The sequence below is a fragment of the Punica granatum genome, unplaced genomic scaffold (assembly GCF_007655135.1).
Source record: "Punica granatum isolate Tunisia-2019 unplaced genomic scaffold, ASM765513v2 Contig00018, whole genome shotgun sequence".
Lineage (NCBI taxonomy): Eukaryota > Viridiplantae > Streptophyta > Magnoliopsida > Myrtales > Lythraceae > Punica > Punica granatum.
This window is the reverse complement of record NW_022204037.1, coordinates 150458-222546: the sequence shown is the minus strand read 5'-3', so window position 1 is coordinate 222546 and position 72089 is coordinate 150458. Positions and strand designations below refer to the sequence as shown.

Below are 72089 nucleotides of genomic sequence, written 5' to 3'. Positions count from 1 at the left end.
TTCAGGAGAGGAGCGAAACGAGTGTGTGGTTACTAATACCACTTTCGAGTGATGACTTAAATCACTTGAGCACTTATCTCGAAGCGAAGCAGAGCAAGTGAGTGGTTACTAACACAACTCTTGAGTGATGAGTGATATCACTGGAGCACTCATTTTGGAGCGAAGCCAAGCAAATATGTGATTGCTGATATCACTATCGGGTGATGACTGATATCACTCGAGCACTCTTCTTCTTGAAGCGAAGCGAAGCGAGACTGTGTGATTACTGATATCATTCTCGAGTGATGACTGATATCACTCAAGCACTCATATTAAAGTGAAGCATGAGCCTGTGGTTACTAATACATCACCCGATCACTCATTTTGGACTCCCACATAGGTGATGACTAATATCACCATAGACCTTCATGTATCTCAACGACGTTCACTAATGACGTGGAGCTCTTTACAGTCTTGTCCGGGAAGGCCTTACTCACTGCCTTCTCCACGGGACCAAGAATGACCCTACTCTTCTCCTTATACTTGGGGTATGTGGTGGCAGTATTACTCTACAATCACCCGGTCTCTATATTTAGTGCAACTCAGACAAACTGAGCACAACATTAGTAAAATCCACCGCCACCATGTTAGACGCGCCATAGGAGAACATAAGCGACTCTATATAGGATCGTTCATATCAAGAATCAATTTTAAATACGTGATGGATCATAATATATAGTAGCAAAAATGCCTGAATAAACACCAAACCATTTGGTAAAAGGAGAGCGGTGCCTGCAGCCACTTACCTCTAGTGACCTGATCCGGCCTCCAGTTGGAAGCCGAACAGCGTGTTAGCTTTCTGACCCGTAGTTGTCCCCAAACATATGATTCTCTTTAGCTTAAAAATAAATATAAAAAAAAATAAAAGAGTACAAGTGCTTGAAGGCTAATTAAGAAGAGCAGAGGTGGCAAGTTGTGGTATCGATAGGTCCTGAGTTTGATTCTCGGTAATATAACTTTCGTGTTTCTCTATTTTGCTTTTTCATGCTTTTGTTGCTCTACAAGCCTCTTTCTTATAATCGAAAATAAAGGGGGAAAAAAAAGGGCAGATATAGCAAGACAGGCCGGATGGATCACGCATCCAATTTATCCTCTGTTCCCTCAAAGGTCTTTATGATATTGCCAAAACTCGCATAAAAAACGAAAATGCCCATGGCCCGAATATAATCCATTTCCAAGAATGGACTTTCTTGGCATTCAAAGAGCTGTACATACACTAACAACAACAACAACAACAACAACGAAAACATGTCCATACTTTAATCGTCAAAAGGTCCCCACCGACATCAGGGCGTCATTGTACTTGCAGAGAAATATATTGCACCCTGCTATGAACAGTCGGTGCAAGAGAAATAAAAAAAAATCCTAAGGTTAATTTACCTATAGGATTGCAAAGATTGAATTGTCCTTTATAAACGGGGAATGGACTCTCTCATCAGTTCTCTTGTGCAGATGTTGCTCATTCTCAAACAGCTAGCCCAAAGGATGAGGGAGGCCCGGGTGAATGGTCCCGAATATGAAAAGAAGCTTCTGAATGAATCTCGTGATGCACTTATTGATCAGGAGAGAATCTGAAAAAAACATAGTAATACGAAAAGCCACTTCCTAGAACATTAAACCATCATACAGGAAAGCTCTTCTCCATCACGTGTGATCTGCCTATCAATAAAAACCTATCAATAAAAACAGATGATTTGCCTATAGAAAAAGTTAAACATGATTGTTCTGTAGTGGGAGCTAATGAAGAGAAACGCCACAGTTCCAAGGAATGCGACGACATATGATCCCGCAAAGCTCCATGCGAAGGCTTCTCTGAAGGAGTAGTCTTCCTTTTGATCTGGAATTGTTGGTGTTAGCGGAGACTGCCCTGAAGTGTTGCAACTCTCTAATGGCAGCCCGCAGAGGAAGATGTTACCTTCGTAGCTCTTTTCATCAAACGTGGCAAATTGGTTTTTCCTTTCAGGTGTTTGCCCTGATAGGTTATTGTGAGCCACAGTGAAGATCGATAAGAAGGAGAGCTCTGTCAACTGCGGTGGTATTTTGCCAGTCAACCTATTGTATGAAAGGTCGAGACTCTCTATTTGCTTCAATCCAGAGAATGTGCTTGGAATCGGGCCCATGAGATGATTATTTGAAAGGTTCAATATGAGAAGATCGATCATGTACCCAACTTCTCGCGGGATAGAACCGCTCAAATTGTTGCACGAGAGATCTAGCCCAGACATGTATTCCAGGATATTTCCCCTGTAAGATTCTAACCTGCTTTTGGAGATGAACTGCACTTCTACTAACTTATCATCCGTGTAAGCATTTTCGACAGCACCTTCAACGAAGAATGAAACCTTCGAATTGAATTTATATATCATAGAGAGAGATGCTGTCGAAAAAGAAAGCGTACTAAATGTTCCGAGCACTCTCAGGTTTCCAAAATCCAGCTTATTCAAACAAGACGGAATGGGTCCTGAAAGACTATTATTTGATAGATCCATGATGCTCATATTCTTTATGTGGCACAACTCGTGAGGAATCAGACCTTCAAAATTGTTTCCTTTCAGTAAAAGAGCCCGAAGGTTTGAAAATGATCCAATCCACGGAGGAATTTTTCCTGACAATCCATTGTTTCTGAGATTCAATGTCACTATCGATGAGGCGTCATGTAGAAACTGTGGAAAAGGTCCTCTAAGGTGATTGCTCTCCAAGCTTAAATGCGATAGCACAGAAACATTAACACATGAAGGTATCGTGGGACCAAAATCATTAGCAGCAAGGCACAGGAACTTTAGATTTAATTTGCAGAAGCTCAACGGCAAAGGACCTTCCAGGGAATTATCCGTCAACAGAAGATTCTCCAAGCTTTCAAAGTCTCCGATCCAATTAGGGATGGTTCCTGACAGAAAGTTGCTGCCTACGTCCAGAGTATGTAAGCCGGGGCTGTTAAGCAACCCAGGAGAAATCACTCTGAATTGATTGTTGTCCAAAGACAGAGTATGTAACTTTGTCAAGTTAGCCGTTCTTGGAAGTACTTCACCACGCAAATCATTCTTCGACAACTTTAGAACCTCGAGACGTTGACACTTGCAGAGTAAAGACTCTGGCAGCTCTCCGATGAAATCATTATTTGACAAGTCTAGCAAAGACAACAACCTCATGTCACCCAGAGAAGAAGGGATTCCCCCACGAATAAGATTTCTGGACATGTTGATGAAAGCTAAATTCGGAAAGGTGGAACCGATAGAAACTGGAAACTCTCCATCTATAAAATTTGACGACACATCTATCAACTGGATGTCAACATTGCTTGCAGTGGAGGAGTTGAAACTAAAACTTCCGGAGAAGGCATTATTTGAAAGCTTTAAGGCCTCTAGTTTTGTGTTGTTCTCTAATAACCAAGATGGAAAAGCTCCTCTCATGTTGTTATGGCTGAGATCAAGAAGTCTTAGCTCATGTTGGTCTCGTAGAAAGGTAGGGATGACACCACCAGGTTCGTTGAGTGCACAGTCAGATAAACAGAAGATCTTCAACTGAGCCGAAGGAGCATAGAGAGGATCCTCTGTTGTGATATTCAAACTATGGTAATTGTTGGCGAGATCAAATACTTCAAGCCTAGAGTTGTTGGTTAATGCAGCGAGAGAAAATGACCCTTCAAAAGCATTCCCAGAAAGAGAGACGTATTGTAGTGACTTGAGATTAGCGAAGAGGGAGGAAGGGATGTTCCCTCCAAAATGGTTACGATGAAGATCGAGTGCATAGAGTGAGGTCATGTTCTGAATGCATGGTGGAATGCTGCTTACAAACTCGTTATAGGAAGCGTCCAACTCTTCAAGACCTTTCAACTGACACAAGCCTGTCCAAATAGATTTTGCTAGTCGTAAGTGCGATATAAACTCAAGAATCTGAAATATTTTGGAAAACTACGCTAAGATAGGATAAATTTCAGATAAGTTACCTTGAAATATTGAGTCTCCCAATTGATTGCCAGCTATCGACAAGGCTTTAAGGGATGTCATGCTCCAAATTGCTGAAAGACTATCTCCAGCCAAATGATTGAACGAGACATCTACCGCCTCCAGCTTCAGTCCTGTTATATATATTTATATATATATATATAGAAAGTCTTAGAAGCTTGACTATAAGGATGAAAGAATTAAAGGGGTTCGCTTTGGTACTAGATTAATTGGTGCAGTACTCAGTATGCACCTTCAAGACGGGAGAGGTTCTTCGGGCGATAATTGAATTGTAAGTACAGTGCATTCAAGGATGGCAACTCATGCAAGGAGGGGACCTCTGTTAGTTCGTTTGTACGCAAATCTAACACGTGCAGTCTCTTCAATCTCAACGTCTCCGTAAAAGCTGCCAGTGGAAGAAAGTAAAGAAAAGAAGAAACTTCATGACAATCCGCAATAGCCATTGATATATATATACCATATTTTTCAGTAGAAGTATACTTGAAAACATACACAAATGCAAACTAGCTGGAGAGGTCTCGACCAAAAAGGAAAAAAAAAAAAAAGACTAGCTCGAGCGGGCAGAGTAACAATGACTGAGAGAGAGAGAGAGAGAGAGAGAGAGAGACCAGTTAGCTGATTGAAGCCCAAGTCAAGTACTTCAAGTTCCTCAAAAGGGAGGAACAAGGAGGCTTTAAGAGACCACGGGGCTAGGCTAGAATCTCGTGTATGATTGAGCAGGAGCTTAGTCACTCGCATGCTGATGTTGTGGCACCTGACACCTTCCCATCTGCAACAATCACCTTGATCGTCACGCCACGAAGGAAGTGCCGACCCATTAGGGAGATTGAAGGCGGCTTTGAGCTTCATCAGCCCAATCCTCTCCCGTTCGAAGCATGCTATTGACAAGCCTCCACTCCCACAAAATCCTAAGAGTATTAACAACAGAGCGCTTAGCTGCATTACCAATGCAAATGACTGATGTGAAACCATAACGCCTGAATTATATGCAACTCTCTCCCACTTGCCTTCGCATTCTTCTTCGTTCATTCGCACTTATATATTTATATTCATGCTGCTTACCCACCCGGCGGTGATTTCCTGCTTTCCATGAAATGACAGCCCCGCAAGGACCACTGGATCAGTTTTGTTTTCTTTCGCTAGGATTGGTACAATGGTCTGCGATAATACAATTTTCAACGGGAAAACATTTGCTCAGGAAATTTATTAGCAACGTCTGCAGTACGTCAAGAAAAAATTAATTAGTTTGGTCTTGACTATGTGTCAAGCGCACACTGTAATATAATGGAAGAATTAATTTTTATTTAATTTTACGCCTGACATATATGGATAAGAGGAATAATCCCTAGAAAGAACTAGCTTGGGAGGCAATCCCCAAACCTTATTTAAGGAACGACTACCACCGGTCAGTTAACTTGTTGTAACAAGATACCCAAATGAAATTAGAATAACGAGCCTTCGAAAAATAAATGACACCAAATATACGTGGTAAAATCCGAGGAAAACATGCACTGATAAAGCAGAAATATCCACTATATCGAAAACAAGAGATTACAACAGAGATCATACTCGCGTTTCCCGACCCCCTTTACAAGACCCAACCCGAAAAGAATTTAACAACCCTCTTGGTTCTCACAACTCTCTTACTTTATGAACCCCAGAGACTCCAAGAGAATAACCCAAGACCTTTTCAAGAGGATTACACGTGATTCTCAAAACAATCTAAATTGTCTTCCAATACTCTTCCCATATTTATTGATTACAAGACCCATACCCCTAGTATCAGATATATAATCTAAATATCCCTAAGAATATATCATAGAATATTTATCTCTAAGATATCTACAAGACCACCTTGAAATATTTATCCTTTGAATGGATTCGGAGTTGCAATGAAATCTCATCAAAACGGAAACTGAATCTCAAGATCTTCATGCTCTTGGCCAACTTTTCCATGGCAATCGTAACAATTGTCGTAGCAATTTGCTACATCCGCCTCTGTTCAAATTGCCGTAGCAATTCGAGTATTTTGCCGCGGCAATTTTTCCTGATTACTCATTTCTTTTCTTTGGTCGATTCTTTGTTCTCGTTTCCGAGTCTTCGGGTCTTTGAGTCTTTCGGGCTTGATGCAAGATACCTCTAATAAATCTTCACCTTGGCTCGCATTAAGCCAAACAACGATCTAGCTTCTCATACTCGACCGTTCCATCATAGCCCTCACCGACTCCGCCTCTACTCTTGCACGTGCCGCTCAAGTCCAAGCCACTCTTGAAAATTGGTAACATCTGATAACTACCTTGGCACTGTTAATTGGTAACATATGATGTGAAATTTCTTTAATTTGCTATGCTTTGACTTGGAATGCAGAAAATGAGCCTCGACTTGACTCTAAATTTGACAATGGCTGTTGACAAACTTGGCATTGTGCATTAAAGCTTGATGTTTACGTTTCGGTCAAAGAATCACTCATTTATTCACCCTAATTAAGTCTTTTGTATCAAAGAGGGTGTAGCATAATATGATACTCTTCTGCTTGCTAATTAAGAGATTCCAAATTCTGTGAAACTTTCGGTTGCCCCTTCATTAGGGGCATTTCTTCATTTCACTTTATTTTCTTATTAGTGTCTCAGGCATTCCCTCATTTTTCCTTCATTTTGATGGAAAGAGTATTCCCTCAAAAAACAAAGGGGTATAATTATTCCCTCATTTCACACTATATGTTGTGAACTATCATAGATATCTAATAATGTATATAATATACTATCTTGATAATAAATTCAATATTATAATTATATTCTTTCATTTTGTAATGGTCATTAAAGAAAATCAAAATTTTCAATTAATAACATTACATTTTCATAAATAGAGTCCATTCCCGCGTACCAAACGATACATTCCTATAAGACTCTTTGTGCATGTGGAATGAGTAAATTTCAAACTCCAAGTAAATTGATTAAGTATTAGACTTTTTTTTCCTCCTTACATTTCAGTCCACAGAATCACGGATATCCTCTCTTTGGATTTTCTTTTTCAAAAACACATGTACCTCAGTTTATTGGCTGAATCTGAGAATAGTCTCGACTTGGACATTGACAGCTTGACCCTGATTATAAAAATATGTCAAGTTATAAGTTTCTAGATTTCTTATCACTTCGTGATTCTAGATTTCTTATTTTGCTATATACATTACATTCTAATTTCTCTGAATCTACTCAAGTGAAGACAAAAAAAATAAGTAGATTGGTATTCCTATTAAAATGTCACCTTTTTTCTTTAAAAATTTTATATAATAGCAAAATCAGATTACACATAACATGAACTTTCACATTTGTCTCACACATATTAAAAAATACTTTTTGTCGTATAAAATCACGAACTTTCAATTATACTAGGACATGAAGCCCGCGCGTTGCTACGGGATCAGAAAATTGTATAAAGAAATTTACTTAAGAAATATGATAAAAATTTAAATGATAAAAATAATGTTATATACTTTTTTTATTATAAATGGAATTATTATTCAATCGTTTTCATTTATATTTTCTAGAAATTGCAGGATACCACTCTTGCAGGTGGTAACCTCAAGTGGTGGGGTGATTGTCCATGAGGTACCTAATCCTGAAGGTCTTAACAATCGCCGGTGACATTAAATGGAGTACAATTAATTAGAAAGAAACTGAAAAGCAACTAAAGATTAAGGGTAAATTGCACTGATGGTCCAAAAAGTTTTATAAATGTTTCAATATGACACAAAAAGTATTTTTTGCTACTTGATGGTACAAAATGTTTCAAAATTATTTCGGTATAATACAAATCGTCATCTCGCCATTGACGCCGTCAATTCTTCCTTTATAAGACTGGAAATTTTGCACAATCATGTAACTTATGTAAAACATTTTGTACTATTAAGTTACAACTTCAAAGTATTTTGCACCATCACGTAACGTCTCGTAAAAACTAATTTTGCACCATTAGCATCTGTTTGACGACGTCAATGGCGAGATGACGGTTTGTACTATACTGAAACAACTTTGAAACATTTTTTACCATCAAGTAGCAAAAAAAACTTTTTATACCATATTGAAACATTTATAAAAAATTTTGGACCACCAGTGTAATTTACCCAAAGATTAATGAGGATCAAAATAGATTTTCTCAATTAGGTTAACATGGTTAGGGGAGTGGAGTATTGATTTTTTTTTTCTGTACGAAGTGGAGTATTAATTTTCTTCTGTCAAACATGAGGTTTAAGGTTGACATGCAAATTTCTTAGTCAGCTTTTCTATTAAGTTAATGCTAGTCGTTTTTATCCCTGTGTTGCATGGGTAATTTTTCTACGGAGATTTATTGGAATTTTTGCTTTTGAATGTAAGATTATGAGTTTTTTTTTTTAAGTGGAGAATTTTTATGTTTTTCAAAATTAATTATTGTTTCATTATGAATAAAGTAGTTTCCATAAATTATGCATGATCCAAAGTTCTGATAATTATGTCGTCATTTTATGCAAATACATAAATAATTAGTGATATAAGATAAATTTTATTTTCTATAATAAAATTTAAACATAAACATATAATCATAGAAGATTCGCATTCTGATAGTCTAATAATATATCGAACTCTGTACTTGCATATTTTAGTTCATTTATAGCTTGTATAGTTAACCTATCACTTGATAATTAATTTTTTTGTAAATAAAATTCTCTAGATTGAGGGCAAAAATACACCTACACAAAATAATCCAATTAAAGTTTCGAATCTATATATTTTTTTATTTTAAATGCAAACAAAGTTTTTCAAATTGAGGGCGCAAAAATAGTTAGAGAAGTTAATCCAAATAAAGTTTCTTTTCAAATTTTGTTATTTTCAAATTAAACTAGATGAAACCCGCGCGTTGCGCTGGCGATTACTAAGGAATTTGACATAGAAATCTTGAAATATCAAAACTTATTCGTATTTTTTTATTAAAACTGGAATAAATATTTCATTAAAATAATCAATATCGAAAAAATTAGTTTAAAAATTCATTCTACAAACTGAAATTTAGCAAAGAATAAGAATAAATAAATAAAACTACTGAAAGTTAATGGAGAAATTTTTTGTTAAATGATAAAATAATAATAAAAAAAGAAATATTCTAGGTATATAAATCATAATAGTTTTACCATAACGGAAGCGACGTCGATAATGTAATTTGAATATAGATCCGATCAAAATGATCAATATCGAAACAATCAATCTCAAATAAAGTTCTAGCAGGAAATCAAAGTTCAATCAAGGAAAAGAAAATTTTGGAGAAGATTATTTAAACAACCAAAATATCGTAGCAATTAGTTTGAAACTTGCATTAAAAATTCTTTTTATGAATCAAAATTTAACCATGAAAAGGAACAATTTGGAGAATAAAGTAAAAAAGAGATTTTGAATTATATATAGAATACTGTTCTCTTTTAAATGATCCTCGGCTTGGCAAAGGACAATATATACACAGAGGTTGAATTTTGTCAGAAAACAATAATTATATATTTGATATATTTAATATATAATACTAACCATTATAATCTATATATAATTAATGCAAATTATCATAATGCCTTTATTGAGATATATTTTATTATAAACTAAATATCGAGAGATGTATATTTATATTCTATATATTCTATTGCATATTTTTATTTAATTATATAATTTATGTGCCTTATATCATATTTTATTCCCTTATATGTACTTGGTTGTGCCTTATATATACATTTTATATATTTACTATATAGTTAATTAATTAATTAATTAAATTTTCTTAATAAGAATACAAAAGTTTCCTTAGCATAAGTGATTTCCTTCCTTCATAAGAATATAATAATTTTCTTAATATAAATTGATAACGTGGCAACACGAAAGTGCTCTGTTTTTTATTTTTTATGATGTGAAGGCGTGAAAGTTCTGCTTATACTTTGTTTTAAATATATGTATATATATTTAACTCTAAATTAGATGTAAAATTAAATATTATTTAGATATTGACCTTTTTAACATTATATTGTTATATATTTACCTTTCTAATCCCATTTATTACATGGGATACATTTTTTATATACTAGTGAAAATGCACTTAAGTTGCGCGTCCTAATATCTAAGGAGACAAAGGAGAATGCTGTTGTTTCGCTGAAATAATGATCCCCCACAACCAATGAGCTGCAATTACATAATATCAAATCAATTATCTTTTTTATTTGGCATTTTGTTCACCAATGAGCAGCAGGCTACTGCGTAGATTACTTATTTCTCGTTGAATTATCTTGCAGATTACTTGAATCAAAGAGGCATGAACATGCATAGCCAGGCAGGGAAGGAGACAAACGGTGTATAGTCTTCTTACTTTTTCCTGCAAAAAATTAATTTTAATTTTTTAAATTCTTACATAATTTAAAATTAAATTTAAATTTAAATTTAAAATTTGCTTTTCTAATTTTAAAATATGTTAAATTAATTAATTAACAATATATGAGATCGGCATTACGATGTTTGTCTTCAAACCCCCAATTCTCACTAATTCTATACTCTCCGACCAAAAACATGAGTGTTTTCTTCTTTCTTTTTCAGTATTCGATTCTGTTCTCCATCAATTCTTATTTCCTATTTATTAATTACATTCCTCATCAACTGCATTCATGCAAAGCAAACATCCCATTAGTTCAAGATATAATCTTGCTCGATAGAAGCATACTTCAATGCCTACCAAAGCATCCGTTATTGCCAACAAACATAATGCACGATAGCAATTACAACTGTTCATCATCCTGATGTGTATTTCCTAAATAAGTAATAAAATCACACATCAAATGAAATAAGACATGTTCATTTAGATCAAGATTTAAATAATAACCACATTGACAGAACAGAACATATAATTCACCGTAAGACTTATGTTCGTACATTTTTATCATCATACCAAATAGTAGGCATCATGATCTCTGTAAAAGATATGTAGTTTCTGCGACAAATAACTGGATAATCCTAAGAGTCACCATGTCTTCAACAAGTTGTTATTCTGATTCTCATAGCAACTTCAGAGTATCTAAATCACAAGGAGGGGCACAAACGAGAAAAACTATTAGCATATTTTAGGCAAAAGAGAGGAAATAGAGGAGAAAAGAAGCAATCAGTGGGAAGGACTGCGACTCAAGTACCTTTGCTCTTTTTGCAACAAGGTATTATGCATGACTATCATTTTTTTTTTCCAGCTTGAACCCTTGTATCCGGAAGCCTAATTGAGCCTTGACTAATCTAATCAAGCTGGATCAGTCCACTAAGGGGTAAAGCACTCCCAACATTGATTTTTTAGATTCACAAAGAAGTTCGAGACCTTGCTTAAGCGGAACAAGTACCGAATCATTTGAACTAACCCACGTTGGTTATGCACGACTATAATTTACTTTTTAAAGTTCTCGAAGATACATTACTTTCCATCTTTTTTGCCTTTCTAAGAAGAAAATAAGATGATAGGTTGCATAGTTCAATAGTCTCGACAATACAAATCGATGAAATGATCATTCATTCAAGAACCATGCACTATACTCTAGAACTCGGCTGGCTACCACTCTCTTGTTGGCAACTCATTTAGTATTCGAACTTCCCTGTTATCAAACCTATGGACGTTTAACATTGAATCAAAAGATGCCCACTTTGCTCTGTAGATTTAATACAAAAAACGTTTCAATTAAATTCTCACACGTTGGATCAACCTAAATGGAACTTTTATCCTATTCAAGAAATATACAATATATATTCCAATGAATTACTCTCTTTTCGTCAATTATCATCTATGATTTTAAGGCAGTCCACCACTGAATGAACTATCATGAGACTAACAAACTACTGAGAAGTATTTGCATTTCAAATTATCTACTCCCATATAAAATCATTGGAGCCTTCAGCAAGTGATTCGTATTCATGAGAATATTGGTATCAAGCAAATGGTCTGCAAAAGAGAAAACATATTTCTCCTCCTTGGAATAATTTTGCTTAGACTTCTCCTCTGGCAATAGTTTCCAAAACTACCTGATGAAAGAAAGCAATAATTTCATGCAGCGCTCTTATCTAATAAACTCTAAAAACGTAACTTACAAAACAATCTTTAGCAAAAGTATTAATTTTGAATTACCCAGAAAAAAAACTTATTTTAACGGAGACAAAGGGATTAGATGAGCAAGCCTAATGACAGATTTAAGGATGTACTCGCATATAACCTTAGGGGAACTATGAATAAGCAATTATCAACTTTATTTAGAAGCGAGAAATCAAGCAAGCATCAGCTTTCCAGAAGAGTGGATAGTATCTCTTTATTACTATTATATTAATAGCATTGTCTTATCAAGATTTGAATCGTGAATCTACTTTCGAGGTATTAAATCATCATTCCTCTTTATTACATTGCTCAAATCTCTCCAACTATAATTATTCTCTTATCAATAGAAAAACTATAATTATTTTTACCAAATCCTTTACAATTTGTTTTCTTATCCTAACACAAAACCAACCAAAGTATTCAATAACCTACATTTTAGCCTTACTCAGTGTCGAGAACAAACCAAAATTTAGAAACAAATGAATAAATAAATTCAATTCAATGCATTAGAGAAAGGTCAAGAAAGAAAAATCGAGAAAAGAAAGAAAAAGGAAACACTAGCTGCCCAACAATACTATCTTTGAAGCTTCTTGCATCAACATAATGACTGGTATGACTTTCTTAGACTATGAGAATGCTCATCTGGCCAATATTCTCTTCGGTATCCCAACTTTGCTTTTGGAGAGCATGAATAAATAAATAAAGCCATTAATTCTCTGATATTCTGCAAATCACACATGGGAAAAGCAATATCATTGGGCACTACCGCTTGTTGATATTAAGGCTGTGTAAAACCAGAATGAGACTATAAATCTAAAATAATTGACTACCAGTGATTCTAATTTTAAACAAACAACAGTCAAGAGTAACACAAAGCATTCCCCAACCTAATCAAACAACAATTCCATTATGCACTTTAAAAGAGATGAACCAAACAAGAAATAAAGGCCACAACTCGCTGGAATCAACATTTTCCTGAGTACCTATAAGTGCAGATAAAGAGCAACCGCATGATTCAAAAAGAACCACCAGAAATTCGCTTCCAAAATCGCAATTCAAATTCATTCTCCGCCTTAAGGAGAATGAGTTAGAAGGTTTTTCACATTATAGTTTGCCCATTTCGTCATGCCTGGTAGTGGCAATTTATGTGAAGCTCCAGTGCAGGAATGCACCAAAGAAACTGGTAAGAGGCATTTCGCAGAAGACGTTGTAGGCATAACATTGTATATGAACTCCTCTAAAGAGATAGGATAGCAGAGAAGGGCAGGGGAGCATGGCGTACCTTTTATTGGCTAATGTCTTGAACAGTGGGTTGGGACGATGCAGAACAATTCAGAAAGAAGGGACGATACAATAATAATAATAATAATAATAATAATGTTGTAAATGTAAGGTAATGTATTAAATTTAAGGTAATGTTAATAAATTATATAATTTGAAAAAAGAAATAAAGTAACTGAAAGTGCGACACCTAGCTTAACGAGGAAGAAGAACGGGATCTGCTTTCATCTATCTTAGTAAAGAAATTAAAAACTAATAATATCATTGACCCAAAAAATATTATTATTAAAAAAAAAGGAATGGTCGAGCAGGTGCGATAGTTTCTATATTTAAGGAAGATCTTGAGTTCCAGATTTTGAAGAAAAAATTCTTGATTGGAAAAATTTTAATCATTAATTGGCCGACCGGACTCAATATGCTTTAATTGGGACTTATTGGATTTCCGAATTGTTGGGGTGGAAATTGGAAAAAATTACACAAGATAATAAAAAAAAAAAGAGGAAGGATGGGTGCGGGTAGGACTTATTGGGTTTTTTGATAGTAAGAGTGGAAACTGGAAAAAAAAATACAAAATTAATTACACAAAACAATAATTTATAAATTTAAAAAATGGATTTTTACCTAAAAAGGCTCATGGTTTGTCCGTTTTGTCAAATCTATCCTATGCTTTTTTTTTGTCAAATCTATCTCATGGTTTACTTTTTGCATCAAATCTATCCCTGCGTTATCTTTTCCGTTAACATCTAACGGCCGTGCTGATGTGGCACATGGAGAGATAGTGGGCCACACTTGCCACGTAGGTGCCACGTCAGTACGGCCGTTAGATGTCGACGGAAAAGATAACGCCGGGATAGATTTGATGCAAAAAGTAAACCATGGGATAGATTTGACAAAAAAAAACATATGATAGATTTGACAAAACGGACAAACCATGGGCCATTTTAGGTAAATACCCCTTTAAAAAAAGAAAAAGAGGAAGGGGGCGCGGGTGGGAAAATTCACCATACTCCCCCCTCCTTAGGACTTTATTGGATTTTTGGATAGTGTCACTAGAAACCGTAAAAAGTAATAGAAATTTTACTGCAGAAAATAATAATTTTAAAAATTCTTTTAAAAAAAGGAAGGGGGTGCGGGTAGGAAAATCCACTATACTCCCTGCTCCTTAGCACTTATTGGGTTTTTGAATAGTAGGAGTGTAAACCATAAAAAATAATAGAAATTTTATTACACAAAATAATAATTTTAAAACTTAAAAAAAGGAAGGGGGTGCGAGTGGGAAAATCCAACGTACTCCCCCCTCCTCAAGATGGACCAGAATTCATATATACTAGGGGTGAACCGCGCGTTGCTGCAAGTTGAATTTTTTCTTTAATTTTTTGATTATTCATAGGTTTGTGTAATAAGTAATTGAGGGTATAACTAAAACTAATGATAAAACTACTTATTTGTAAAAATTATGAACTGTTAATAGTAAATAAACAGATGATGTCATGTTATCTTATAAGATATCATTTTTCTTTTTATTTCATGATGTGTTTGAATGTGTTAAATGGGTTAATTCTTGAATATAAAGCTTACAATTTTGCTCTTAAAAAGAGAGGTACGAATAAAATTTGAAAATAATGTTAAGTAAAAGAAGACATGATGGACTTTAAGAAAAAGAAAATGTTTTCAATTTATAAATTTGTGAAAATAAATTAACAACGAAATTAATTTTCATTGTTAGCTCTTTCCATATGGATAAAGGTAGAAAAAGTATTACAATGTAATTCAAAAGTATGTGTTTAATTAGTATATTTTCTTAAAAAAGATACAATATATGCGTAGAAAGTTCGTCTCTGTGACTAAATATTTATAAAAAATAAAGTATATGATATATATATATATATATATATATCTTCATAAACAGGTGAAATAGATAAAGAAAATATTGAAAAATACACGGTGTCAAATCTTATAGTGATCGAGAAAAAATGAAAAAAAAATTGTGCACTATATGGGCTTTAAAACATCATATTATATTTTTAAAGGAATAACTTGTCAATCATAATGATTGGTCATTTAACCTAGTGGATCATTAGGTTACACCACTATCTTGATCAAGATTAAAAATATTGTACGAAAGAAGGAATATAAAAAAGAAAAAGAAAAAGAGGGAGAAAATGTTTGCATTCACAAACCAAAATTTGTGTATCTAGTACCTCCAGTACGTAATTTTTTTTAACTTTTCTAAATAAAAGTTGGGGTTAAAGTATTTTTTTCAAAAAAAACTTTGTATATAACGATCGAATCATTTGACATAACATGTCGATCGAATTACGTGGTACCTTACTTATGTCAGATTTGAAAACATTAAAAATGCGTAACTTTTCGACCTAAAGATCGGATCATTTGCGGTAGTACGTCAACCGAATTATGTGTAGCCTTATTGGAGTCAGATTTGAAAATGCTAAGGTTGCGTTTGGTTTCATAGTAGGATTTTAAAATCAGATTTTGATTTTGATTTTGAGTGGTATAAATGGGGCCCACCTTTGAATTTGTATGTGTTATGTTGTTTTGTTGTGGAAAAAAGTGGTATAAATGGGGCCCACTTTTTGACTTTGTATGAGTTATTTTGTTTTGTAGTGGGTAGAGTTAAAGTTAGAATTGTGATTCTAAAATGCCATTTTGAAACCAAACAGGCCCTAAAGAGGCTTAACTCGTCGACCTTACTATAGGATCTTTAGGCTGCGTTTGAAAAGTTAGGCTGATTTTAGAATCATGATTTTGATTTTAACTCAACACACTACACAACAAAAATACACGTTTTCCAAGTCAAATTTATAATACCATCTCATTTGTCTTTTTCCACAATCAAAATCAAAATCAAAATCAAAATCAAAATCATGATTTTAAAATCACACTAACAAATCAAACGCAGCCTTAGTATATCGCATGATCGGATTACATGGTACTTATTTGGATCAAATTTGAAAACGCTAAAAAATGGAGAAATTTTAGAATTGAAAGTTACAGAAACATAAAAAAAAGGGTAATAGGTTGAAGGGATTACGTGGTACCTTTATTTGACCTAGATTTGAAAACATGAAAAGGGTAACATTTTGTCCTAACAATTGGATCAAGTGGCCTTACTGATGGCGGTAAGGAGAGAAGAAAGGACCAAGCCCCTAAAACAACGAGCGAACGATCCGAAGAACCTTAGGAATCCACCTAAGTTATTTGAAATCAGAGAAGAACAACTCAAAGAATGAGTTACTCTAGAATATAACTTGATTACTTCAAAGACGACTTGCCCACATCCTTACACGATCATCCTATTTATAGAATAAGGACACAAGGACTTTTTAGCTTCCTTAGATACCCTATTAACTATAATTCTATCTTATCGGATTTTCTGGACACAACTCACGAAAATGACGATAACTTTTCCTAGACAAGTCCAAATTACGAACAGTTTGATGCATTGGAAACTAGACTTCTAGGGCTTTCCAATGACATCTTATTTGGCCCTATTTAATGCAGAAAAAATTCAGAAAATTAAGCACAAAATGACTCTTCAATTTCAGTCTAACAGCCTTTAATTGTATTCTAGAACTATGATATGGTCTTCTCGATTTCTCCATCATTCTCCCCTGGTTGGAACAAACTTGTCCTCAAGTCGAACTCTTCGTCTTGTCCGATGTAAGGTGACAAGTCGGAAACGTTGAAAGTATCTGAAACTCCATAATCTTCTGGTAAATCCACCTTGTATGCATTTTCACCAATTCTCTTCTTAATTCGTAAAGCTCCATCGGCCCTCAGCTTGAGCTTCCCGCAACGACCTGGGGGCAATCTATCCTTGCAAAGATGGATCCACACCAAATCTCCTTCTTTGAAGCTTACGGATCTTCTAGACTTGTCAGCTTGTTTCTTGTATTTCTCATTTTGCTGAAGAATCTCTTTGCGAACGTCCTTGTGGAACTCTTGAATTTTCTTCACTCTTTCTTCAGCATTACTACTAAAAGAGTGATTTATTGGAATAGGAACTAAATCCAACAGGTTGTTAGGATTAGAACCATACACGATTTGAAATGGACTCTTACTCGTGGTTTTGCTTAGAGATCGGTTATAGGCAAACTCGGCTAGAGGTAATTGAAGATCCCATTGCCGTATATGCCCTTTGACCAAGGCCCTTAATAAGCTCCCAAGACTTTGATTGACAACTTTAGTTTGTCCATCGGTTTGTGGATGGTGCGAGGAACTAAATTGAAGAGTAGTCTCGAGCTTCCTCCAAAGCGTTCGCCAAAAGTGACTCATAAACTTTGAATCACGATTGATGTAATGGTCTTTGGAATGCCATGAAGTTTCACGATATCCTTGAAATAAAGGTCCGCTACATGAGACTCATCAAGAGTTTTGAGACATGGTACGAAATGCGCCATCTTCGAGAAATGGGCAACCACCACCATAATTGAATCTTTATTTCTTTGTTTCCTTGGCAAGCCCACCACGAAATCAATGCTCACATCTTCCCATGGTGCATTTGGAACGGGAAGTGGGGTGTATAAACCCCGTGTTTTGAACATGCCCCTTAGCGATGTGACACATTCGACAACGCTACATCTCAAATCATATTCGGCCAGTATAAACTTTCTTTAATGAGGGCAAGGGTTTTATCTCGTCCGAAATGGCCTCCAAGTCCACCATCGTGGGCTTCCTTGACTATTGCCTCCCGCAAAGAACACCGAGGAATGCACAAACAATTATTCTTGAAAAGAAATCCATCTTGCAAGAAGAAGTCCTTCAAAACATGGTTCATAAGGCGTGAGAAAGTACTAGGAGCGTTAGAGAGTCCGAACGGCATTACCATCCATTCGTAGAGACCATCCCTTGTCATGAAAACCGTCTTCCATTCTTCTCCGGGGCGCATTCGTATTTGATGATATCCGCTTTGAAGGTCCATCTTGGAGAAGATTAACAAACCATGAAGTTGATCGAGCAAATCATCAAGACGAGGAATCGGGAACCGATACTTGACTGTAATCTTGTTGACCGCTCGACTATCAATACACATCCTCCAAGAACCATCCTTCTTTGGTACCAAGAGAGCGGGCACTGCACAACGGCTCAAACTTTCTCGAATCAAGCGCCTTTGTAGAAGCTCGTCAATTTTTCACTGTAGTTCTTTGTGCTCCTTCGGACTCATCCGATAAGCCGCTTTATTGGGAATTGAAGCACCGAGTACAAAATCAATGTTATGTTGAATTTCTCACATGGGTGAAAGTCCAGGAGGAATCTCATCGGGGACGACATCTTGGAACTCCTTGAGCAAAGGCTTCAAACTAGAAGGGATGTGCTCTCGATCTTCATTCTCCTCTAAGAGCACTAGTGCAAAAGCATCGGTAGAGCGATCCATTATATGAAGAAATTGAGGCTTGGAAAAAAGCGAACTCCCATCTCCATTCGAGGACTTGATTTATTCTCCATTTTACAAGGTCCCAAGGTGATTTTAACACCATCCTTGACAAAGGAATAAGTGTTCTTGAACCCATCATAAATAACTCTTCGATCATATAGCCAAGGCCCTCCAAGGAGTAGATGGCATGCATCCATAGGAACCATGTTGCAAAGAACCTCATCCTTGTAGTGTCGTCCAATCGAGAATTGGACCAAACAACGTTTGTCGACGTGAACATCGTTGCCTTTCTTGAGCCAAGAGAGCTTGTATGGCTCGGGATGTTTCTCCACCGCGAGCTGCAACTTTTCCACCATAGTAGTGGAAACAACATTCTCACAGCTTCCACTATCAATGATTACCGTACAAATCTTCCTGTGCGACGTGCACTGGGTGTGAAAGATGTTATGACGAAGCCACTTGTCATCTTCCACGTGGTCAGCCCTTAAGATGCGTTGCACAACAAGAGCCTCTCCTTGATCGCCATAAGTAATCTCTTCATGATCAACCTCATTCTCCTTGCTAGGATAGGAGTCATAGATTGATTCTCCATCATCTTCCTCCACGAGAGAAACAATCTTTCGATTCGGGCACTCGGAAAAGATGTGACCAAATCCACGGCATTTAAAACACTGTCTTGAGGTAGTGTTAGAAGTGCTAGGAGGATTATTTGATTTCCTTGGGATGGACTTTGAAGAAGTAGCCTTGTCTGTGAGCGTTGGTTTAGACCTTGATGCGCTCACCCGGTTAAGAACTCCTTCTTTACCTAAGATCTTGTGAGCACCTTTCTCCTTTAGTTGCTTTTCCACGCGAACCGCCAACTTAACAACATCCGCAAAGGTCCAATATGATTGTAGTTGGACGATGTTCCGAATCTCGGATCTAAGACCACCAAGATATCGAGCAATAGTTTGCTCCTCCGGCTCCACTACGTCACATTTCATCAAGAGCTGCTCGAATTCAGCAGTATATTCCTCCGCCGTCTGTTCATCTTGCTTAAAATCGTAGATGCGACAAAATATATCTTGCACGTAACTAGTGGGAAGGAACTTTTTCTTTAGCTCCCTCTTCATCTTTTCCCATGTCGCAATCCGCCTTTTCCCTTCATGAGCCCTTCGCCTCGTCAAGTTCTCCCACCAAATTGAGGCATGTTTCTTCAACTTGATGGCCACCAACTTAACCTTCTTGTCCTCCGAAATGCTTTTGTAGTCGAAAACAAGTTCGATCGTTGCCGACCAATCGATAAAGTCTTTCGGATTCAAGTGACCTTTAAAGTCGGGAATATCAACTTTCACACCATAGTCTTCATGACCATGATGTCGAAGAGAAGCCCTCTCATTGGATGAGTCTGACTCCTCATGAAAAGGATTCTCCTCCTCATCCTCTTCATGGATTTCTGAACCATGATGCTGCAAATCACGGTTTGTAGCTTGAAAACGCTCAAGCTGTTGTTAGAGTTGTCACACTTGCCTCCTCAACTCATCCACTTCGACATCACGAAGATCACGCTTGACGGGAACCACATTGACGTTTGCACCTCGATGACGACGTCCAACCATGGAAAGAACCGGAGCTCTGATACCAATCTGATGACGGTAAGGAGAGAAGAGAGGATCAAGCCCCCAAAACAACGAGCGAACGACTTGAAAAACTTTAGGAATCCACCTAAGTTATTCGAAGTCAGAGAAGAACAACTCAAAAAATGAGTTACTCTAGAATATAACTTGATTACTTCAAAGATGACTTGCCCACATTCTTACACGATCATCCTATTTATAGAATAAGGACACAAGGACTTTTTAGCTTCCCTAGACACCCTATTAACTCTAATTCTATCTTCTCGTATTTTCTGGACACAACTCACGAAAATGACGATAACTTTTCCTAGACAACTCCAAATTACGAACAATTTGATGCATTGAAAACTAGACTTCTAGGGCTTTCCAATGACATCTTATTCGACCCTATTTAATGCAAGAACGGCTCAGAAAACTAAGCACGAAATGACTCTTCAGTTTCAGTCCAACAACCTTTAATTGTATTTTAGAATTATCATATGGTCTTCTCGATTTCTCCATCACTTACCATGTTGACCGAATTAGGTGAAATTTTATTGGGGTTGAATATAAAAACACAAAAAAATGCATAACGTATCGACCTTACAGTCGAAGCTTTTGATAGTGTGCATTTTCCGAATCAAAATTGAAAACATAAAAGAAAAGGGAAAAATTTTGAAAAAATAAAATTACATAACTTACAAAAGAAAAAAGAAGAAAGGAATGGGGGCCGCGAGTGGGAAAACTCCACCCACTCCCTCCCGTCAACGGACCTGAAATCATTATATATATAATATAATATAATATAAACATAATATAATTTCAAATGTATCATGTCTTCAATATTTCTATTTTATAGCTGATGTGGACGTAAATATTCAATCTTAATGCTGGCACGACTATGACAGATCATTAGAATTTTAAAAAAATTAAAAATACAAAATTAAAAAAATACAAAATGCTGGTCAAGCACAGCTCTTGGCAGTGTTGGGGTGCGGGGGAATCGCCGTTGGCTCGCCAATCCTAGGGATGAGGTCGACGACGAGCTCAGATGGTGTCGACGACCTTATCCAAGTGGGTGGGAGCTGCTGCCGAGACCCCCACCCTCAAGATTGAGAGATCCCAATGTTGGGGAAAGATCTCTCAATGTCGAGGGTGGGGCCTCATCAAGCGATCCCAACCCCTGGGATGAGGGTGTAGCCGACATCGTCTCAAGGATGGGAGCAGACAGCATGGACCCCATCACAGAATCATGCCGAAGAAAATTTCTGAAAGAATTTTCAATGGAACTTATGCTAAGAAAAATATAAATCCGATGGAAAATTTTTTAAATAAATATTATCTATAAACATAAATACAAAATAATAGGTTTAAAAATAAAAGAATTTGGGAAAAGGTTAAAATAAATAATAAAATTATAAATTTAGACTAGAAGTCCTTGTGCATTGGATTACACATTGGTCATTCAAAATGGGAGTGATGCTACCATAGCTGACTATAAAAAAGCTACCGTGACTATTTTCTTTTCATAATTCAGGCCGTACACATGTCCAAATTCCTTTTACCTGAAGATTCACCCTCAATCTTTGACTTTTAATATTTTCAATACGTATTTTCTCAATGACGCTCGTTCGTACTCAAATATGACTCAAATCTGGTTCGATATTAAACCAGACGAAATCTATCAACTCAATCAAATAAATATCAATTCAATTTATTTAAAAAATAAATAACAAATGATAAATTAAACAAAATTTGATATCTTCGTACGTTCTCATCCCCTATTTCAATCGACTAAATTAAATCAACCCACTAATCCCTAAAATTTAATCCACAATTCTATTTAATACCGGCACCGGCTTCCTCCGATTGCCCGCCCATCCCCGCCGATCCCTAAAATTCCATTGACAATTTCAGTCCTCTTCCCCTGCCCCGTTTGCTTTTTCCCCATTTCTTCTCTCTCCATCGTCCCTTCCCTTCAGCCCAACCAACCCCATCTGCATCAATCTCTGTGCTCTTTGCATCATCAAATGCAATATCTATATATAATATAATATAATATAATATAATACTTCTCTACCTGTTTTTGAGATTGTATTGGTCTCTTGTGGGTCTTCAAAGACAGGAAGGAAGGAAGGAAGGAAGGAAGGAAGGAAGGAGGGAGGAGAAAAAGAAAAAGAAGAAGAAGAAGAATAAGAGAGGAGAGGGGTGTGGGATTCGATTTGCTAATTCGGTCTCAATTAGCGGATCCATGTCTTTTTTATGTTTTAAGAATTGGGGGCTTGATTTGATTTTGTCAATTGAAGCAGGGAGTGAGAGTGTACAATAGATCAAAATTTGTTTAATTTACTCTTTATATTTTCTTTTCTATTTTAATAAATTAAATTTTTATTTATTTGATTGAATCAGTAGATTTATCCCGTTTGATATCGAAGCATATTCAAATTGTTGACGAGTGTGATCAGGCGTCGTCGAGAAGATGCGTAGTAAAAAACATTGAAAGTCATAGATCAAGGGGTGAATTTTCTGGTAAGGGCCGGATCAACCCTAATATTAACAGCTGAAAAAAAAACAATTATGGTAGTTTTTTAGCTAACTGTGGTAAAATTTTCCCTCAAAATGGAGGGATTTGACTTTGATTTGCACAGAATTAATTATGTTGGACTTGGACCAAGGGGGCTCCTGGTCGAATTGATCCATTTTGGACCGCCACCTGTCCTTTTCATTTGATTTTTATTTTTTAAAACATATATTCCAACCAAAACTTTTAAACAAAAAAATAGATTTCTTTTTTTGGATATGTGAAAAGGATCTGTTAGAAAAAGTAAGGATTTTCGACCCATTTTTTCTGAGAAAAATCCATCTGAACATGCTTGTCCATGTCTAACCAAACTCGCATTAGCCATATAACAAGTGCAATTGGAAAGCCATTGGATATGGATTAAGGATCCTGTAGGCAGACCCATCTAGATTCTCTTTTAGTGTGTGCAGAAATAGATGGAGGATGAGACGGAGAAGGTAATTCTTGTGGGAGTGAGATTACTTTCCAAATGTAATAGTAACTAGTTGATAACCCGCTAGTTGCGTGATCGCAATTGCATAATTTTTTGTTACTACTAATCTAAATAATTTTACATGTTATGCATATATAAAATGCAGTTAAGACCGAATGAATCATGTCAATAAATAATCAAGAGAGGAAATAGCACAGTGGTACACCTTTCGTCTGGTGACCAAGAGGTTTTATGTTCGATACCCAGTGGGACTACCCGTGTCTCTTTATTAGATATTTAGGATTTTTATTTCAATGCACTAGGCTCATAGGCCTCCCTTGTAACCGAAAAAAAAATCATGTCAATAACATCAATAAATTACCAAAAATTATTCACATGAACTAAGCAAAAACGATATATTTACTTCAACATTAACTTGATAATACTTCGATGGGAGTTTAATTATCATGAAATCATTAATGATACTTACGTGCATCAATGAATCCTAATTTCATTATAAACAATAAATTAGTAATAATTTATTTTTTATTAACTAAAAATATATTTAGTCGAACACGCAAAGTATACCTCTTTATCAAGGAAAATCATATCAAAATTGATAATTTCATTATTTCTTCCGATCCTAATTCTTTTAGTATATGATAAGCCATTGTACCATCTCAAAATCTATTAAGGCAAAGATTAAAAAATAAATGATATAGAAAAATTTTCATGAAACAAATAATAAACGCACCAAACAAATTAACATCCATTAAAAAGATAACTTTCTAAACGAATTACTTTTATAAAAAAAATAGATGAATTTGACGATGATGGATTTTGAGAAAACCTAACGAAGCCTAATGAAATACTTGTGAAGTCTAGCGAATCGACTAAATTGGTGTAAGATATTGGTGTTAGTATATCAAATGTACAATATATATATATATATAGTGCAAATGTCATACAATTAATAAAGTACTTTCCGAATATAAAAAGTTCAATATAATGAAATTTTTTATCTCAAGAAATAATAGTCTAAATTCCACTATATGATATATACGACATATATATAATCAGTAATAATAGTCTAAGTCACAAATATATGAAATACACTGCAAACATATTATTTCTAAAGTGAAGATTGTATGTATGTTCCATTATATATATATATATATATATAAATAAATATATATATATATATATATATATCGTTATCAGAATCGGACCGGACCAACCGATTTGATTGGTTGGATCGAGAACTGGCACCATATCTGGTCCGATCTGCCTAAAAGTCCAAGTTGCAAATTTTAACCGTCAAACCCATTGAACCGGCCAATTTTTGAGTAAAATTCCATTGAATCAGCTGATTCTATAGATTTTATGAGGGAGTTGGCCAAATAAGGCGAGGAGGAGGAGGAAGAGTCGGAGTCGGTGCCTGACGTTGTGCCTGAGCCCGGAGGCATAACGTGGAGCAGAATAAGCAGATCGCCCTTGTTAGTGATGTGGGTGAGCACCCAGATCATGGCATGCTTGGAACGGGAAGTGCGATCCGCCACCACCATGACCTTTTTCCTCACCATTGGGGAAGATGAAAGCTCGCACTAGGTGAATCTCTCCATGTGGGTGAGGCTCTGGTCGCAACCGCAGGGGAGGTTGTTGGTGTTGGAGGAGCTGAAGCGTTTGCTGCCGCCGACGACGGCCCACCTCTTGGAGGTCAATTTGGTGGGGGTTTCCCGCTCAGCTGCCTTAAGAAGGAGGCTGAAGTGGGCATTTGTCTTGTTGCTCTATTGTTTTGAGGGAGAACAATGGGGGGGTGGGTGCTTTCTGCACAGACTTTTGAGGGATTCGTGAAGAGGCGTTAGGGGGAGAGAGAGAGAGAGAGAGAGGAAGATTAGCTAGGCAGAGTAGCTGTGCTGTGGAGCAGAGTGATTTGCCGCAGTCTCTCTCCTGCCAATGAAGCCACCACTAACTTCTTATTCTTTTAACTATACTTTTAAGTTCTTATTAAAATTTAATATTTATTTTAGAGTAAGAAATTTTAAATATAGATATTTTCTTACACTATCCTTATATTTCTTTGAAATCATCATACTTATATCTTAATTATCATAATTTTTAATAATATGAATATTTATTTTATTTTAATTAAATGTGCAGTCCGGTCCGTCTAACCCCTGGTTGAACTCATAAACCCATGAACCCATACTCCTTCTAGTTCATCATCCGATCCGATTAAGATAATACTGGTTATTGGGGATGTATTGATTTTTATTAAATGAGGAAAGTACATACGCACACGTTGATATATTTGCACAAGTTATCTATTTTATCATTTGTATAATATATTTAAGTTGAATGTATACGGTAGCAAATTATTATATAATATATGTTATCTATTCTATATATAAGTTTAACTCTATTTGGTTGTAGATGATCTATATATTACGTAATGTATATATATAGTCTACTATATATTTTATTCCCTTGTATATCTTCTCTAAGGCTATGTACATATATAATCTATATATTCTACTGCATAATTAATTATAAAAGAAGCAATAAAAGATTCATGTATAAGATTTTTTAACACGTTATTAGAACTCAACTATGAACGAAACTAATAATTTTAATAATATTTTAGTATATATCTAAAAAAGATTGTCTTTTCGAATTAATATGAAAAATTTATCCTAAACAAAGACTATGATAATAATAATAATAATAATCAATATCAAGTAAATTATCTCCTTGTATGTAGTTATCTTTAAATTCTTGGCGGTGTACAAACCTCCTTCATGAAGTAACGATCTAAACAAATCGATCTGAGACTTTCTTATACTTGTATGTATTAAGGAATCATGATTTCATTAGAAATAATAATAATTAAATAAATAATTAAGTTTTGTAATTCAAAATATTATAATTAGTTAAAAATATTAAAACATATCCCTTCATAAAAAAAATCATGTCGAGACTAAAGACTTCATCAGTCCTTGTGTTCATGACATCCCACAATCTTATCAATCTCACTCCAATTGTCAATTTATCCTTCTCAAGGCCCAATTCTTTTATCATGTGATAAACCATTGTAGTGCCTCAAAATCTACAATATCATATATTAAAAAAGTTAATGAAAAGTACAAAAATTCAAGTATGTTACACGTGAACATGATTTTAGTATGAAAGAATGATTTCTTCAATTTTCAAAAGAAAATAAAAATTTTTTTTATTAGGCGAGTGCAAATTCAAAGAAAAAGGATTTTTACCTTTGCTTCTCCCTTTGTCTGCCTCGTGTTTGGCGCACTTGGTCCTTAATACATAAGTCATGAAGTAGCAAAGCGAGAGAACTTGGTTTCTTATTTTTGATGATGTGATGGCGTGAGAATTTAGGATGTGCTTTGTTTTCATATATATATAGATTGTAACTTGGATACCAGATTATGAGTTTTAAAATTCTGTCCCTACATTGCCCCCCTAGAATTAAAAATTCTCTGTTATTTTATCCTAGAAATTATGATTTTTAAAGTTTTGCCCTTGCGTTTTCCTGCAAATGTAAAAACTCTTCAAGATTATTTTGTTGTAAAGTTAACCGTGTTATATACATGTTGTATCTGTTCGTATAGTATTATGCCCTGGCTGAACAAAAATTCTGGTTCCGTCCCTGTTGATAATTGTCAGGCAAAAGAGCCAAAGTCAATTCATTTTTAATATCGTCGGAGGAGCCCATGCCATTGTCATACTCGATCTACTCAACATTCAAATATCAGAGTCAGTACGCACAAGACAACAACTTCGCTGCGCAATATGCTCATCTTGAGAAAGATTATTGGAGATTATATATTTTATAGTAGAAAATAGAATATCCGGAATAAGATCGTATCATGTCGATTAGGCTAGTTGAAATCTTTCAGGTTTTTCCAAATCCCATTGATATTATCATGCTATTATTAGATTATTTTTCAAAATCGGATTTCTTTTGTCAATGAGCAACATGCTCGTGGTTAGCGAAGTTCTTATTTGAACCTTTCTAGATCGAGTTATTAATAATTAGAAACTAATGAATAACGTAGCATAAAAGTATATATACATTATTACTGTTAGAAATTAGAATCAGTACTTTATATAAATAAAACAATATCAAGGAAAGCTAACGGTACATCATAACGTTAATTTAAGGGTTAAGAACGGACATAAATTATAATATATAAAATTTGAGATGATATATGAGAACTAGCCAATTCACTCACTCGTTGCGGAACTATTATTCAAGGTGGAAATTTATATAATTTATTATACATTATATATTAATTATTTTATAAAAGTACAGCTAACTCTTGGAAAATCGTCGAGATAACGATGAACAAAGAATGTTAAATTCATTGTATTAGATTTGTTCTATCAAATACTTCATTTACATAAAAAAAAAACTATATTATTCACTTAATTATTTTAAATAAGATGAGTAAAATTACACGGATAAAATTATTTTAATTAAAATTAAAGTAATTAGTTAATACCTTAATTTATAAAAATATTAAAAAATATATTTTAGCATCATTTTTAATTTCTAAATATATTTAATAATAATATAGAACTTATAATAGTTTTAGAATTTTTCAAACTCCCTCATAATTTCAATTATTGTGAAAATTTTAGAAAAATATTTCCACAATCCTTTTTAAATTGAAAAACCTTATTACAATTTAAAGAATATAATAAAGCATTTGTAAAATTAAAAATTGGAAAAGAAAGTACTTTTAATTAATCAAATTCCGAAAAATATATTTATTAGTAAATTTTACGAACTCTTAGATCAACTCACTTGTATTATTATTTTGGAAAATTACACAAAAAAAACCTCAATTTTGTAAAACGTCTCAGTTTTGTCCTAAATTTTGTTTTGTAACAAAACAAACCATAAGTTTTCTAAATTGTCTCAAAAATGACATCCGTTATAAATTCCTTCAATTTTGCATACGTGGACTGTTAACTTCAGACATAAATTAATAAACAAATAAGATAGGTTAAATAAAAAATTTTAAATTTTCAAAAAAGTCTCAATTTCATAATAAATTTGGTATGTAATGAAAAAAATCATATGGTTTATCAGATGATGTGTAAACTTTATGGGTTTCGTGAAGGTCACATAGGCAAATAGACGGCAAACTTAACAGAATGGTAACGCGAGGTCAAATCTGAGATGATTATCAAAACATGTGGTTTTTATTGTTACAAAACAAAATTTATGACAAAACTGAGACGTTTTACAAAACTTAGGTTTTTTTGTGTAATTTGTCCTATTATTTTTTATTTTTTAAGCGCATATAATTTTGGCATAGGAACTTTAAAGTTCCTAGATATTTTGGCAAACATATATTTTTCTTGTTAAATCAAAAATTAAAAATGAAAATAATTTTAGTAAATTGAATTGATATAAACATATTATCCGTATAAATCAATTTTTTACTTGTGCATTAATTACTAATGTATTAAACATGTTAGAGAAAATTAGTGAAATTTTGATAAATAGAGACATGAGGGCTTGACATATGACACCATCTTGTAAATCTTTGGATGAGACATGACATAATCTCGTTAAACTTGTTCTATTATATATTATATATAAATGTGCCACGACTCACTTCTTTGAAATCCTCATGTCGTGGTTAAACGTCTTTTTAATTGCTCATACAATTTAATTTTTAATCAGAGGTTTGTGCATTTTCCATTTCTATTACTATATCTTCACATTTTTTTTTTACATTTTGTGTATGTATGATATTGGGATGGCATTTCTATATTCTATATATGTAGTATGTCAAGAAGATATACAATATTTTTCTTGAAAAGATAAGAAAATTTCATCTATTGCAAATAAAATATTAAAATAACTTGAAAAAAGAAGTTCTCCTGATAAATTAAAATATATTTTAAATAGAAATCGAATTAATTACATTCTATTGAGTTTTTCGCACAACAGTGCAACACGCGAGAATGCACCTAATCTGTTTTCTTTTTTGAGCCTGTGATTCCACGTACGGTCTACCACATGGAATCTATAGAGATATATATAGGACATTCCGTAGCATATTCTCCTAGTTAAATAAAAGTCAACAATGGGTATGTGACCTGTATTTATTCATGGACAAGGGTATGCTACCAATCAATTTTTGGACAAATTAGCTTTCTGATCCGTAGTTGTCCCCAAACATATAATTCCTTTTATCCCAAAAAAAAAATTTGTAGAAGTGCTTTGATGCCTAATTAAGAAGAGCAAAGGTGGCAAGTCCGCAGAACCAATAGGTCCTGAGTTCAGTTATACGCCTTCCATGTTCTATTTTGCTTTCCCTACAATATATTGTATTAAGTCTACAGCCTTTCTTATAACCACAAAAACGGGGGAAAAAAAAAGAGAGTGCATAGATGGACAAGCTGAATGGATCACACGTCCAATTTAACCTCTGTTCCGTCAAAACACCAGTATGATATTGCCAGAACTCACATAGAAAACGAATTGCGCAAGGACCCAATGATAATGCATTTTTAGGATTGGACTTTCTAGTTCCCAAATAGTTGTCCATACTCTTAGAACAGAAACACGTCTATATTTAAATCATCAAAGGTCCGAACCCATATCAGGGCTTTATTGTTGCAAAGAATATTGCATTCTGCAACGAATCGTTGGTTTAAGAGCAATCAAAGAATCCTAAGGTTGATTTACCTATAGGATTGAAAAGAATGAATTATGCTCTGAAACTGGAAATCGAAATGGAGTCTCTCAGTTCTTTTGGGCAGATGTTGTTGATTCTCGATCAACTAGTTTAAGGATGAGGGAGGCCTTTGGGAAGGGTCCTGGATATGAATAGAAAGCAACTGTACGGGTCTCCCGATGCACATATTGATCTGAAGAAGGGAAGCTTAAAAATATATGGCCATACGCAAAAAGGCACTTCCTAAATACATTAAACCATCATACAGGAGAGCTCTTCTCCATCACATACAATCTGCCTATCAATAAGAACAGGGGGTGTGCCTATCGAAAAAAGTTTAACATGAAGAGAAACGCCACAGTTCCAAGGAATGCGACGACATATGATCCCGCAAAGCTCCATGCGAAGGCATCTCTGAAGGAGTAGTCTTCCTTTTGATCCGGAATTGGTGGTGTCAGCGGAGACTGCCCCGAAGTATTGCAACTCTCTAATGGCGGCCCACAGAAGAAGATGTTACCTTCGTAGCTCCTTTCATCAAACGTGGCAAATTGGTTTTTCCTTTCAGGTGTTTGCCCCGATAGGTTATTGTGAGCCACAGTGAAGATCGATAAGAAGCAGAGCTCTGTCAACTGCGGTGGTATTTTGCCACTCAACCTGTTGTATGAAAGGTCCAGACTCTCTATTTGCTTCAATCCAGAGAATGTGCTTGGAATCGGGCCCATGAGATGATTATTTGAAAGGTTCAATACGAGAAGCTTGATCATGTATCCAACTTCTCGTGGGATAGAACCAGTCAAATTGTTGCACGAGAGATCTAGCCCAGACATGTATTCCAGGATATTTCCCCTGTAAGATTCCAACCTGCTCTTGGAGATGAACTGCACTTCTATTAACTTATCATTCGTGCAAGCATTTTCGACAGCACTTTCAACGAAGAATGAAACCTTCGAATTGAACTTATATATCATAGAGGGAGATGCTGTCGAAAAAGAAAGCGTACTAAATGTTCCGAGCACTCTTAGGTTCCCAAAATCAAGATAATTCAAACATGATGGAATGGCTCCTGAGAGATTATTATTTGATAGATCCATTATGCTCATGTTCTTTACCTGGCACAACTCGTGAGGGATCAGACCTTCAAAGTTGTTTCCCTTCAGTAAAAGAGCCCGAAGGTTTGAAAATGATCTAATCCACCGAGGAATTTTTCCCGACAATCCATTGTTTCTGAGATTCAATGTCACTATCGATGAGGCGTCCCGTAGAAACTGTGGAAAAGGTCCTGTAAGGTGATTGCTCACCAAGCTTAAATGTAATAGCCCTGAAACATTTACACATGAAGGTATCGTGGGACCAAAATCATTAGCAGCAAGGCACAGGAACTTTAGCTTTAATTTGCAAAAGCTCAATGGCAAACGACCTTCCAGGGAATTATCCGTCAACATAAGATTCTTCAAGCTTTCAAAGTCTCCGATCCAACTAGGAACTGTCCCTGACATAAAGTTGCTGCTTACGTCCAGAAAATGTAAGCCGGGGCTGTTAAGCAACCCGGGAGAAATCGCTCCCGAGAATCGGTTGTTCTCCAAAGACACAGTATATAACTTTGTCAAGTTGGCCGTTCTTGGAAGTACTGAACCTAGCAAATTATTCTTCGACAACTTTAGAACCTCGAGATGTTGACACTTGCAGAGTAATGACTCTGGCAGCTCTCCGATGAAATCATTATTTGACAAGTCTAGGCAAGACAACAACCTCATGTCGCCCAGAGAAGAAGGGATTCCCCCACGAATAAGATTTCTGGACATGTTGATGAAAGCTGAATTTGGAAAGGAGGAACCGATAGAAATGGGATGTTCTCCATCTATAAAATTTGACGACACATCAATCAACTGTATGTCAACATTGCTTGCAGTGGAGGAGTTGAAACTAAAACTTCCGGAGAAGGCATTATTTGAAAGCTTTAAGGCCTCTAGTTTTGTGTTGTTCTCTAATAACCAAGATGGAAAAGCTCCGCTCATGTTGTTATGGCTGAGATCAAGAAGTCTTAGCTCGTGTTGGTCCCGTAGAAAGGTAGGGATGACACCACGAGGTTCGTTGAGTGCACAGTCAGATAAACACAAGATCTTCAACTGAGCCGAAGGAGCATAGAGAGGATCCTCTGTTGTGATATTCAAACGATGGTAATTGTTGGCGAGATCAAATACTTCAAGCCTAGAGTTGTTGGTTAATGCAGCGAGAGAAAACGACCCTTCAAAAGCATTCCCGGACAGAGACACGTCTTGCAGTGACTTGAGATTAGCGAAGAGGGAGGAAGGGATGTTCCCTCCAAAATGGTTACGATGAAGATCGATTGCATAGAGTGAGGTCATGTTCTGAATGCATGGTGGAATGCTGCTTACAAACTCGTTATAGGAAGCATCCAACTCTTCAAGACCCTTCAACTGACACAAGCCTGTCCAAATAGATTTTGCAAGTCTTAAGTCCGATATAAACTCGAGAATCTGAAATATTTTGGAAAACTACGCTAAGATAGGATAACTTTCAGATAAGTTACCTTGAAATATTGAGTCTCCCAATTGATTGCCAGCTATCGACAAGGCTTTAAGGGATGTCATGCTCCAAATTGCTGAAAGACTATCTCCAGCCAAATGATTGAACGAGACATCTACCACCTCCAGCTTCAGTCCTGTTATATATATAGAAGCTTGACTATAAGGATGAAAGAATTAAAGGGGTTCGCTTTGGTACTAGATTAATTGGTGCAGTACTCAGTATGCACCTTCAAGACGGGAGAGGTTCTTCAGGCAATAATTGAATTGTAAGTACAATGCATTCAAGGATGGCAACTCATGCAAGGAGGGGACCTCTGTTAGTTCGTTTGTACGCAATTCTAACACTTGCAATCTCTTCAATCTCAACGTCTCCGTAAAACCTGCCAATGGAAGAAAGTAAAGAAAAGAAGAAACTTCACGACAGTCCGCAGTAGCAATTGATATACTATATTTTATAGTAGAAGTATACTTGAAAACATAACACACAAACTAGCTCGAGTGGTCTTGGCCAAAAACAAAAACAGAGACACAAACTAGCTCAAGCGTGCAGAGAAACAACGAGAGGGGGATAGAGAGAGAGAGAGAGAGAGAGAGAGAGAGAGAGAGAGAGAGAGACCAGTTAGCTGATTGAAGCCCACGTCAAGTACTTCAAGTTCCTCAAAAGGGAGGAATAAGGAGGCATTAAGAGACCACGGGCCTAGGCGAGAATCTTGTGTATCATTGAGCAGGAGCATAGTCACCCGCATGCTGACGTTGTTGCACCAAACACCTTCCCATTTGCAACAATCACCTTTATCGTCACGCCACCACGGATCTGCGGACCCGTTAGGGACATTGAAGGCGGCTTTGAGCTTCATCAGCCCAATCCTTTCTGGTTCGATGCACGCTGACGACAACCTTCCACTCCCACAGAATCCTAAAAGTATGAACAACAAAGCGCTTAGCTGCGTAACCAATGCAAATGACTTATGTAAAACCATATCGCCTGAATTATATGCAACTCTCTCCACTTGCCTTCTCATTCTTCTTCATTCATTCGCACTTATATATTCATTCATGCTGCTTGGATACTGGGCAGTGATTTTGCACTTTCAAGGAAAATGATGACCCCCACGGACCTTTGTTTTCTGTTGTCAGAATTGCTACAACGTTCCGCAATAATACAACTTTCCGTGGGCAAATATATGCTTAGGAAATTTAGTAGCAACTTATGCCGTTCGTCCAAAACTTAATTAGTTTTGTCTTGACTATGTATCATTGGGGAAAACACCTGGTCTATTCAGTGTCACGTTGCTGAACTCTTCCACTTAAAACAAAAACGTGCAATCTTTTTTTCGTCCGAAGATGATACCTTTCTAATTCTTACGGGAGTGTAAAAGAAAAAAAAGAAATTTATTCACCAACATGAGTTGGTTCAAGATGTTCGGTTCGTTCCTCTTAAATGAGGTCTCTTAGGCTCTAGTTTGGTGAATGAAAAAAAGTTTACCTCTTCATGGGCAACCCGGCTTGAGCTGTATTAGCCGATGCCCGTTGCACTTCCGGATATCATGTTACACATCTGGAAGGAAAAAAAAAAAGACGACCTTGCAGTTAAATTATATAAATTTCCGGCAATCCCATTCATGGAAGCGTCGAGGAGCAGACAAGCAGATGAGAGAAAAAGGATATTTGATATGAAGTTTCTTCGGTTTGCCGTGTTTTGTCTTGGTATGTAGAAAACGGTCGTCCACTTGCCTCTAATTGAAAGTGACTTAGTGAAAGTTGATGTTTACGTTTCGGTCATAAACTCAATAATTTGTTTGCTGAACTTGAATCTCCTTGTGCGTGTGGAATGGGTAAACTTTGAAAGTCAACTTGATCCGATTGTTATCAAACTATTGCGTCATATGCATGACAACATAATTGTCCCCCAGGATATGATCCGTACTATGAGCCGGTTGAAGAGGGGCAGGCGGTTTATGTTGATCAATGTGGATTTGGAGAAGGCATCTGACCGTCTCAGCTTGAATGTTTAGCAGGATCGACGATAAACCTTGGAGCATGCAATCGACCTTCCCGGCTCAAAACCACACAGATGCTTAGCAGTAGTAAAATCAAGCAAAAAAATACAAATAATAATTATTAATTATAACTAAATGAAAAACCACACATTGCGCGGGAAATGTTTCTGAGTTTTTCAATTAAAATGATTATGTTATAATGTTATATTGATAGTTATCATATTCTATTGTCATAATTTAGTTTGTGTTGGGAAATATTGCTATTATTCCACCAAAGTGATAACAAATAAGTTTGATATAGGCTGATTGCACCTCCACGACCTTGTATATTTTAGGTTGGAATCACATAACCAAAAATATTATTTTAGAAAAAAGCAAAATAATTGGAAAGTATATATTTGAATTGGAAAAAAGAAGAAACATAATTTAAGAAATTAGCTTAGAAAAATAAGACCTATTCATAATATTTTATAACTTGAAGTTTGATATATATATATATATATATGTGTGTGTGTGTGTGTGATTACTATAGATTATAAAAAATAAAATCATAAGAAATAATATATGTTTGTATTCAATATTAATGGATAGTGTACATTCGAAATAGTATATATTTTTAACATCATACGTATTAAATCTCAATTTCTTGGATATGATGTCTGGCGCAAAACAAGATTTTTCAAAACTATACAATATCAAATAAGATAAAATAATCATCAATTCAAAATATCAAACATTGATATTTAATATATTTATGCAGTATCTCATTATTGTCAGAAAATTATTTACGAAATAGTTAAATATTAAAATAAGGAATTTTTGAATTCTTAATAAACAATAATGCAATAATTCTACGAAAATAATTATTTTGGACAAAATAATAAAAAATAATTAATATGTCATTGTTTATACTATATTTTTTCCATGTGATTTAGTTATCGATATCGTAACAAAAATCCTAATGAAAAGTAAAGTTGTTGACCAAAACTCCTAAGAAATATATACAAAAAAATGGATCACCTCTAGTACACAAAAATTCTTATGTAGGTGAGACGCCATCTCATTGTAGGCTAGCATTTATAGGGTCCATCTAATTCCTCACAACTTGAATTTGGAGTGCGACTTGGGGAGCTTTGAATATGATGGAGAAAATTCGCATGTGAAAATTCATCAAAAATGAAAAAGGAGAAACAATCTTCATTCGATAACCTACCATTTATTCTTATCAAACATAGTCAAGAAAATCCGCATGTAACAATTCATCACAAAAAAAAAGAGGAGAAACGACCTTCATTCGAGAACCTATCATTTATTGAATCTATAGGGTCCATCAAATCCTTACCACTTAAATTTGGATTGGGACTTGGGGAGATTCAATCATAGAGGAGAAAATCTGCATATGATAATTTATTAAAAAAATGAGTGTAGAGAAAGAAAGGAGGAGAAATGACATTCATTTGAGAAACTACCGTTTGTTACTTGTTGAAGAACTCTTTTTTTATGAACATTGAGTAGTACAAAACATTTATTTATAGTCAATTAAAGAGATATGCCTAAATTTAATAAAAGGAAATAAAATATTTAAAATACCGCAATAATAAATATAGACTATATAATTTATATCGTAAATTATTGTGATGCCCTTATTAGACTATATTTCATTGTAAATAATCTATATATTAGGCGATGAATATACAATGTATATATTCTACTGTATATTTTTTCCCTATACATATAATTTATATATTCTATCATTACATAATTAATTAATCAAATTTAAAACAATCTATATGAGAATATTTCCTTCCTTTATAGGAATATAATAATTTTCTCGATGTAAATCGATGACTTGGCAATGTGAGAGAGCTCTGCTGTTTTTTTTTTTAATGATGTGGCAGCATGAGAATTTAGTTCGACTATTGTTTATATATAGATTATCATGGTGAAGGGTTAGTTTAAAACTTCCAAACGAACATTAATCATTAATTTACGGGTAAATTGCACTAATGGTCCAAAAAGTTTTACAAATGTTTCAATATGATACAAAAAGTTTTTTTTGCTATTTGATGGTACAAAATGTTTCAAAGTTGTTTCAATATAGTACAAACCGTCATCTCCCCATTGATGCCGTCAAGCGTCAATGGCGATAGTGCAAAATGTTTTGAAGTTGTAATTTAATAGTACAAAATGTTTTACGTAAGTTACATGATAGTGCAATAATTAAAAATCTTGTAAAGGACGGCTTGACGGCGTCAATAGTAAGATGACGGTTTGTACTATATTGAAATAATTTTGAAATATTTTGTACCATCAAATAGCAAAAAAAAAAAATTTGTACCATATTGAAACATTTGTAAAAAATTTTGAACCACCAGTGCAATTTACTATTAATTTACGGAGGTAATTGCTTTCTTTACATCCAATGAGTCTTGTATGGACCAGTCCCTCAAGGTTTTCGAGGAAATTTTCTTCTATGTCCAGCATGATCCTTTCCCGCAGAGCTTCGCTCCCTACTTGACTCAAAGCCAAGTTCCTCATTTACTTGTGGACGTGACCGATCGAAGTGATCGGAGCTGATTCCCCATCTCTTCCCATGCCTCTCTGATCAAAGATCTTGATCATGGATTCCATGTCATCACACCTCCACCAGCTTTCCTTCTTGTTGCAATATGTAGTTGTTAAACTCCGTTTTTAACGAAACTACCACTGGGCGGCCATGCAGGTTCCTTCTCTCTCTCTCTTTTTTTTTTTTTAAATTCGGCAATTTCTGAAAATCGGAGATAGCATAGACGCAGTGGTGTTATTATGGGAGTTATAATAATATAAGTAAGGGCATGCTTGACGCAAATGGTTAATTAGAAACGAGTAAAATGGAATCCTAGCTTGTTTCAGGAAGTCTTTGGTTGGTTTAACATTGTCCATTCGTAAACTATAACAAATCTATTATGTTGAAGTTTTGGCAAGTTGGGGATCTCAATCTATAGTGAAAGAGCTTATTTCATGAAGGAGGGATGTCAATGGACTTGCTAGGATTCAGAAACAGGAGGGTCTCCCCGATGAGGGGCAGCCCCGTGGAACCAGGAAGCAGCTTGCCATTGCTCTTTGGGTTGCTCCATCGCCAAACATCCATTATTGGGTCCAGCCCACCACGTAGGGCCGGCAATATTTGATACGACACGATTACACGACACGGAGTTAAACGGGTTCGGATTGGGTATTTTTGATATTCGGGTTAAACGGGTCCAACCCGTTTATACACGATTAATAAGCGTGTCTTACCGGGTTGAACCCGTGTAACCCGATTGTACACGATTAATCACGTTTAAATAAACGTGTTTAATCGTGTTATTATAATCGTGTAACCCGTTTAGACACGTTTATGTATATGAATTGACCAAAATATCCTTTATGTAACCCTAACATCCGATTCCCAATTCGCAAACCTAATTTCATTTCCTTCAGACCTTCATTGCATCCAGATCCTCCAGAGTCCAAACCCTAATTTCATTCAACCTCGACCCCGACGGTCCCAACCCCGACCCTCTGGCCTCTTCCCTTCCGCCGTCCGTGCGACCTCGACCCCGACCCCGACCCTCTGGCCTCTTCCCTTCCGCAGTCCGTACGATCTCGACCCTCTGGCCTCTTCCCTTCCGCAGTCCGCGCGACCTCGACCCTCTAGCCTCTTCCCTTCCGCAGTCCGCGCGACCTCGACCCCGACCCCGACCCTCTGGCCTCTTCCCTTTTGCGCGACTTCGACCCCGATCCCGACCCCGACCCTCTGGCCTCTTCCCTTCCTTTCACCGTTCCTCCCGTGCTTTTCATCTTCCTTCTCCACTGCTCTGCCCTGCTCTGCTTTTTCTCCGTCTGGAGATTCCGGCTCCAGTGATCCCCTCTGCAGCTCTACTTCAAGCTCAAGGTACTCTTTTCCACCTCTCTCTCTCTCTCTCTTGCCCTCTCTTCCCCTTAGAAGAACAGGGACATCGTCTGGTTAAGCTCGGACTCGATGAACAATGGGAAGGGTTCCCCGTCTCAATCTTATTTTCAGATAGTAGTCTTACTCCATTGCACCGTGGGAGAGCCCGAACCAGAAGAACTTGACGGATTGATGGTAGAGGATACAACAATGCATGAGACTAAATATCTATAATTTCATGGGACCATTGAAAGAGAACGATAAAGTACGAAGGAATTTTGACTACACACAAGTACATGCCTCTGATTGTATTGATCTTACTGATCCTTTCTTGCAGCGTATTCATCGCGAGCAGGGGTTATCCAGGCTTTTCTTAGAGAATTTTGTAGAATGCCCTCTGTAGAGAATTTTGTATCTGCCCTCTGTAGAGAATTTTGTATCTGCCATTTGTGGAAGTTTAATGATCCCCTGAAACCCCATTAGCTTCATTTGTTTTCTCCTATTGCTGTTCTATTTGTTATCGTCTATTGGCTCAAGATATTTGGGATTCCTTTGTTGAATGCATCCTCTAGCTTCTTTAACATAACCATTTTTTAACATGTCAGAAGCTGGTTTTTGAGGCCTATACTGGATCTCGAAAGTTTGAATGGTCGTCTTGATACTGTGTCCTTCAGCTTGAATGTATCTGTGCATAATTAATCTGATGGAGTGGGGCCTCTAGTTGTTTTGATCATATGCTTGTAAATGAAAAATCTTTTATGGTAGAGTTATGGAAGGAAAAAACACTAATACAACTGATATGTTGATGGACCTATTTACAGCACAGAGCTTTCTAGATATATTGATGAATACTGTAAATTGAAGTATTTCTGGACTTTAACCAGTTTCTCATTGTTTGTTTTATTTAGGGATAATGAGTTCAGAAAATAATTTGGAGGTGAACTTGGAATCCTCTAGGAAGGAAAAATCCATGGCCACGATAAACGAAGATGATGATGTAGTGGAGCTTGATGCAGACGAGAGTCAAGACACTGCAATAGGAACTCAGGCAGGGGCATCGAAAGGCAAGCGAAAAAGAAGGTTGACATCACCTGTTTGGCAATTCTTTGAGAAGTTGGCAGAAAAGTCGATTGATGGTAAGAGCTGTTGTAAGTGTAAGAAGTGTGGCTCTATTTTTATTTGTGATAGTCAATATGGGACAAGAAATTTGAAAAAGCATAGTGAAAGATGCATTCGTAAGGACACACGAGATGTTGGTCAGCTGCTAATGAATCATGATATGTCTTTGAGAAATGCTACATTTGATCCTGAACATTTTCGTGAGTTATTGATTGTTGTCATTATTATGCACGATCTGCCTCTTGCCTTTGTGGAGTATACTGCGATTAGATCTGTATTCTCATATTTGCGTGAGCGTGTGCCTGTTATATCTCGAAACACTGCAAGGGCTGATGTGTTGAAAGTTTATAAAAAAGAGAAGTCACGGGTTAAGAGCTTGCTTGAGGAAGCTAGTGGTAGAATTTGTTTGACATCTGATTTGTGGACCTCTATTGCTACTGATGGGTATCTCTCTTTGACCGCACATTTTATTGATAAAAATTGGAGTTGGCAAAAGAGGATTATGAATTTCTCCCCGATGCCACCTCCACATACTGGTGTGGCAATGAGCAATAAGATTACCTATTTGTTGGCTGAGTGGGGTATTGAGGGAAGATTATTTTCTATTACTTTGGATAATGCCTCCGCCAATGACACTTTCGTGGGCTTGTTGAGATCGCATTTGAATTTGAAGGATGCACTTTTAGCCAAAGGTGAATTCTTTCATCAACGATGTTGTGCGCATATCATTAATTTGATTGTGCAAGATGGACTAAAAGAAATTGATGTTGCAGTAGACAAAGTGCGGGAGAGTGTCAAGTATGTTAAGGGGTCTCAAGTTAGAAAAGAAAAATTTCTTGAATGTGTGAAACTCTTGTCTTTGAATTCGAAGAAAGGCTTGAGGCAAGATGTCCCTACTCGTTAAAATTCAACATTTCTTATGCTTGACAGTGCATTCTATTATCATCGTGCATTTTGCCACCTAGAGTTAAGTGATTCCAATTATACAAATTGTCCTACCTCACTGGAGTGGCAGAAGATTGAGAAGATAAAGAAGTTCTTGGGGGTTTTCTTTGAGATTACAGGCAAGATGTCACTGGAGTGTCCTACCTCACTTACTTGTTTTCTGGAAGTAAGTATCCAACCGCAAATCTATACTTTCCTTCTACTTTCAAAGCATATGTGTTGCTCAAGGAGTATAGTGATGGGACAGATGAAGATCTGAGAGCAATGTCGTTGAGGATGCTTATGAAATTTGAAAAGTACTGGTATGAATTTTCAGTGATTTTATCGATTGCGGTGATATTGGACCCCAGGTATAAACTTGAGTTTGTGGATTGGAGTTACAGAAAGTTATATGGTAGTCAATCTTCAGAATTTCAAACTGTTCGAGACAAATTATTCTCATTTTATGAATATATAGCACGTCAGAAGGTGGGTCGATCATCTGCATCAAAAGAGAAGGTGGTGCCGGATCATCAAGAGTCCGAGACCGTGGATATGCTGGAGGTAAAATTTTTAATGATATTATGTATTACTTTTTCAATATTTTTAGTTGTCAGTTTCGCTTGGAATATGTTTGTCATTGGTTTATTATTTTTAATTTTTTATCAGGAGTTTGATGATTATGCCGATAATGTGTATTCAGCATCTTCGAAAAAGTCTGAGCTAGAAAAGTACTTAGATGAGACAAGGAGCGATAGAAAGACGGACTTGGACATTCTTGAGTATTGGAAAATTAACTCCCAACGTTATCCGACAGTTGCAAGGATTGCTCGTGATATTTTGAGCATTCTCGTATCCACGGTTGCCTCCGAAGCAGCATTCAGCTGTGGAGGTCGTGTTCTCGATCATTATCGGAGTTCTTTGAAACCCGACCTTGTGGAAGCACTCATGTGCTCTCGAGATTGGCTTTATGGATTAGCTGGTAAGTTTACTTTTCATATTTGATTTCTAAAGTTCTTTTGTTAATCTCTCTCTTTTTTGAATGTAGATGGTTGTGGGATTTCCATGGATCAACTCACAGAGGATGTGATGAACTTAAATATTAGCGATGAGCCATCAACTCAAGGATCCAATACAGTGGTTAGTTAAGGGAGAGATTACCTCTTAGGAACATCAACGGGTTCATGGAATGGAATATCTCTTGGTAAGAGTTGTAGAGCTCTACTGCTTCTTATTGATTTTTTTCATTGGAATATCTCTTGGGGAGAATTAATTGGAATTTTGTGGTATTTGTCTGGATTTTGTTTGTTGAAGTTTGTTGTTCATAAGATGGAACACCTCAAATTCTTTTGCATTCATGACTGCTTGATTAGTATATTACACTACAAGTCAAGGAAATGCCAAGTGAATTACTGGTGCTCTGGTTCATTGCTTTAGCATACAAACCTATAAGGTGGTGAAGATTTATATGGCTAATAATTATGGTGGTTCTTTTGGCATTTTTGTTATGCAAGAACTAGTTCAGCAGCTAAGTTTTTATTGGCGAATGGAATTACTCTGTTCAAGGTGCGGGAAGAGTCTATTAAATTACTCGGCAAGGGTGACATGTATTTTTTCAGCCCCGAGCATCCGCCACAGACTGAAGATGCCCAGAGAGCTCTTGATTGGGCATTTGATGAGAAGCTAAAATCAAGCAGGTGCCCAAATTCTCTTTCTTAGTTTCATCAGGTTACCGTTCTTTTCTGGTAGAGCACAAGGAAAATAGAGCTCCTCGCTTTTCAAGAGGCATTGTCACAGTTTTGATTGGTTTGTAGCTGCTGAATTGACTTTGCGTAATTCTATTGTTGAATACGTAACATGATCCGCCATGCACAAAAAGCATACTCATAATTCAATTCACACTCGTAGAAAGAGTGAGCCTTCACTCCGAACGTATCCTGATTCCAGACAGAACTTCTTGTTTACCTCTCAAGTGGATGCATTTGAATTATAAGATAGACGATTGCCTTATGCTGGAAAGCTGTATTTTGTGCTTACAAAGTTTACAATTACTTTCAGCCTCTGTGGCTTTAGAAATTCAGATTGAGGCTCAACAGCTGCTAACCATGATAAACTAGGCTCAACTCTCTACTGAATTGAGGAAGAGTAGAGTCGGTATACTTAGGAGGTTGAAGCATTTATTTTGTTTATGTTTGCCTCCTATTATTCTGTTCAGCATTTTGAGATTTTGCTTATTAGTTCTCTTTAACTGGGAAATTTCTATTGCCCTTTGAATTCTACATCTCCACTTTATGCTTTTGATTCAAGTTATGTCTGTTTATCATGCTGACATGCTTTGAGTTCATATTTGCAGGCAATAGGTTCCAAGGGAATGCCTTCACCCCAACCTCCTTTATGAGAAAAGATGTAGTCTCCTTGTTTTTGGGTTTGGTTAGTGGAATTATGCTGAGCAACGCAAGATGACAAGAACTTTTATTGTCAGCTGATCTAATGAAAGATTTCTATTTTCAATGCTGACATAATATTTGATGTGTTTTTCAGTGGTATATTTGAAGTTGTTGCCTACTAGTGGCAGATTGGGAGTTTCTTAGGTTTTATTATGTATGGATAATTATGAACATGGAGTAGAATAGTTTTCAGAGATTGGAGGATTTTCAGAGTTTTCAGGAGAAATATTTTGGATATTACTGTGAAATGCTATATGCCTTTTTCATTACTTTGTGGAGCTTCAATTTTGTATGATTAGATTAGTATGGAAATGATTTTGTTCTAGTCACTTTCCAATTTTTTAGGTGTATCATTGTTTCAATAAACGGGTTATAAATAGATAAACAGGTTATTGTTCTCATTCTTTTTCTTCTCGGGTTAACGTGTCCCGTGTCCGGGTAACCGGGTTAAATGGATAAACGGGTCGTGTTAACGTGTCCGGGTAATCGGATTGAACGGATAAACGGGTCGTGTTAACGTGTCCAGGTACTGGTTATAATCGTGTCGTGTATACGTGTACTTGTTATGACACGATTTAATAAACGGGTATAAACGTGTCGTGTACGGGTTGACACGGATATAACCGTGTCGTGTTCGTGTATGCGAAACCTGACCCGTTTAATAATCGTGTCGTGTACGGATTATAACTTTGATGGCACGAACCCGTTTAGACACGACACGTATAAACACGACACGATACGAATTGCCACCCCTACCACCACGGGCAGGACAACAACATACAGTACTGCAAAAGTTCGACGCGCAATATAAGGGCAGCTTCGGTGATGGGATAGTTCTGAAATTTTGAGTTGTTAGACTGAGTGAGTCCTTTTAATAAGAAGTCAACAACTGAGATTTCATGCTAACTCATGCGAGACTAATTCAGATTGGGTTTAACTAACCCAGTCCAGTCCTTTAGAGGCTATAGTCTATTTGCTTCTTGGCCACATAATTCAGACTAGATGAATTCCCGCGCAATGTCGATTAAATGTTATGAATATTAAATATAATAATATATTAATTTCCTTTACATGAATATTGAATTAATTATATTGTAATATGTGGTTATAATTTTTTTGGTTGCTATATAAATAATAAAACATAATTCTGCGATCTTTATCATATCTTAAACTTATATTTTGACAAATATTTTATTTTTCCGAGAAATTATTGTTGTAATTATTTTAAACATTTTAAAAATCATACTTATTTTTATTTAAATTTATATGGTAACAAATATTTTTGAATTTTTCAAACATAATAATAAAAGGGAATAAGAATGCTATCCAAGAAAGAAAAGTGCAATACTAGTCTTCCACTCATGCCGATTGGACAAAACTGATCCACTAACATATAGCTCTTTACATCAACATTTATTAGACGGTATTTCAATGAAGCTGTAGTTATATATTAAAATTCTTGATAGTGTATAAGTCTCCTTCACGAAACAAATTGGTTGAGACTTTCTTAAGCTTGCATACACTAATGAACCCTAATTTCATTATAAGTAATAATTTAATAAATAAACAAATTTTGTATTAAAGAAAATATATATTTAGTAAAAAAGTGCAAACATACCTCTTCTTCAAGGAAAATCATGTCAAAATTAATGAGTTTGTTAATCTTTGTGTTCACAACATCTCACAATTTTATTAATCTCACTATATTTTTCATGTATCTTTTTCAGGTCTCAATTCTTCATCATATAATAAATCTTTGTAGCGCCTTAAAATCTGCAAAATTACAAATAGAAAAGATAAATTAACAAAAAATCAGTTATAGTCATATGTGAGCATGAATTTAGTCTTCCCTAGAACACACTTCATCAAGTTTAATGGGCAGAAGAGGTCATAGTTACCTTTGCTCACGTTGCACACCGGAATGTTGCTCTTCTTTAAAAGATCCAAACACTATGTTTAATTTCTGATTATTCGGATGATATATATATATATATATAACGATTAGAAGAGTCAAATCATAATCTACATATATTTTTGTATAAAATTTAATTGGCATCTATATATGCATATATATGCAGGCGGCATATATATAATCTATATATGCAAACAACATATATAATCTATAAACTGCACACATATGTATATATAGATATATGCAAACCACACATATATATATATATAGATTATATCTATAATCTTGCAAATGACATCTATATATGCATATATATAAGCCAATGGTATATATACAATATATGCATATAATTCGAACTATATTTCATTGTATATAATTTATATATTGGACTATATTAAATTATATCTTGAAATTTCTTGACGATGTATAAGCTTCCTTCATGAAGTAATCATAAAAGAATATAAAAAATTTCCTAAATAGCAGCTAACTAATCATAATTTTCTGAAAAGCAGCTAATTAGATTTCATCATGTATACACTTGCATAATTAATCTAATCAGATTTCATCATGTATATACTTGCATAATTAATCATAAAAGAATATAAAAATCAGTTATAATCGCATGTGAGCATGAATTTTGTCTTGCCTAGAACACACTTGATCAAGTTTAATTGGAGGGAGAGGTCATAGTTACCTTTGCTCATGCTGCATACGAGAATGTTGTCCTTCTTTAAAAGATCCAAGCATTATGTTCAATTTCTAATTCTTCGTGGGATATATATATAAAGATTAGAATATTCAAATCGGTATATATAATCTACATATATTTTTTAATATAATTCAATTGCCATCTATATATGCATATATATGCAGGCGGCATATATATAATCTATATATGCAAACCACATATATATAGATTATATACATAATCTTGCAAACGGCATATATATGCACATATATATATATAAGCAAACGGTATATATGCAATATATGCATATAATTTGGACTATATTTCATTGTATATAATTTATATGTTGGACTATATTAAATTATATCTTGAAATTCTTGACGGTGTACAAGCTTTCTTCAAGAAGTAATCATAAAAGAATATAAAAAATTTCCTAAATAGTAGCTAATTAATGATAATTTTCAAAAAAAAACAACTAATTAGATTTCATTATGTATACACATTCATATTAATCATAAAAGGATATAAAAAATTTCCCGAGTAACATCTAATGTAATAGTCTACTGCGTATTTTGTTATCTTGTATATATTTTGTTGGGCTATATGCAAATAATACATATTCTACTTTATAGTTAATGATAAAAAAAATTCCTTAATACATAAACGATGACGTGACAAAGCGAAAGAGATTCATTTCTTATTTTTGATGATGTGACGGCGTGAGAATTGAGCTTGTACTTTGTTTTCATTTATATACATTACGTCCAAGTAATTATAGCAGAAATCCATGCTAAATTTGAATCGAGTTCTAACCAGATCAGTTTAGCTACAAAAGTTCGAAATGTTTAGTTTGTGTTATACACATTTAATCCAAATTACTAGCCAATTTCTGTTATGTCCACATCATCATCCTGTTTAAAGAACATTGTTGAGGGTTTATATCCCGCATGGAAAAATTAAGAAGATCCAACGGGTTTATAAGAGATTGGGTATCACAACCTAGAAGCTCAAACTTTTGAATTGAAGATGGCTCAATCACTTATAAGTCCAGTGAGAATTTTACATGGTATCAGAGTGGGTTACACACGTTATTACGTGATAATGAATACTTTTATGTAATTACTATGATGAATTACTTCTATAGTACCCGTTTGCTGTACAACAACCCATATCTCTTTTATCTTTTTAATAACTCATGAAAAACTTCATCAGAAAAGTAAAATGAAGGTACAAAATATAGTTACGAAGATCCCAAATGGCAAACCATGTCCAAGAAAATGAACTGAAGCAAAGATACAGATAGAAAGAAGAAAACAAAAAGTAAAACAAACAATTAGAAGGAGTAGAAGGCAAACATCACAGCCAAGTAACAAAGTCTGTAGGTCTGCTTACTCCCGATTTGGATAGGTAGTCCGCAAAAGAATTCCACTCCTCGCAGAATGTTTTAGTACCTAAATAGACCAAAGGAAAGGCAAGAGAGTTGGATGTCGATGAGAATACTCTGATTTTTCCACGGGGAACCAAAAGACTTATTGATTCAAGAGATAACATTCTAGAGTCAGATTTAATGATGAGACAACATCCCAAAAGCGAGGAATTTGAAGCAGAAAATTGAAGCGCTTTCCTTATGGCAAGCAATTCAGCAAGATTAGAACCAATAATGCCTGTAGAAGATGAGAAAATGCAAGTAATATAGCCCATAGAATGAAGAGCCATCAATGTTCCATTTGAGCCAAGCAATGGGGGGTGTGTAGACCAAAGGATTGGCGGACAAATCTCCTTATTATTTGACCATCTACGTATCCCCTTCTAAAGAACTCTGCAGATCAGCGTTCATATATTTTAATAATTGTTGATAGAGTATATTGCACCATATAGCCTAACATTGACAAATGTTCTTAGTTTCATGTCAACGTCGATTTTTTGCCTGAGGTATTCTAACGTTACTAATTTGATGTCACCATCTAGCCTAGGGGATAGTTGGTGAAACAAAAATAACAACGTTAGGATATCTCAGGTAAAAAAATGACGTCGGGATAAATCTAAAAATATCCGTCAACGTTAGGATATGTTGTGCAATAAATCCTTGTTGATATATAAATTTAATCTGAAAATATCTCAAGGCACACCAAGAGAAGCTCAAAGGTCTCATAAGAGACAGAGAGAGTGTGAAGAAAGGGTGGGAGTGTTTGTGCAGTGAGAGGAATTTGTAAGATTTTGTTCCCTATTGAGAGAGTACGGGTAAAGGGGGTTGAGTAATTGGGTATTGGATCTTTTGGGGTGTTAAGGGTCTCGGGGAGTAAGACGAGGGTTGAGTCCCCGAAGAGAAATGTTCGTAGTCTTCCAATTACTGTTGGGTCTGATAAGTGACCGTGTCTATGTAATGTTTACATGGTAGAATCCCTACCATGAGTCTCTGTGGTATTTTCTTCTGCATTATGAAGATTTCCCACGATATATCTTGGCGTCCTTCCTGTGCTTTATTAAAAATCCTGTGTGTGGTAATTCCAGATCCCAACAAGTGGTATCAGAACGTTTGGCCTCAACAACATGTTGATAACCGAGAGAAGATAGTCTCCACAAGATCGTCGAAGACAATATCCTTGGCATTGAAGATTTGCATCATTCCTAGATAACCTAATAGATCATATGATAGCATATGATATTGCAGTCCAAACCTTCCTTTGAAATTTGCCGTTGACAATTAGAGACCTCAGTTGAAAGTGAGAAGCCAAGTCTTCACAAAGAGGACAATCCATGAGATTCGAACTTTTTTTTTTCTCTCTCTCTTTCATCAGGATTGGTACAACGTTCCGCGATAATACAATTTTCGAAGGGCAAACTTTTGCTTAGGAAACTTATTAGCATCTTCCGCGGCACGCCAAAAAATTAATTTGGTCTTGACTATGTGCCACGTGCACACTTCAATATAACGGAAGAATTATTTTTATTTAATCTCATGCATGATATGGATAGGAGGAATAATCCCTTGAAAGAACTAACTAGGGAGGGCAAGTAATTGACTCAGTCGTGTGTTCTGTCAAGGACACATTAAAACGGCAACGACGATTCAAATATACATGCGGTCTAATCTCAAAACGAATTCATTTTTAGCAAGTGATTTAAGTATCGGAGGGTCAAATTGGGCCTTTAACCCCTTATTTGACTTCCTTTGCCTCGTGCCGAGTACCAAGTTCACAGTGAGATATAGACAGAAAGAGCGACCACCAGCCTTTGAAGAATCCATGCACATCGGAATTCCGAAGGTACGTAGAAGCCTTTCTAATTTTCAAGGGAGTATGAGAACACAAGTTGGGGGTGTCATTGTCAAACCTGGACGGAAAGTATATAAACATTCCTGTGAAAATATAACGGACCACACGTGCCCGGCCGGAAATCACCGTTGTCAAGGAACAGAAAAGAGAAGATTATTACCTTGGCCCTCTTAATTGGTGACATCTGATATGAAATGTCTTATTTGATTTGCTACGCTGTCTGGTAATGTAGAAAAAGAGCGTCCCCCCGTCGAAGGGGTCGAAGAGAAGATTATTATTACCTTGACCCTATTAATTGGTGACAACTGATATGAAACTTGTTCGAATTGCTATGCCATTGTCTTGGAATGCAGAAAAAGGGCGTGGACTTGACTCTAAAATTGACTGACTTGACTCTAACATTGACTGACTTGACTCTAAAATTGACTGACAGTAGCCAAACTTGGAATTGTACATCTTTGGTCAAAGAATCAGTGATTTATTTGTGCGTGTGGAGTACACTTCAAATTCCAACTTAAGTTGATTACCTATTAGATTTTTTCTTTTTCATTTTATATTTGGGTCATACAATCACTGATTTACTTTTCCTTTTAGGATAAATTGTACTGGTGGTCCAAAAAATTTTATAAATATTTTAATATGGTATAATTTTTTTTTGCTACTTAACAGTACAAAATGTTTCAAAGTTGTTCCAGTATAGTACAAACCGTCATCTTACCATTGACGCCGTCAAGTCGACGCTGATGGTACAAAATCGATTTTTATGAGACGTTACATGATGATGTAAAATGTTTTGAAATTGTAACTTAATACTACAAAATATTTTACGTAAGTTACATGATAGTACAAAATTTACAAATCTTGTAAATGACGGCTTGACGGCATCAATGGCGAGATGATGGTTTGTACTATACTGAAACAACTTTGAAACATTTTGCACCATCAAGTAGCAAAAAAAAACTTTATATTATATTGAAATATTTGTAAAACTTTTTGGACCACCAGTACAATTTACCCTTTCTTTTAGGGAAAATTACACCAAAAATCTCAAACTTTGCATGTTTTCCTAAATCTAGCATGAACTATTTTTTTCTCTAAAAAATACATCAACTTTCATTTTCTTCCCAAATCTAGCATACGTCACCTTTTTGGCTAATTTTTGTTGACGTGCAAATGAAATGCCGACATGGCACTAAAAGAATTCAAAAATAATCTAAAATGCTTAAGAAATTAAAAAAAAATCTAAACAATTCAGAAAAATTATAGAAAACCCAGTAAATTTTATAAATATTCCAAAAAAATAGATCAAATGTAAAATTTAAAAATAAAGTTCAGAAAATAAAAAATAAAAATTCAGGAGAAAATAAAAAAATTCAGAGAAAATTAGAAAACTGAGGAAAATGTTAAAAATTCAGACGAAATATGAAATTAAAAATAAAATTTACAAAAAATTAAGAAGAATTTAAGAAAAATGGAAAAAATTAGAAACTTTTTAAAAAATAATTTTCAGAAAATAAAAGTTCCAAAAGAAGTAAGAAAAAATCAATGAAAAACGAATTAAAATTTAGGAAAAATTTTAAAAAATGACTAAATAGAGAGTAACCAACCTGATACGTAAAGATGAATATGAATCGATTGGATAATTGTTCTCATGAGGCCAATTGAGCCAACGCAACTTTATCAGAAAATATTTCCCCCTCAGACTATAGCTTACACGATTATTGGGGGGGTACACAACTATTTTGAAAGTCACGTCGGGTCCCTCCTCCTCAATAAAGTCTAACATGTTTCCTTAGAAGTTGAGAGTTTTACATACAAGATTAACCCAATAGAACGTGAGTGGTGTGGTAAATAGTGAAATAGGCATATTGATCATGGAATGGTCATTTTGGTTAAACGTAGGTATAATAAGTTAAAATTTTAAAATTAAAAAGCTCTTTCTGAAAATTTAAAGCAAAAATTTAACTTAAATATTCAACATGTACTTTAATTAATCTTAAAAATCAAATGGGAACAATTACCCAATCATTATACTTTCCTCTCTAACCATGTTTTTTTTTCATGGATTTCATTTTATCTTCCCTTGAATTTCTCTTTTTTTTCCTTAAATTTTTAGTATTAGTTTTCTAAAGTAGTTTTTTATTTTTTATTTTCTCAATGTTTTTAGATTCTTTTAATTTTTTATTTTCTATAAATTTTTTCCTTAACTTTTCTTAATTTTTCTAAAATTTAATTTTTAAAAGTTTGTATTTTTAACATTTCTAAAATTTTCTGATTTTTCAATAATTTTACTTATGTTGATTATTGATTTTATTTTTGTTTGATCCGATTTTATTTATATTTTATAAAATTTATTTATTGTCTATAATTTGATGATTTTTTTTCATTTTCTGATTTTTTTTTCCATTTTTTCCATTTTATTATATTATTTTTGAATTTTTAATGGCATATTAACATTTTGTTTGCCACGTCAGCCAAAATAGTTCATGCTAATCAAAGTTCATAATTTTTGGTGCAATTTTTATTTTTTTTAATGCATGTACCTCAATTTATTGGTTGAATCTGAGAATAATCTCGACTTGGACAGATGTACCTTAGTTTATTTTTAGGTCATTTACTTGTTTATTACTTGTTTGAAACTTCAAATTCAGTGATTTCCCTTTCAGTTGATCTTCGTATGCCAAGCCACTATCAGTGATCGGTACAGAAGTCTTTGTAACCTCATTATGTTTTTGGGACAAGTAGCAGCTTTCCCAATTATAAAATAGGACAGTAAAAGGAATGAAATCATTCAAATCGAGTTCTTACAAGTCTTTTTATCAAGATTAGTGCAGTTAAATTCATACTTTTGAGTTCGTTAGGCGCTGATTTTCCCTTATAGATTTTGAAATTAATTATTTTCCTTATAGCACTTTGCAAAAGAGTACAAATTTATTAGAACTTAGTGGGACAAGTTTGTTTTCGATATGTTTTCTCTATTGCAACGTAGAGTGGACTCAGCATATAGTGATGTTCTTCTTTGAAATTTATTGTGGATTTAATTCTCTCCGAAACTTCTCGTAGATTTTAAAGTTTCTGTAATTCGAAAGGAAGTATAACTCAATATTAGTTAATGAAAATTCTTAGATGCCAATAAACATGACACTAGAATCAATTGTATATTGGCTTATTCTAATATTTAGCAGTCTCAAATCCCTTCTTCATGATTTGTTGATGACCGCATCTTATTTATGCTCATATCCCTTCTCTTTTGAAGACTAGGAAATACTTAGTTTTGGTTTACGACATCTCGAGTTGATTATTTGAATGCTTTTAAGTTCATTTTCATCATTATTTGTTTCCTTCATGTTCGAGGAGCGTGTCTTATACATAACACAATTAACTCAAAGAGCCAATAAATACCAGGGTGGCTTCTTTCGTTGCCCAAATAGGGAATCTATGGGTACACAAGTTGCACTTTTAAAAGTCTCTTTATACTTTGTTTTTTTCTATATACAACTGTTAAACCTATATATATATTGCGACATTGTACTTAGGCATAATTTAACATTAAAACATTATGGTTGTGCTTTCTAGATGCAGAGTATTCTTCCTTTATTAGGACAAGCCAATCAAACAATCGGGTATGAAATGGACATCGCTGTGATCTAATGGACATGCTTTCACTAGAGAGGGGTGCATTGTATGAAGCCGCAACCATGATCCCTCTGCTGATTTCTCTGATCCAGCTGATCCAGCCTCTGCTCCAGATGTCGCAGATTATCTCGGTCATAAACATCTTCCACATGATCCCTCCTCCTAGGCGGCATCGTTGATCCAAGAACGAACACAGCTCTGATACCAACTGACGCAGCGTACACCGCGAGTAACCGTCACAGACCCGTTGATTCGTGTACGAATACCGGAACTACGACCTTCTATACCTGTTGATTCTACGAATACCAGGAAATATGCATCAAATTCGAATCGATCAGAGATTGGACAAAGTAAGAAAGCTCTGAATTTTATTGATAATCTGAAAAGACGACTCCCTCTGCCCTAGGGCTTACAGAAAGCTTAAATAGGATATTAATAAACCTGAATTTCATAAAAAGAACTAAACTTTCCAAAAATTACAAAAACACCCTAATTAACATAAATTGCCTGTTTGAGGCCCTAAACGATGAAATTTGCTTTAAATATCGAAAAATCACGGCGAAACGGTGAGTTTTGATCCGGATGCCATTTCCTTCAAAATAGGGCTGTCATAACCTATTTTTTTTCAGGTACCGACTTACCAGGTCTTCTGCCATATCAACCCTCCATATAGTTATAGAGATTGTCCTTATACGAGGGTGGTGTGGCCCAGGTTAGTTTCGTCATCATTAAGCCTCTTTTCTTTCATCAGTCTCTTCATGATTGGCTGTCCTCTAATCTTCGGGTTGGGGACCCGCCGAGATGGGCTGGTAATATTCGCTATTGGTTGCCGGTTGCTTTCGGGAATTGGAGGAATAAGGAGTTTGTTCCAAAGTAATTTTAGATGACCGTCAGATGAAGCGGGTTGTATTCTTCGTCTGCTTTTGGATTCAGCAGGACTTCAGACTTGGACCGTAGATCCTCTCCGGTCATGGAGAAACGTTGGCATCTGATTATCAGGGATTCTAATGGAAACTAGGTGATAGGCTTTATGCAAAACGTCGGCTTTACTACATCGTGTCACTAGCCGAGCTATGGGCTGGACGTTCAGGTCTTCAAGTTACTTGGTCCATGGGGTGTCAGAAGCTAATATTAGAAGTCGACTATGAGGTTATCAAGGTATTACTCTCTTGTCATGAAGCGGGGGAGCCACTACTTCGTCCCCTTCCATAGGAGACTCGCGGTTTATTGCATGGGATTGGGAGGTGACGTTAGTTCATAATTTTAGGGAAGGCAATTCATGTGTTGCACGAAATGTTGTTTCTTTGCCCCTGTGTTTTCACCTGGCCTAGGTCCTTGGTTACAAGGAGATATTTCTAGGGCTTCCATACTCTGCTATTGTATTCATTAATTTTGTTTGGGCTTTCGCCCTGTTAATCCGTGGAAAGAAAAAGTCAATGAAAGCAAAAATAGCTGAGTTAGAATCCAACAACTACCATAAAAGAGTTGCAGGTCGAAGTGTTGCATCTACGGTAAATTATATTCCAACTTTCATCGTCCCCATGACTTCAAAGCTAAATTGCATGTCAGGAGTAATTGCTAATGAGAATAGTAGTTTAGGTATCTAGTAGTGCCACTGGATTTTATGCCCTCTTATAGAGTACACAAACCTTAATCCACGGTAACCTTCTAGGATCTAAAAGGAAGTAAGGAGTCTTTCTCTTGAGAGGTAAACCTTAATCCATGGTAACATTCTGTAATTCTTTTCATTACCTCTCATGAGAAAACGATCCCACAAATAGAGGAATTGCGCAGCACGAAGTAACATAAAAAAAAGACTCATTACAATTAAAAAACTCATTAAATAAAAAAAAAGATATGATCTTTTACTCAAATTCTTTGTTTTGGGCAGGAATCAATAATAAGAAATATTTGAATCCAGCTTATTTTGATACAGTACAAATGTAGTAGTAGTATAAGAATGAAGGGAACTGTTCTGATTCCATCGAAATTGAAGAATCAAAGAAATTGTCCTCGAGATTTTAGCCAATTCAAGAAGTTTTGATTGAATTATGAATGATCAAACAAGGAAAAAGAATTGAATGATCATACTTTCTTTGGTGTAAGCTGAAGATTATCATTCTTTCTTTAGTTAGAACTTGTTGTCTCCCTTTTGGATACTCAGGCCTTTCAATAAGAAATAAAGGCCTTCAATCGCGGGCTAACCTCCTTGCTTGCGCTCTTGTCGCTCAATTAAGCACAGTGTGGGCCTCCTAATTTAGGCTCGAATATATCAATTAAGCCCAATTACTCGTCACATGTCTCACGAGTTCTGCAATTACCGCTAGATGCGAAAATGGGTGTAAACACATTCTTTTTGGTAAGATAAGTAAGGCGTACAGCCTTAGAAGTGGCAGCCTAGCGGAAGAAGGAGAGCTTGATTCGTCAATCAATCCGCACAGACATTCCCTTCATGATAACTGTGTCGAACCTGAACCGTCCATATATTATTACATATTATATATATGGCATGAAAGCCGCTCTTCTTCTCTGGAGCTGTCCTAGTTTATCGCAAACGAGATTCACAAGCCTTGTAGAAATATATAAAAAAAAGTCGTGCAGAGGACACAAAAGAATTCCATTAACGATAATTGAACTCCGCATACCTCTCTTAGTTATAAGCCGAGAGTGATTGCCTCTTTTACGTAATGAACCCAAATTTGACTTCTTTAATTTAACAATACAATATCCAGCCACACGAGACGTGCTACCATTAAAATATATAAACCCTGAAAGAAATCATAAGAGATCATGACATAAACGCTCAGAAACATATATATTCTAATGGTAGCTATGAGCTATTGTGATAGATTGGGCCCCAAATTTGATTTATTTATAGTCAACATAGGCAATTGAATATTGGAAAACTAATTTATATGGTATGATCGATCACGCAACAAACAATGATATCGTCATTTCTGAATTTTTCAGAATGTGAGAGTAAAAATGTAGATTACCATGTCCAAACTAAATATGGAAATCATGTGGGCCCATGATATTTAAATCAACTTTTCTGAGAATCCACATAAATTGTCACATACTAAACACCACCTAAGAGTTTAGAGCTATCTATTTTTTTGGTTAATCTATTATTATTATATTCTATACCAATTATAAAAGGGTGAAACTCACCATTCGCCACATTTCACTTCTAAAAATACCCTTATAATTTTATTGATATTCCTTAAATACCATTCTAATTTTATTGAAATTACTTAAATGCCCTTAACATTAATTTTAACACTTAATGCCCTATAACCGCTACCTTTCATATATAAGCAGTTCTTCCATCACTTTTAGGGGAGAAAATATTAGGTAGTCCTACCTCATCAGCACATCAATCTAGCTGGTGAGGAAATACCAATAAAAATTTGCCAAATCATTCGTGTGGGCCCTCATCACTCTCTAGCATTTAACAGTGTTAACCTAACGTTTGTCCTCTTTCCAGGAAAAAAAATCCTTCCTTTTTCCTTCATCTTCTGTTCTCCTCTCTCCTCTACATCTCCATTGTTTATTCTCTCCTCCAGTCTTCTCTCTCTCTCTCTCTAGAAAATTCGGACGCCATCTCGCCGGCTCCGTGGAAATCGACCGCCATTTCCATCGTGTCTTCCATCATCCTCCTCTCCGTACCTAGTCTGTTCTATCTCGCCTCCCTTGATGGAAAATTCGAACACCATCTTGTCGGTCTCCATGGAAATCGGTCATCATCTCCTCGGAGACCTCATTTCTCTTTGAAATTTTGCTTGATTTTGCCTAATACCAACTGGGCTAGTCAGCCTCCTCTCATTTTTCTTGTTCACCGGTTTATTTATTGGTGGGCTGAATTTCCAGGAAGCAGAAAGGCAGCAAGGAAGTGTAGTTGGGTCTGTTCTGGCTACGAGGGCTAATTTAATTGGTTAATTGACATTGTTCAAAAGAGAAGAAATGCAGCCAAGGAGAAGAAGATGAAGAAATCTGGTCTTTTAGGGGAAGTGAATAAGTAGCAGAGCTTGCAGGAAGAGGGAAGTTCTTCAATTTTGCAACGTGTTTCTTTTTTTTTTTTTGGGTTAATGAAAATCAAAATTTCTGCAAATTAGAGATATGAAATTACGTTATCTCCCTCTTATTTTGTTGATTTTGTTCTTGATTCTTCCCTTTCTTAGCTATTCTAATTTGTCTGAGGTTTTTTTCCCAGGTTAACGCAGTCCTCAAAGTGAAGACCAAAATTGAGCAAGTAAGAGAAATTTGCATGAAGATACTGACGTCTATTCTTTCCATTTTTCTTTGAAATTTCATTCTTATAATTCTTTCTCCATTGATAAATTATCTCATATGGCATGCCATCTTGAATTTCTATATTGACAAAATGTATCGAGATCATTTGGGAAGGGATTGATGCACTGTTTTTAATTGAGATTTTTGTGCCAAAACTATTGAATTTGCAGATACTAATTGTGCAATAATTATTTAGAGACATGCATTGCCTATAAGTAGTTCTTGCAATTTGTTCTCTTCACTCATGTTTACTATCCAATTTGCATTTCATGGATGAACATATTTCCTTTGCATTTAAGCTCTTATCATTTTTAAGGGAAAAGTTATGTAATTTTGAAGATCATCTTGTTTCACTGATGGGTATGATTCTCCTTATCTTTCTTGTGTTTTCTCTACTAATGACCATTAAGTATCTATATGATTTATATCTTGGATTTTATTTCTTTGGCAAATGTAGAAGACTCAACTCCAAGCGTTATTGTACGAGAAGCGAATAAGGACTTGGAATTACTAGTCAGTCAGATTTTTAATAGCGAGGAAGAGGCTTACAATGCATACAATTTGTATGCCTTCAATAAGGGATTCAGCATTCGCAAAGGTAAGAAATACTACAATCGCACCGGTGAACTGCGAACTTGCATTTTTTTGTGTAGCTGTCAAGGGTTTGGACCTGAGGATTCTTTTGAGCAAGATCGAAAATATGAAAGGACTATAAAGAGATGTGGATGTGGAGCTTACGTGAAATTCAAAATTGAGAATGGAATATGGGAATTGATTGAGAATTTCTGTACACATAATCACCCATTTATTAATGATAGTCAAAAAAATCTAATGAGATCGTGTAGGAAGATAACTGAAACAAGTCAAAGTGTTCTTAGTTCTATGGCACAAGCGGGTATTAGAGCTACAAGGGCATTTTCCTACCTTAAGAATGAGTCTGGAGGGTCTAAGAACATTAGTTTCACCTTAAGAGACTGTCATAATTTCTTACAATAAAAAAGAAGAGAGGCATTTAGTGCAGGAGATTGTCAAAATGTCATGGACCATTTCATTAGCTTACAGAATCAAGGAAATAATGTTTATTACTCATTGCAAGTGGATGATGAGTCTAGAATAACAAAGCCTTTTCTTTTTATGTTTTTGCTTTACATATGATCAACTTATTGTACTCGACTAACCTTTTAAATATTTAGATTATTCAGCGAATCACAATAATCCCTTGACTCTAGAGCTGCCGATAAATGCAACCATTTCTATGGATCCTATGAGGTCAAGATACTTGAATAAGGTGTTTACATGTTTCATTATACCTTAGTAATTTTATAGTAACTATTATTAGTCTTAATAACTTGTGCTACTTTATTGTAGAACATGCAGTATAACACCACTGTAATGCATGGAAATAGCCCCCTCGGTATGAATTCCGGAAGTCAGGTAAAGTTAGAACATTTTTACTTTTTTCTTTTCCTGTAAATGATTGTAAGAAAAAATAACAATTTGAATATAATATATGCTAATGTGAGAACTTTTCAGGTCTTAGATGATAGTAGCAGAGTCCATCATTTGATCACAATTCCAGATTTAAATGAAGACCTCTCTATCTAATTAGGCGATAATGCAAGGATGGGCGAGCAAGGATTCTCTCATAGTATAAGGAGATAATTGTTTAGATTTATATATTTCAGGAGATGGTACTTGGATGATATTTTTTAGGGCAATAACACCAGTTCTGAAATTAGTTCTTCCAGACCTTATTCGAATCCAATTATGTTATTGAAGGTCATGGATATGTAATTCGATCATAAAATTTTTCTTTTTATTTTCTATATTATTACTTAATAACTATTATTGTGAGCGAACGAATGAATGTTGAAGAATTTTTTTTCATTTTTTCTATAGTTCTTTGTTCACTCTATATTCTTGGCCAGAACAAGCATTTGAGTTTACTTGTATTCTAAAATAATTAAACATATTATATTATAGATTTCGCAAGTTGACTTACTTTGAGTTCTTGTTCTTTAGTAATAGTTGGATTTGCGCTAGCATTCGGCCGGTATTACTTGTGCAATTTGATCTCTATATTATTGTTGACTTAAAGAAAGATTTGCTTTTTGATCTCGTCCATATATTCACAGGAACGATTGATTTGTTGAGCTTGTTGATAAAATTTCTTGCTACAATCTTGTCGAGAAAATTTCTTGCTACAATATGGTTCTGTAAGGTCGTATCTCTTTCCGGCCTATAAACTTTTTTCAGCAGATAATATATATATATATATATATATATATACTCAGTAGGAATTTCTTTTGTTGTTATAAATTTTGCCAAAATTGAGTAATAGAGATGCAGCATTTATCTAAAAAAGTTTAGATAATGAAGCACATATATGAAGAAAACAAAAGGAGTTAACAGTCACTTGTAGAAGCAAAGGGAGCTAAATATGTCGATATAAATTGACATTTTCTTACTTTCTAACCCCAATAAATTAGCTAAGAATATTTTTTATTTTTTATTTTTTTTTGCGGAGATTTTGATTTTCATTAACCCAAAATAAAAAATATTTTCTCCTTTTTGGGTCAGGACCTTTCTTTCTATTTTTTTTTTTTTGTATTGGGAGAAACATAATAACCATGAAAGACACGAGAGCCAAGAAACATCAATGGCAATCACAATTACACCTTTTTGCCATTGACGAGAAACGAAAATAAACTTATTTTTTGTGAAAGTAAAATTATTAATGAATAATAAATAGTCACGCTATTTTCATATAAGAAATAGAGGCACAATCTTTCGTTGCATTTCCACCAATAATTGCCGTAAATACAAAATATGCTGCCACATTTTGGGTTAAGTTTGGGTTTTGCACAATGCTTGTCTCTTCAACTTTGTTGTGCCATTGAAGCTTCGCAATATGGAGACTAGGTAGTGTTTTGCGAGGAGCCCTGCCCACAAAAAATAGGGGCAATCAAATATACATAGATTGCATGGATAAAGTAATACAAATTAAAAAGTATGCTCTTTTCTTCCTCTTCATTCTCTTCATTTCCTTTCTCCAGGAGTCCCTAACTCTTATCTTTTCTATTTCACCATGCATATTTATATCTGACGTAATTTTTTTGAATATTTTCTTTATACGATAATCAAATTTCCTTCGAAAATATTTGCTCTTCGATATCCTCCAATTCTGTACATATATATAGAGAGAGAGAGTCGGCATGCATAAAATGATTTCTGCAATTATCTCAACGCAGTTTAGCAATTCTCTATCTTTTGTACAAATATTAAATTTAATTACATTTCTATTATCAACTTGCCTATTCAAAAATTGATTTTAATAATGGTGTTTCTTGTTTTTGCATAACATATAATTTTGTTCAATTTATGTTAATACTGCACTAGACCTCAATATGCTCAAATTTATTAAATAATTTATTAGGCACTACACAAGTAGGACTGTGTTTGGCTAATTCTTTCTCGCCACAAAAACCGCCCCCAACCCCACAAACCCCTAAATGCTATAACGCTGAGACAAGGGCAAACATCCTACCCCTCCCCTGCTCCTGCTCTTGCCCTGCCCCAACATACTGATTTGGCCATCGCCGCCTCCATCATGCATCCACTTTTTCTCTTCTACCACTCTCCATATATGGCGATCCTGTTATCGGAGTTTTTTTTAAATAGTAGTTCGTACCTTCATCCCGTTGCTTGGCTATCTCCTCAAGACAGAGGCATTCCTCTGCCGCGAAGAATGGAAATTTGCAGGAATAGGATTTTATGAATCTCCACCAACGTGTTTAAAATGGAATGCCCCTCTCACTGCACTTCTCCCGGTCCGTGCTCCCTCTGAGTCTCCCCCTTCCCCTATACAGATTGTCATGTTTCTTTCCACCTTGATCTGTTCCTTCTTCACCGCTCCCCACTAAACAACATTTTTGCGGTTATTCATCCTCAGGGGTTGAGAATTGGTGGTTCACGGTTCATGCTTGGGACATCCGTCTACAATTTCCAGTGGAGTTGGAAGACATATCGATAGAAGGGGTTGATTCATATTGTTGCATTAGCAAGAATTGCCTCATCTTTTTAAATACATAGAGACAGGGAGGGAAGAGTTATAACCGTCGAGCAGATAAAGTCTTTTCATTCTTCTTTGTTGTTCTTTTTTTTTTCCCCTTTTCAATTTGTCGAGAATCTGGAGATAAATGCCAAATGAAGATGAGACTTCCACCGAAAAACAAAATGGAAGGCGGACTGAATTGTAAGTACCATAGACTGATGCTTCTCTAAAAGATAATATATATGATCACTGTGTCCACTTTCTCATTATTACACAATTTTCGTATTTCAATTCGGTTTTATGCCTTAATGAATTGCAACATAAACATAAAGCGTTTTAATAGATTTTTAATTCTTGAATTATTCTATTTCATGATGACATGGTGATTGAGAAAGAACAAACAAAATAGTTATAAGTAACCATAGTTATCGCAATACACGAAACTATTGTGACGGTGTTTGATATTTCCACAAAATCATAACTATATCAATTGAATACTGTGTATTTGAATGGAAGGAAATACTTGGAAGGAAATGGCGGACGGTAGATTATTATTTTTCCAAATTCTTCTGTTCAATTTGAGAAAATATTTGCATAATTCAATATAGAGTAAATTACACCTAAAATAATAAAGTTTGATTTTATTTTTAATAATGAGAAGTTTCTTCTCTCCGGGGCCATGAACACCCCCCCACAAATCCATGGATCTAGGTCAGTCCATGTGCAAGTTCATATGTGGGTGGCCTCACCAACAACTACGTGAGCAATAAGGGATTCGAATATACAATCTAGTGACCTACTCACAAAATATACGGAAGTATAATTCCCTTGCGCTAACACTTTGAGTATAGTTTCAATTTTGTCCCAAAATATTCCATTAATAACTATTCCTTGTTCGTACATATGACTCGTTTTAAATAGGCAATAGTATGAATAACAAACAAACTTCACTATATATGATTTTTGTTACGTATCTAGATGTCAAACCCTTCTTCAAAAACTAATATTGGAGATCAAGCAATCTCCCCTTCTTTTACTTTCTTCCACCTGCGAAAATAGAAAATTTTCTATTCGGTACATATACGTTGGTATCCAGAAACCCAATGAGTCCTGACTAATCCAATTTAAGTTGAGTTGGCCCATTAAGGGGTAAAGTTCTCTTAGCATGAATTTTTGAAAAAAAAATTTTGTAAATCTTTCTAATTGATCTTTGACAAACATCTCGCTCGAATTCCACAATTTATGCCGCAAATGTGAACTATGTATGTGTATGTATAAGATCACCTGTAATCCGATATCAAGACATGAAGGGGATGAAATTTTTCGATCCATCAGTCGGATTTAAATCCTGTGGTGCATGAAAATTAAATGGGGAGAAAAAGTGAAAAGTCTGTGCATGATTATTAATTCAGTGAGAAGTTCGGTTCCCTTGTGGAATATTACTTTCCATCGCCATGGATTGAAGGAAAGTGGATCATCTGATGTCTAAGGATTCAGATCGATGTAGAGCTGTTGGCATGACCAAGATTGTTCATCCTTCAGGAATTGTATATCTTCTTTCAATTTCTCGAATATTAGGATTTCAAACAGAAGATAATTTGTTGATAACAATCTCACATGTACAGCATCTCCGACATTTCCAAACTTATATTTCCATTTATATATAATGTGTCACCATTAACGTGAATGTCTCCGATGGCCCTCCTCATGATTCCTGGTCCAGCATTTAACATTCGCAATGATTTGTTAACTTTGTAACTTGAAATCTAAGATCTGAACAATGACTTCAAATATCTCCTTCAGATACTTCCTTGGATGCATAGCTCATCATCCATGACTTTGTGAATAAAGCTCATCATCCATGACTATGAGATCCTTCATCAGCTTCATTGCCATCTTTTGAATCGGGACAAAAATTTAAGTCAGACATCTAAAATAAATGGTCTTGTGTCCAAATTAGTTCAGACAACTCTTTTCAATTGTTTACTGAAAGGGTGTGTTTTCAAAATGCACGAACCTTATTTAGATCAAAGATCTGGTGATCATTCTGGTACTTATTTCATGAATTAATTCTTACCTTCAAGCACTTGTAGAAAGTGGCTCCTGGGATGTTTAGCGGAAAATACATTAAATCTTGGTTAAGGAAATTGAACGTTTCGCTTGTGTTTTTCTCCGGTCCAAATCCACAGAAAAGCTTTGCACCAAAATCAAATATGACCTACGGAACATGAAAATAAAATGTTACCTCAATGATATTATCATATTCAGAAAGATTATCGTGATCAAAGGTAGTTTTAGCTTTTGAGAACTTGTACCACGCGCAACGCATGACATGCATCTAACTAGATTAAATTCACGCGTGTTGCATGTGAGAGGGTTGTCTTTTATTAAAAATATGGAAACTGAAAACTATATTGAAACATACTAAGTAACGATACTAACACTCAGACATTTTAACCAAAAAAATTAATAATTTCAAAAATTATTTAAATAAATTAGTGAAAGGATAATATACATTTTAACGATTTTTAAAGAGATGGTACATCCATGAGATGTTGAAGTCAATAAGAAAAATATATACTGAAAATAAGTTTTAAAATGATTAATTCGACTAATCTCTTGTAAAATTTATTTTTAACCTGAAAAGACATCTTTTTTTAATCTGTAATTACTTGATTAACCTCTTATAAAACTTATTTTCCATCCGAACAACTTATTTGTTGCTTTCATTTTGAAAACTTATTTTTCAGATGAAATAAGCATAAATTCACATCCACTGTGTAATTTTATTTCAAACTAAAGTTCTATTAAAACTATTCTCTCTTTCAGCTAATTAATTTTATCCATAATCTAAACTCAAAAACTTATCTACCAAATTCCATTTAGTGAAAAGTTGGAAAATATTCCTATATATTATATTTGCTAAATCTATCTTGTTTATATTTGTTGTTAATTTCATATATCAAGATATATCCAGAGTTTTATAGTATACGAAACCATCTAATTGGATTAAGAAATTGGTTCTGTCATCTGATAAGTACTCGTAAAAGGAGAAATCATAATTAAATAATATACACATTGGCGGAGTCAGTTCAATTTATTTTCAAATAATCAATCAAACATATATTTATTTATTTTGTTTACATGAAGTGATATCATTTAGTTTCATATTAGTATCGCTGGATCCAGTAAGATTGATTGAACTTAAGAAAATGTTAACTTACAGCTTCAGTCACTCTAATGTACGATTCAATTATAATATTTGCAATTGGTTATATAAAATATATTTTAAGTTCGATAAAATTAATATTTAAGCTTGTTTGAAAAATATACAGTAAATTGTGCATATGTTACAATATTTGTGATGCTATGTACCTTTAATTGAAAGAAATTGTTTAAGCATAACTTTCATGTTAAGATATACATTATACAATCGCATAGTATTAGTTTAAAAATAAATCATTAAAATTAAATATAGATTATGCATGAGAAAAGGAAACATTGATTATTTAAATGAAAATTTTATTTTCAATTCTCTAAAAATATAAGCTTTTGTATAGGAGAATTAAAATAAATTGAATTATGGAAAAAATTAATTTAATTTTTAGAAAGACACCATTAAAACAAAATGTCACGTTCAATTAAGAGGTGTTAATTGATATAATGTTCACAGATCACAACATTTTCCACATATATTATTTGTATGAGCGGAATTTGTATTTATGGGAGGTGTCCACATACATTGCTGGATAAAATGAAAATTTTAAAAAATCGAGAAATACAATATTGTATGGTTTGGGAGGGTTGTTGCTAATGGAGAAGTACTGAAACAAAATTACTGAAAAATAAGTGCTGATTTCAAAATAAGTTAAAGTGTTTGGAAGAAACTAATTTAAAACTGCTGAGAGTAAAAAAAATAATTATTAATACTTGAAATAGAATAAGTAGAAGCAGATTTCATAAGCACCTATTAACTACTTGAGAAAATCACGTTTATAGTTGCAATTTCGACCCAAAATGCAGTTTCAAAAACTCTCATCAAATACTAAATATGCGTAAAATTATAAGGAAAAGTTATTATGAAACCTCTACATCCACTCCCAAACAAACACCTAGATATAGATAATCGATCAGCTTTCCTTTTTGTCGTTGTCATTCCGTTTGACAAAGATGTATATATAATATCTTATACATGCTGAACTCGGACGACTCAAACAGAAACAGGTTCCTCTTTCTATATCTTATGGGATCATCTAAGGCCTATGATCATTGATTAATTATGAGTCGATCATGCGTCACTCCCAAAGAAAATTTCGGACGCGCTGAGGAACCACCGTTAACTTCAAATAAGTTTTCATAAATTATATTGAAGGTAACACCAGATATTGGTTACTCTAAGAACAATATATGTTGATGTCTCATGTAAGCCAACTTAAACTTGACATCAATATGCTTGGTACGTGGGGCGATATGTCCCTACTAATTTAGAGTACAAAAATGGTGACAATATTATCATAACAACTTAATACAGACCAAGCGGCCCATAATCCATTAACAATGAAACGTGATCACATTCAACATGACAATAAGTCAAGTTTCATAAACCATCGAGATCATTACAAACATGTCATCTGCATAGTTTTATGAACAACAGAATCTAAAAGCATCAAACTTATTCGTCATATTCCTTGTTCACAATAGGCAGTAATCTGCATAAACAGTAAATCAATTAACTTCACTTCTCATATATATTTTACATGTAATATTTGTTACGTATCTTGATGTAAAATCCATCTCCGAACCCTAGTACTGGAGATCGGATTATCTCCCCTCCCTTGACTTTCTCCCAACTGGAAAAAGAAAATTCATTAATCACACTCACTTGATCATTAACTGGACATTACTCGAATGCCGCAAGTCATATAATGCAAATTAATGAGAACCATATACATACATATATATATGTGCGTGTGTATTTTCACCTGTATTTTGAGATTAGGTGGTGAAGAAAAACTGCAATGAATGCCTTAGTGAAGTCGGCTCCAGCACACATTCTTGCCCCCCCGCCAAAGGGGATGAAACTTTTTGCCACAACAGTCGGTTCTAAGTTCTGAGGGGTATGAAAATCAAATGAGGAAAAAGGAAAAGAAAATATTCGTGCATGATTTCTAATTCATGAACTAGTTCGGACTGTTTTATGTAATTTTACCTTCCTTCGCCATGGGTTGAAGGAAAGGGGATCATCATATGTCTCAGGGTTAAGTTGAAGAGCTGATTGAGCGATCACGATTGTCCACCCCTCAGGAATTGTGTATCCCGTGTCAATTTTCTCAACTTTCAGAATTTCGAACATAAGATAATTTTGATAACAGTCCTAAACTGGGTTTTCGACTTTTCCGAACTTCTTATTATTTGTAGAATGTGCTACCATTGACGTGAATATCTCTGATAGCCTTCCTCATGATTCCTGGTCCAACGTTTAACATTCTCAATGATTCGTTCACAACCTGAAATGTTAAAGACTCAACAATATGAGAACTCAGAGAAATGTTATATAGTTGGATCTCAATCTTATGTAGTAGTTCAGGGCGATCACGCCCGATAATTTATTTGAATCTTTCAATGACTGGTCCAATTTATCCCTTCACGAAGTCCTGGGTTCAAGTCCCCCCCTTGCACGGACTTTCCTAGATGCATGAGCTTGTGGGGCCTTAATCGGCCTAAGGTGAGCAAAACTCTTCTTCACAGTGCATTTATCGTGATGCTAATAAGATTTACCTGCATTGTGAAGTTCATTGATTTGTACTCCTTCCAAGTCAGCCCACCTTCCCGCTGCTCTCTATTTCGAAGTATTTCTTCATGCTCCTTCTGTCACAAAAATTAAAAAATATATTATATATCTGAGAGAAGATGGCCATCTTTCATCATTACTAAAACGGAATTGATCACAAAAATGGACCTCTAATTCTTTTACAACCATAGGTTGTTCCGTGAGAAACATGAGGGCAAGGGTTAAACTGGAAGATATTATATCGAAACTTGCTAATAGGATCGCGAACATTGCAAACACAGCAAAATCATCGGACAGGAAGCTTTCTGTCTTCATCCCTTCGAGGATTTGATCTAAGAAATCCCCTCTGTGTTTCTCAGGCATAGCCCGTCTCTCGTCCATGAGATCTTTCATCAACTTCAGACCCATCTTTTGATTCTGGATAAAAATTTGAGTCAGTTCATCATATGCTAGATAGATCTATGTCAACAAAACATAATCTTGTTTCTGAAAGAGGTCAAAAAACTGTAGTCAAAGTGCTTAGTGGAAATGTTTGTTTTCAGAAAACGCAAACCTTATATGTTTAGAATCCTAAATGAAATCATTACTGAGGATAATCCTAATCCAATGAAATTTGGCCTATAAATACAAAATATTGATAGATATATAGGTAAAAACAACTCACGATGGTATCTTGAACTCTTAAAACAGCAACTATTCAATTTGTTAAAGTTAACCTAAAATTAAAAAAGAAAAAAAAACAAAATAAGAAATTTTTTTTTTTTCGTTGTGAACCCTGGTACCCGGAAGTCCAATTGGGCCCCAACTAATCCAGTCGAGCCGGGTCGACTAAGAGGTAAAACTCTCACAGCATGAATTTTCCAACATTCACAAGGACTCAAAACGGAGACATTACTTATGCGGAACAAGCGCTAAACCGCTTGAACCAACATACGTTGGTTAAAATAAGAAATATTTTGAATCATCGAGTAGGGGTAGAAAAGGTGGGCTCTTGCTGCCACAGCACAATCTCCCCTTCGACTGCTCCACGCACGGCATTGGCTGTGGGTAGTGACGTTCGGGATTGATTGGAGATATGGGAGAGAGGGGGAGGGAGTCAAAAGGGGCAGCGGGAGAAGCCCTTTCCCAAACTGTTTGGGTTGATCGAAATTCTGATGATTCTTCTGGTGTTTTCTGACTTTATATTCTTACCTTCAAGCACTTGTGGAAAACGGTTCCTGGAATATTTAGCGGAAACAACAGTAAACCTTGGAATATGTAACTGAACCTCTAGCTTATGTTCTTCTCCGGTTCAAATCCGTATAGAAGCTTTGCAGTAAAATCAAATATGACCTGCAGAACGTAAAAGGAAACCGTTCCCCAAAATGATATTCTATTGGAAAATTAGCATCATGAAGGCTAGTTCAAGCTTCTGAGCGAACAGCAATTGTTTACGTACCGAAGATGTGGCTTTCTTTACATCCAATGATTCTTGAGTGGACCAGTCCACCAATGCTTTCTGGCAAGTTTCTTCCATATCAGGGAGGATCCTTTTTCGTAGAGCTTCCGCTCCTATTTGACTCAGAACCATGTTCCGCATGTACTTGTGGATATGACCGATGGAAGTTAACGGGGTTGACTCCCCATCGCTTCCCAAGCCTCTCAGATCTATGAGCTTGGCAAAAGAGTCCAAGTACCAAAACTCCACCAACTTTCCGTCTTGTTGTAGTATGTAGTAGTTAAACTCCGGGTCCGAGGAAACTACCACAGGGGAGCCTGCCAAGCTTGGTTTAAAAATCGGGCTGTATCTAAAATTCAGATATACAATAGACGGTGGTGTTAGGACATGCCTGGTATAAAAAAACAATTAGAAATGAATGGAATGGAATTGCCATGTTTAGCAAGTCTTTGGTTTCAAGATTGAAGATACAAAGTGAGGAGCAAATCAACGGGGAATTGGGATGGTGTACGAGGATGCTGTGGTCATTAGCAATCCTGACATTGAAGGTCATTACTCCACCGTGATCACAGTGAACTGCCTCAACAAGACGGGACTGGGCTGCGACTTGTACCGGATTATACAGCTCTTCTGGTTGAGCATTTGCAGAGGAGATGGGCTCTGTTCCATTGCTCTTGATGATTTCATTGGATGAAAATGGGTCCTCGTACACCTCAGGGTTAAGCTGAAGAGCAGATCGGAAGACCAAGATTGTCTATCCTTCAGGAATTGCGTATCCTATTGCCAATTTTTGACTTTCTGCAATTCGAGCAAAAGTTATTTCCAGTAATGATCTTGCATTAGCCACATATTTTTCTAGGCTTTTCCTAACTTTTCATTCCCCTAACAGAATCAATTACCATTCGCACGAATATCTTTGATCGCCCTCCTCAATATTCCCGGTGCAATGCTCGCCGTTCTCAGTGATTCGTCGACATCCTGCAAGTTTAAAACATCTGACAGCAAAATATTTCAGGATGATACATAATGAAAGTTTCGTGAAATCATTCAGAAATTTGAAGAAAAAGTACATTCGTTGATATGCTAATAAGATTCACCTGCGTTGTGAATTTCATCAATTTATACTCATTCCATGTCACCCCGCATTCCCTTTCTTCTCTGCTTCTAAGTATTCCCTCTTGTTCCCTCAACTTTAATTTTTTTTTTGGTAAGCTGACAGAGCGAGTTCTAATGGTGGTTCGTGAATGAGAAATTAATGAAATGAATGTACTGGATGGTGGTTCATGAATGAGAAATTAATGAAATGAATGTATTGAATGGTGGTTCGTGGAATTTGGGAAAAGGCACCATCTATTGGTATGAATTGAACGGGTGGGAATTGAAAGGACACCATCTTCGATCGTCTATAAATTGAACATTCCCCTCATTTCCTAAATATAACAAGACAAACAAAAAGGAAGAGAATTGAATAGTTAAGTGAGAGTGATCAGCTTCATTTTTTGGTTCGCTGGGGTGCGAATAGCTCATGCTGCTAGCTGCACTGGATGCCATTTTATCTTGGGAAATAGACGCCCACATGACCTCAAGCATGCACTGAGGGGACAAATCTGTTTCAAGGGGTTTGTGTGATACACAGGACTCGGCTTTCTCGCGTCTTCCAATCTTCCTGCTTCGTCTTTGTAATCGGTTTGATTTTCTAAGTTCTTATACTAGTGATATTCATTTCATTTTATAGCATACAACTTGCTATTCGAATTGTCATTCAATTTTGTTACTTATTACGGATAATTTTATTTCCTACAAGTTCAACTTTAATTTTGATAGAAGGTGCCGTTTCGATTACTAGTAATTAGATTACCATTTAGATAAATTTCCATCTTTAAAAGTACTAGTAATGTTGATTATCATGTTTGGTATGAACTGATAATGTTATACATTAGTGATAATCTTGCTGTTGATGTAGATAGTCACTCCCTACTGATAAAGTATATTACTAGCTGAATGAGAAAGTAGATTACATCTAGATTACCTTACTAGTAATTTGCTTTAGCCAATTATGGTAATCTAGTGGGTATAGGAAATTTAAAATCAGATTTCCAGTAATCCATATGGATTATCTCATAGCAAACACCCTCGAAATTATGATTTTCTTATAAAGTATTGATGATTTTTTATTTAAATTTTACATAGTTGATAAGTATAACATTCCCAATTATCTATAATCACAATCTCAATGATGTGCACTTTCTTGTGCAGAATCACGACTGAGCCGCCTCCAATGTCCGAATCAACTTGTCGAGCTCCAAAACCATCAGGAAACAAGCACCATCTATGGCGACCATTCGCTTTCCTATTGATCTTGTTCCCTGTATTACCCGCCATATTCCTCTTCCACCTGGAGACACTTGACCCGGCCGAGTTGCCTCTCCATGAGTTGATTGGCCGCCTGCTGGTGGCGGCTCAGCGAGTAAACAGCCACATGCTGGACAGGTCGCATAGGTTGGGTGAGCAGAGACTGTCGGGTCCAGAGGATATTGCTTATGACCCCGAAGGGGGCTCATCTACACGGGCAGCGCGGATGGGTGGGTCAAGCGAGTAAGGTTGAATGACTCGGTGGTGGAGAACTGGGTCAACAGTGGTGGCAGGCCAATTGGGCTCATCCTCGATGGGCATAAAGAAGTTACTGTGACGGACATCGAAAAGGTCGGCCGGTATATTGTTCAAAATTTCACATGCTACGATCGTTTAGGAAATGTTAATATGAAAGCTGCCTCCGGTTCTAGGGGCGACCAAGAAAGTGAAGTAATAAATAATCTGTGACGACACAAAAAGTTGGAGGACTAAATTGATTACAATCAAAATAACTGGAGTAAATGTTCAACTTTCCAAGTTCGTTTTGAACGGTAAAAATTAGTTGGTATTGCAAAACAGGGGCTTCTCAGACTCAGAAAAAATGGAACAATGGAGCTGTTAACTAACGAAGCAGAGGGGGTGAAGATCAAGCTAGTGGATGGCGTGGATGTCGCGGACGATCGTACAATATACTTCACCGATGCATCTCAAAAGTATGGCCCGAAATGGACCTTCTCGAGGGCAGACCCCACGGGCGACTCATGAGCTTTGATCCGAGGACAAGCAGGACCGAGGTGCTGGTTCATAACCTCCATTTCCCAATGGAGTGGCAGTCTCACCAAATCAAGATTTTGTGGTGTTTTGCGAAAAGCTCATGTAAGTTGGGTCGGAATCAGGTCCTCGTTCTCTGCTTTTTTTCAACTTGTGCTCAGCTATCATGACATGAGCTTGAGAATTAAATCCGGACTTCAATTGTTACTTTTTTATGTGTCTTGTTTGATATTTACCAATGACCATGCTGTGGAAATCAAATGTCCTTACTGAAATTGCAGGAACCAATGCAAGAGGTATTACATAAGTGGCACGAAAACGGTACAGTTGATAAGTTCATCGACCATTTGCTGGGTATGCCCGACAACATACGGTGTGACCAGAAGGTCATTACTGGGTTGCGCTCACCCAAGTAGGAAAACTCTTATTCCGTCTTTTGTATTGGCCTGACTAGTCACGTAGTGGCAGAAAATCAGTATATGCGTTTGAAACAGTAGTCACAAAATGTTACCAAGCTAGTGCTGGCTGGGAACGATAGCTTGATGATTTTCATTAGTTTTTTTATTCCCTGAGATCGGTTGTTAATTACAGTTGTTCGATTTCTTAGTATGATATGAGGACAGGTCCAAGGTTTTCCTTATAGGGTGCGGTCCTCATCAATGCTGCTTAAAAATTAATGACAAACTTCTGTGTATTTGGAATTCATGAATATTTTCGTCGGATGTATCCTATACAGTATACAGAAGAGACTTTGCCGATTGATTGAAAACTAAATTATAAGATTAAGGAAAAAAGCGATCCTATAGTTATTGCTTCACGTTC

At 35.5% G+C, this 72089-nt stretch overlaps 4 protein-coding genes and 1 long non-coding RNA gene across 6 annotated transcripts; 2 read left to right on the top strand and 3 right to left on the bottom strand.

Moving 5' to 3' along the window:
• Positions 1 to 1221: 1221 nt before the first annotated feature.
• Positions 1222 to 5001, bottom strand: LOC116189772 (receptor-like protein 15). The gene is made up of 4 exons (XM_031519497.1): positions 4613 to 5001; positions 4237 to 4389; positions 3986 to 4117; positions 1222 to 3883 (listed from the first exon to the last, which is right to left on the bottom strand). Exons 1-4 carry the CDS (start codon positions 4974 to 4976, stop codon positions 1716 to 1718), a joined length of 2817 nt encoding a protein of 938 aa, XP_031375357.1. The 5' UTR covers positions 4977 to 5001; the 3' UTR covers positions 1222 to 1715.
• Positions 5002 to 30371: 25370 nt separating this feature from the next.
• Positions 30372 to 31358, bottom strand: LOC116189783 (receptor-like protein 56). Its single transcript, XM_031519508.1, has one exon. The coding sequence runs from the start codon at positions 31203 to 31205 to the stop codon at positions 30429 to 30431; it is 777 nt and encodes a 258-aa protein (XP_031375368.1). The 5' UTR covers positions 31206 to 31358; the 3' UTR covers positions 30372 to 30428.
• Positions 31346 to 33634, bottom strand: LOC116189776 (receptor-like protein 15). The gene is made up of 5 exons (XM_031519502.1): positions 33271 to 33634; positions 32882 to 33034; positions 32657 to 32788; positions 31437 to 32554; positions 31346 to 31384 (listed from the first exon to the last, which is right to left on the bottom strand). Exons 1-5 carry the CDS (start codon positions 33632 to 33634, stop codon positions 31346 to 31348), a joined length of 1806 nt encoding a protein of 601 aa, XP_031375362.1.
• A 5846-nt stretch (positions 33635 to 39480) lies between these two features.
• Positions 39481 to 43163, top strand: LOC116189775 (zinc finger BED domain-containing protein RICESLEEPER 2-like). The gene is made up of 5 exons (XM_031519500.1): positions 39481 to 40484; positions 40751 to 41174; positions 41280 to 41592; positions 42964 to 43040; positions 43152 to 43163. Exons 1-5 carry the CDS (start codon positions 39481 to 39483, stop codon positions 43161 to 43163), a joined length of 1830 nt encoding a protein of 609 aa, XP_031375360.1.
• A 12903-nt stretch (positions 43164 to 56066) lies between these two features.
• On the top strand, positions 56067 to 58706 carry LOC116189769. Of its 2 annotated transcripts, XR_004152479.1 has the most exons (6): positions 56073 to 56307; positions 56439 to 56820; positions 57319 to 57459; positions 58055 to 58149; positions 58230 to 58295; positions 58395 to 58608. It is a non-coding gene; the product is annotated as an uncharacterized LOC116189769 (long non-coding RNA). The 2 variants fall into 2 exon arrangements; XR_004152478.1 differs by having other exon boundaries at positions 56067 to 56307; positions 57319 to 58149; positions 58395 to 58706.
• The last annotated feature ends 13383 nt before the right edge of the window (positions 58707 to 72089 follow it).

What these genes read in the sequence shown, in the direction of transcription:
- LOC116189775 (XM_031519500.1), top strand. Translation starts at nt 39,481, where the DNA reads ATGAGTTCAGAAAATAATTTGGAGGTGAACTTGGAATCCTCTAGGAAG. An exon ending in AAAGTGCGGGAGAGTGTCAA is followed by an intron (nt 40,485 to 40,750) that starts GTATGTTAAGGG and finishes TTGAGATTACAG; the next exon opens with GCAAGATGTCACTGGAGTGT. An exon ending in AGACCGTGGATATGCTGGAG is followed by an intron (nt 41,175 to 41,279) that starts GTAAAATTTTTA and finishes ATTTTTTATCAG; the next exon opens with GAGTTTGATGATTATGCCGA.
- LOC116189776 (XM_031519502.1), bottom strand. Translation starts at nt 33,634, where the DNA reads ATGGTTTTACATAAGTCATTTGCATTGGTTACGCAGCTAAGCGCTTTG. An exon ending in GGGAGACTCAATATTTCAAG is followed by an intron (nt 32,555 to 32,656) that starts GTAACTTATCTG and finishes CTATTTGGACAG; the next exon opens with GCTTGTGTCAGTTGAAGGGT. An exon ending in GTCCCACGATACCTTCATGT is followed by an intron (nt 31,385 to 31,436) that starts GTAAATGTTTCA and finishes ATCACCTTACAG; the next exon opens with GACCTTTTCCACAGTTTCTA.
- LOC116189772 (XM_031519497.1), bottom strand. Translation starts at nt 4,976, where the DNA reads ATGGTTTCACATCAGTCATTTGCATTGGTAATGCAGCTAAGCGCTCTG. An exon ending in GGGCTTCAATCAGCTAACTG is followed by an intron (nt 4,390 to 4,612) that starts GTCTCTCTCTCT and finishes TTCCACTGGCAG; the next exon opens with CTTTTACGGAGACGTTGAGA. An exon ending in GGGAGACTCAATATTTCAAG is followed by an intron (nt 3,884 to 3,985) that starts GTAACTTATCTG and finishes CTATTTGGACAG; the next exon opens with GCTTGTGTCAGTTGAAAGGT.
- LOC116189783 (XM_031519508.1), bottom strand. Translation starts at nt 31,205, where the DNA reads ATGAGCATAATGGATCTATCAAATAATAATCTCTCAGGAGCCATTCCA.